Genomic DNA, 72,089 nt, shown 5'->3' with positions numbered 1-72,089 from the left:
CAATCCAAATTGAGTCAAGTACTTGGGTTCACTAGCTCATGAACAAATTCATGTACTAACAACTAGATCAAGTAATCATTCAAACAATAGTGGTAGGCTATGAATTTAAGCATTTCATTTGTTATGCATGATCCTATGAAGCATGTACTATATGCACTAACCGCATACTAGTGAGGGATGAAATGATCATGCACATTACAATGATACCTTTGCTATGTTGGAGTAGAGGATAGTCACATAGATTCCAATTCATTACTCCAATAGCAATGTGAAGTCCAATTATAAGCTTGGTGAAGACCAATAGATACCATGTTGAATTTCATTCTTCACCCATATGAAATGAATACCACTTATGATCAAGTGCACTTTCTTGTTGTGGTTGACTTGCTTTATCTTTTGATCTTTGCTTGCATGAGAGCATCAGTTTGAGAATACCACTTGAAATATCATGACTAGCTCTCTTTTGGGTGTTGCTTGCTTTTCTTGATCAACCCTTTTGATTGCTTCAACTAAGCACCTCAAATGTTCCTTGGATCACCACTTCCAAGTTATCCTTCCAAGTACCACACTTGGTTCACCTACACATAGGCGGCAAGCCCCTACACTAGGGAGAAGTGACCTCTCTTCAAGGATCATTCTTGATACTCACTTGAAATAACTTGATTGATTGATCCAAGTGATGTACTTAACTTGGTGAGTTACCTTGATTCCTTCTTTAAGTCATTTTCTTTCTACCAAATGATTTCTAATTATATCTAGAACTTAAACTTCATCTTCAACTTGAGTTTGATCTTGATCTTCATCTTGAGTACCAAAAGTGTGCAAAGTACACTCCACAATCAAATGGCCTTGTACTCTTTGCTTGTCTTTCTTCTAGAACATCTCAAAACCAAACTTAGGTACCTCAAACACTTGTAAACATGTTTCCAACTTGAGGACCTTTCAATCAAAGTGACTCTAGATCAATCCAATATTTGTCACTTTTCTGATAGATTTTGTACCCTTCAAAGAAATAAGCATATCTCCCAAAGTACAAATACAAATACCACTAAATTTGGTGGAGGTGTGCAATACTAAATTACTTAGCAGCTGTAAAAAAATTTAGCTTCATTTGACTTCTAGATTGCTACCAGATTTCAATTCTTCCACCACTGCTACATGCTGAAAACAGCTGCACAATAGCTGACAAGATCCACTCCAAAACCAAAGCATTTCTTATCCAATTCTCATGAAAATTGTACAGCATCTTATATCATAAGTCTAGAGAATGTACACCAATTTTTATGCTAATCCAATAAGTTTTGATTACTCAAACATGGCTAAGATCACAGCTATCTCAGATTTTCAATTATAGGACAGATTTCAACAATTGAGCTATACTTTATCAAATGTGAATCAAACTTGAAACTAACTTGTTTGAATACTTCCATAAGACATAAATCCATTCAATCCACTTACTAAATGTCATCTTATGAATTTATCCAACACAAATCAATCCAAACTTGATTACTAATCAATTATCCATTCAATCAACTTATAGCAAGCAACTTTGCATATTTATCCAATTCAATCAACTCATGTGCACCCAAATGAAATGATCAACAAAAGATATACCTTGGTTGGCTCATGATCATCCAATTAGCAAGCTTCAACTCAAATATTTGCAAGCCATCAAATAATCCAATAAATCACCAACAACTTGAATTATAGCACTTGTATGTTGATAGCGCTTGGACTTCACTCAATTTTCTCTTGGCATTGGGTTCGGATGTGCACTAAGCTTCATAACTTGATTCAACATATGATGAACAATGTGAGATCAATTGAATCAAGTCTCCAATGCCGATGGTACCTACACACATTCATCCACTTTTTGATGGTACCCAAACAATTTTGGGTCCTCTCAAGTTAGGAGCAACATACTTAGGTGATGCCTTAGTATGAGTAGCGGGATGTTTTGCAATAGCAACCATACAGGTACCATCACCATCCTTTCTAAGCATATCATGATCATTAATTGAAATAGGCTTAGAAATTTTACCTAGGGGACATGAATGTGCCATGTGTCCCCTTTCTCGGCATGAGTAGCACTTTCTCTTTGCTTGAGCCTTCTCTTCTTTGCTCATGTGGTGCTTCTCATTGCCTTGCCTCTCATGGATTGCTTGAGCCTTCTTCTCAAGCTTGGTAGGACACTTAGAGGCAAAGTGTCCCATACTTCCACACTTGAAGCACTTGATGTGAGCATGATCTTTCTTCTCATCTTCATTCTTGCTCATCATCTTGGCATCTTGAGTATGCATTGGATGCCTTGCCTTTCCACCCCTTCTTGTTTTCTTCTTCCTTATCATCAAATCACCACCATCTTCATGGTTGATCTTGATTTGCTCTTGGGGTGTCTTCTCTTGCTCACCTTGTGGCTTTGGTTGAGGCTTCACTTGTTGCTTCACCAATTGCTTGGTTGGGCACATTGAGGTAAGATGACCCCAAGTGTGGCACTTGAAGCACTTGACATGCTTTAGCCTCTCTTCTTCTTTTATATTCTTGAGCTTCTCAATGTTAGGGCAACCATTTACAAGGTGTCCCGCTTCATGACACTAGTAGCACATGGTATGAGAGAGCTTTCTTTGTTGTAGCTTCTTCATCTTTCTCTCTCTCTTTCTTTCACCCTTTGTCATCTTCTTCCTGAAGCCAAGGCCACACTTGTCACCATAGTTTCTTTGAGTCTTCAACATGTGCTCAAAGGTGACTTTTGAGTTGTAGCACCTCTCTAACTTGTTGCTCAATTTCTTTACTTCACTTTTAAGCTCAATGTTCTCCTTCAAAATGTTAGTCTCACAAGACATAGAAGTAGAACAAGCATCTATTTGTGAAGAACATGACATTTCTAATAAATCATCACTAGAGGTGGATACATGCTTTTTGCCTATATTACAGGGGTTAGCAAAAATTTGTGATTTATCATTTGATCCATGTGATGAGCTCTCATTATTTTTAATTTTTCCATTAGAATTCTCCTTAGTGAGAAAAGCATGGTCTTGTACCAAGTTATCATGAGCAACACTAAGTTCCTCATGAGCCAATTTTAGCTCCTCATGTGAACAAGTAGTAACATAAAGTAGATGCTTTTGTTGTTCACATGTGTTCTTTAGAAAAGAGTTTTCATTTTTCAATTTCTCGGTTTTAGCCATCTCTTTTTCTAAAGCTTTGATCATGCAACCATATCTATCTAGAAGCTCCTCATATGAATCAAGATCAATCACATTTGTATTAGATACCTTAGTGTCACCTTGTGACATGAAGCAATGTGATGTAGTTGGAGAGCTTGAAGAAACATCACTCTCCTAGCCCAAGCATGATCATCATTATCACCATCAAGTGTGCATGGAGTAGCATCATCATTGGCATCACTTGTGGCATCATCATCAATCTTGTCAAGTGATCTTGTGATATGATCATTATCATCTTCACTTGACCATGAGGTGGAGCAATCTTCCACAATCACCAAATTGTGGTTATGCTCAACACACTCATGTGCCTCCATCTTGGGCTCATCATCATCATCGCAGACTGTCCCATATTTCTCATTGAGATAACTCCAAATCTCATGGGCGGTCTTCATGTCAATGATCTCTCCAAATATACAATCATGCAAAGATCTATACATGATGTTAGTAGCTTGGATGTCAAGATCTAGGCATTTCTCTTGTGCTTGAGTTAGATTATCTTCATCCAACACGTGAGAAAAGCCTACATCTACCATCCACCACATTTGAGGGCAAATAAACTTAAAATTGCATATCATCCAATTTTTCCATCATGTAAAGTGTGTGCCATCAAAAATGTGTGGACAATCAACATCTAGCCCATAAGTCACCATCCTCTCGGGTTGGTGAAGACCACAAATGAGAGACCTAGCTCTGATACCAATTGAAAGGGTCGAGATGGCGACTAGAGGGGGGGTGAATAGTCCTTTTTAAAACTTAATCACGTTGGCTAACCGAAACAAGTGAGGAATTAAAACTATAGGTCTAGCCAAGACTACACCCCTCTATCTATGTTCACTAGCACCTTGCAAAGATACTAATCAAGCAACAGAGGTGCCAGGCTAGATAGAGCTCACCTAACCAATTCTAGGAGCAAGGTCACACAAACCTATGCCACTAGTACTTTAAGCAACAAGGGAGCTCCTACACATGCTAGTAAGCAAAAGCACAAAGCCAATTAAGCTCACTAGCAATGCTCAATAACAAGGCAACCAATGCCAAATTAGAGAGCGCAATTACTTAGCTACACAAACTAAGCAATGTGACTAACAAGGTTACACAAACCAAATTAGCCACGCAAAGGGAGCTACTTCTATGCTACACAAGCAAGAAGGTAACTAGCAAGCTACATAGGCTAACTAATTACAAAAGCAACAACACAAGCTCAATGTATATAAAAGTAATCGCAAGCTTGTGTAACGGGGATGCAAACCAACGGGAAGAACAAGGTTGACATGATGATTTTTCTCCCGAGGTTCACGTGTTTGCCAACACGCTAGTCCCCGTTGTGTCGACCGCTCACTTGGTGGTTCAGCGACTAATTGGCATCACCCGCCAAGCCCGCACGTCGAGCGCCGCAAGAACCTACCCCGGAAGTGAGGGTAGCTCAATGACACGCTTTACTAAAGTTGCTCTTCGCGGCTCCCGTGGGGCAAGCATAATACCCCTCACAAAAGCACTTCTCTGGAGCGCCGCACAAGCTTCTTGCGGGCTTCGACGGAGACCACCACCAAGCCGTCTAGGAGGTGGCAACCTCCAAGAGTAACAAGCACCACCGGCTTGCAACTCAATCACCTAGTGCCACTCGATGCAACCTCATAATGCAATCACACTAGAATCGCTCACTCACACGATCGTATGATCACTATCAAGTATGTGTGAGATGGAGGGCTCCCAAGCACTCTCAAGCATGGACACAAAGTCCCCCAAGGTGCTTAGCACCAGCCATGGCTAAAGGCCACTTCTATTTATAGCCCCAAGGGCTAAACTAGCCGTTACCCCTTCACTGGGCGTTTTTCGGGTCGACCGGACGCTGCACCGGACGCACCAGACGTGAATACCAGATGTGTCCGGTCGCTATACCGGACGTGTCCAGAAGTTGTCTGACCGCCACGTGTCCTACCATTGCCTCCAATGGCTCTCTGACAAGACGACCGGATGCTCAGCATGAAACGACCGGACACTCAGCCACTGTGTCCGGTCGAGTCTAGTAACGAAAAGCAAAAAGCAAGATTAATTTATAAAACACAAGGTAGGGTTGTATGCATCCGGGGCTTGCCTTCGTTGACGGAAAAGTCCGGTTCCTGCGACGTTTCATAAGTATTCGACCCGACCTCAATAGACGGATTAACCTCCTCAACAACTTGATTAACTACCATGTTTTCACCTTCGTTCACTACATGTAATAACAATGCCATGTTTAACATGATGTGGAATACGAAACATGATGCTCGATGATGCATGCAAAAATTAACAATTTGAATACAACTTTCCTTCGCGGTATAGTTGCAAGTCAAACAACTAAATCTTTTTCATAACACATACATCAATTGCCAAGGATCATTATCAACTAATGACCCAAGGTCATCACTCAATCCAAAATTTCAAACAAAACCTAAATCATCAAAGGTTACTATTTGCTTTTATGAATTAATTATTTAATTCACAATTATGAAATAAATCAACTTATTCTAATTGAGCTCAAAATTTTAGTAAATGTTCATTACATGATAAGTAATTGGAAAAACAAATTTCATAATTTTTGGACAATTAAATAAGCCTAGAAAAATCATGGAAATCCATTTATTAATAAATTGAGCAATTTTTATCACATTCAAAAAGTACTGAAAAACATTATTTCATATTTTTATTAAATACTATACATCACAGAGAAGTCACACAAAAATTTTCATAATTTTGGAGCTCTAAATAAATCTACACAAAAATAACAAATTGCATCATTATTCATTCAAATCTGAAAATAGAAAAATCATTTGAACGCTGAGTCACTGACAACGGGTCCCACCTGTCATCCCTAACCTCGCGCGTTTGACCACGACGGCGATGGCGCTGACTGACGTAAACTCGTCGACGGTGAGTCCAACGGCGACGGCCAAAGTACCAAAATGATCACCAAGACTAGGCGCATCGATTGACGTCCCTATCAGCACTCATTACGGCCCTATACTAGCTCGATGTCGGCCATGGCGGACGCGGTGGCACGGCAGCGCTACGCCGGCGGCGTGCAACTGGTAGAGCTCAAACAAAGGATCCAGGAAGTACCAGTGGCTCACCCCAAACGCGTTGAAGCAAGTAGCGAGGTCGGAGAAGCAATGGAGAGACATGACGACGATCACGGTGATCACGGCGGAGCAAAGATCGTCGGTGAGGAAGAACCGGCGACTGTAGTGGTCAAAATGAGCAACCAACTATGGATTAAGTACCATGGCATTGAGACGAAATAGAATCAACCAAAACCAGGGATGGAGATGCACCATGGAGCTCTGGCCACGGTGAATCATGCTCGACGGAGGAGTTGCCGGCCGCGAGGAAGAAGACGATGCAACTCGAGTTCCCGACGAAGACAAGCCAAATTGGTGGGTCGGCTGGATGCGCAAGGAGTAAGCGAAGCTGGAACTAACTTATCAGCGATGGTGGAGCACAACAACGATGGCGCGGGCTCGCCGGAGATGAGCAAGGCGACGGGAAAAAACAGAGCAAGAAGAAAAGGCAAAGACGACGGCGGCTCAGGCTATAAAGGGGGCCAAGAAGCTCGAGGAAGCTGCGCTGTGGACTTCACCGTGCCAGCGCAACGCCAAAACGGCCACGACCGCGCCTGGAACGCCGAAGAAGGAAACGCCGGCAATGTAGCTTCGGCGGTGGACACTGTTCACAAAAATTACAGATTTGCCATTCACCAAATTTCACAAATTACTCTCAATTTTTCATAACAACTCAAAAATATCCAAAAACAAAAGTTGTTCAAAATCAAAAGTTCTACAACTTTGCTTTTATAACCAATCCCTAATTCAGTAGAGATTTTGAAATGATCTTTTAAATTCAAATAGGGGATATTTAACGAATTACGCCTTTTTGAATGACTCCAAATTTTTCTAAACAACTCGAAAAAATCCAAAAATAAACTTTGTATAACTTGTCAAGCTCTACACTTTTGCTTTAAGGCTCAACCCCAAAATATGCTTAGATTTTAAAATGGATTTTCAGGGTAGGATTTAAATATTGAAAATCAGGGTTTTCGGAGTTTCAAACCAATACAAAGATTTCAAACTTGATTCAAACAATACCAAGCAATGCTTATAACATAAATGTAAACTTATTTTAGTGAATGCATACAAAGTGTTTAATATGACCAATTGCCTTGCAATGGATATGATGACATGGCCGTTTTAGTATTTAAACACCCGGGGTGTTACAATCCTTCCCCCTAAAAGAAATCTCGCCCCGAGATTCAAAGCCATAGGGTAAGTAATGGAAAAGGAAATGTGTCGCGAGAACACATACAAAATCTGTCCATAAAACCGCTGAGGTCTCTTTACAAAACACAACTTGTACTACCGAGCTCAACTAACTTTACTCTACTCTATATTGACGCTAGAAATTCTGGAAACTTTTCTAACAAGTAATCTTCTGATTCCTAAGTAGCTTCCTCTTCTGAATGTTGATTCCATTGTATTTTATAGAACTTGATGGTCCGTCTTCGAGTAACACGATCTTTCTGATCTAACACTCGGATAGGATATTCGGAATAAGTTAAATCTGGTTCTAGTTCCACTCCTTCAACTTCAACATTCTGTTCAGGCACTCGGAGACACTTCTTCAATTGAGAAATATGGAACACATCATGCACAGCTGTGAGATGTTCAGGTAATTTCAAGCGATATGCCACTTTTCCATACCTTTCCAAAATTTGATATGGTCCAATATATCGAGGTGCCAACTTTCCTTTAACACCAAAACGGGTAACTCCTTTCATTGGTGATACTTTCAGATATACAAAGTCTCCTTTGTTAAATACCAATGGTCTCCGTCTTCTATCTGCATAGCTCTTTTGGCAGGACTGAGCTATCTTCAAATTACTCTGTATTTGCCTAACCTTGTCTTCTGTTTCTTTCACAAGGTCAACTCCAAAGAATCTTCTTTCTCTAGGCTCAGACCAACTCAATGATGTTTTGCATCTACGACCATAGAGTGCTTTAAATGGAGCCATTCTAATGCTTTCCTGATAACCATTATTGTATGAGAACTCGGCCAAAGGTAAGCATTCATCCCACTTATTGGAATAGTTAAGGACACAACACCTTAACATATCTTCAAGTACTTGATTGACTCTTTCATTCTGTCCATCAGTCTACAGATGATAAGCTGTACTATATAGAAGTTTGGTACCTAACGAAGCATGTAAGTGTTTCCAAAAGCTAGAGACAAACTGTGTACCCCTATCTAACACTATGGTCTTTGGTACTCCATGTAAACTCATGATTCTTGCTAAGTACATCTTGGCATATTGGATCGTAGGATATATTGTCTTGATTGGAAGAAAATATGCTGACTTAGTGAGTCGATCTACAATAACCCATACTGAGTCAAATCCCTTTGATGTCTTGGGTAGACCAACAATAAAGTCCATACTTATGTCCTCCCACTTCCAAGATGGAATTGGTAATGGTTGTAATTCACCAGCAGACCTCAAATGTATAGCTTTCACCTTTTGACAAGTATCACACTTTGCTATATATCTAGCAATCTCTATTTTCATTTTAGTCCACCAGAATCTTTGCTTCAAGTCATGGTACATCTTGTTGCTTTCCGGATGGATAGATAACCTAGTAGCATGTGCCTCATCTAGAATTGACTGCCGCAGCTCAGGAACTTTTGGTACCACCAGGCGATCCTTGAACCACAACACATCTTCATCATTAATGCTAAAGCATTTCGCTTTTCCATTCTTGACTCTTTCCTTGATATGGGCTATACCCTTGTTTTCCTTCTGAGAACAATAACTTGATCTTGAATAGTGGCTTCAACAATTATGTTGGTCAAACTTCCTTGTTGAATTACTTCTACATTCAACTTTTCCATTTCTTGACATAAATTCAAACCCATTGTTCTCACTGTCGGACAATTGCAATAACTTTTGCGACTGAGGGCATCTGCAACCACATTTGCTTTACCAGGGTGATAATGTACTTCCAAATCATAATCCTTAATTAGTTCTAACCATCTTCTTTGTCGCATGTTCAACTCTGACTGAGTAAAGATATACTTTAAGCTCTTGTGGTCTATACATATGGCACGTATTACCAAGTAGGTAATGCCACCAAATCTTTAGAGCATGAACCATAGCTACTAACTCCAGATCATGAGTCAGATAGTGTTCTTCATGCTGCTTAAGTTGCCTAGATGCATAGGCAATGACTCGGCCTTCTTACATCAACACACATCCAATACCAATACCTGAAGCATCACAATAAACATCAAACGGCTTCTCGATATCAGGTTGGGCTAACACTGGTGCAGTAGTCAATAGTCTCTTCAAAGTCTAGAAAGCCTCCTCACAATTAGATGACCAGACAAACTTAACTTGGTTCTTCAACAATTCAGTTATGGACTTTGATATTTTAGAGAAATCTGGAATAAACCGATGGTAATACCCCGCCAATCCTAGAAAACTCCAAACTTGATGAACTGTGGCTGGCGGTTTCCAATCAAGCACATCTTTCACTTTGCTAGGATCAACTGCAACTCCTTCGGCTGACAAGACATGTCCAAGAAATTGCACTTCCTTAAGCCAAAAATCACACTTGCTGAACTTGGTATATAGTTGATGTTCTCTCAAGCGGGTTAGAACAATTCAGAGATGTTCTGCATGTTCTTTCTTATTCTTGGAATATACTAAAATGTCATCAATAAACACCACTACAAACTTGTCTAGCTCAGGCATGAATACTAAGTTCATTAGATACATGAAATGAGCTGGAGCATTTGTCAAACCAAAAGACATTACCAAGTATTCATATAATCCATATCTTGTGGTAAATGCCGTTTTGGGAATATCTTCAGGCTTTATCTTGATTTGGTGATATCCTGATCTCAAATCTATCTTGGAGAAAACTTTGGCTCCGGCCAATTGATCAAAAAGTAAATCTATCCGAGGTAATGGATACTTATTCTTGATGGTCACTTCATTCAATGGACGATAGTCAACACATAACCTCAGGGTCTCATCTTTCTTTTTCACAAAAATTGCTGGACATCCCCAAGGTGAGGAACTAGGTTGGATAAACCCTTTCTCAATCAGTTCTTGTAACTGAGTCTTCAACTCGGCCAATTCCTTAGGTGGCATCCTATAAGCTCTCTGAGAAATCGGAGCTGTTCTAGGTTGTAACTCTATATTAAACTGTACATCCCTATCAGGTGGTAGACCAGGTAAATCTTCAGGAAACACATCCGGAAATTCACACACTACCAGAATATCTCTAATCTCTTTGACAGCAGTTGCACAAATCTTGCCCACTGATCTTCTTAGGGTTGGAAGTTGGATGAGAAGTTGAGAATTACTATCAGGCAAACTCACTCTTAATGTCCTATTCAAAGCATCTATAACAGCCTTATGCTGATACATCCAATTCATTCCCAAGATTACATCTATATCCTGATCCTTAAGGATAATCATGGTAGTGGGAAAAATATGCCCACCCAGGTTTACAGGTACCTGGTATACCATTTCCTTAGTACACAGATGTCTCCCGGGCGACTGTATAAAGAAACTTTCCTTTGTTGCCCCAATTGAAATTTCATACTTCATGACAAATGTTCTATTGATGAATGAATGCGATGCACCAGAATCAAAAAGTATAACTGCAGGGTGATTGGCAATAGGAAACATACCCATCATCACTGGCTCCCCTTCTGGAATTTCTCCAGCTTGAATATAGAACACCCGTCCTGTCTTCCTCTCATCTTTGCCCTTCTGAGCATTCTGATTGGGGTTCTTGTTTGGTGCCTGACCCTGTTGTTGATTGGCAGGGGCCTTCTGATAATTTTGATTAGCCTGCCTAGGATATGGACATTCCCTGGAGAAATGACCAGTCCTTCCACAATTGTAACACGGATAGTTGTGACCCTAGGATGTTGGAGCATTGCCACCAGGAGCATTGGTTGACTGTGAATTCAGATAGGTTATAGCAGGATGGACATTTGAAATTTCATACTTCATGACAAATGTTCTATTGATGAATGAATGCGATGCGCCAGAATCAAAAAGTATAACTGCAGGGTGATTGGCAATAGGAAACATACCCATCATCACTGGCTCCCCTTCTGGAATTTCTGCAGCTTGAATATAGAACACCCGTCCTATCTTCCTCTCATCTTTGCCCTTCTGAGCATTCTGATTGGGGTTCTTGTTTGGTGCCTGACCCTGTTGTTGATTGGCAGGGGCCTTCTAATAATTTTGATTAGCCTGCCTAGGATATGGACATTCCCTGGAGAAATGACCAGTCCTTCCACAATTGTAACACGGATAGTTGTGACCCTAGGATGTTGGAGCATTGCCACCAGGAGCATTGGTTGACTGTGAATTCGGATAGGTTATAGCAGGATGGACATTTGACTGTTGCCCAGCTTAGAACTGCGGCGAACGGTAAGGAGGACGATTATGATGTACTGGATGATAAATCACCCTCTACCTCTTCTGATTTCCCCCAAAAATCCAGACAGCATACTCTTTTTCTTTTTGAGCTCCTTATGCTGCCGATACTTTGACTCTAAAGCAATTGCAATATTTACTGCCTCATGGTAAGTGACATTGGTACAAGTGGTCATCATAGTCTGCAACTTGGTATTCAGGCCTCTCATAAACCACCTCTTCTTCTTGGCATCAGTATTGACATGTTCTGATGCATATTGGGATAGATGATTAAATCTTCCCACATATTGCATCATGGTTTGATCTCCTTGCTTCAAAGCAAGGAATTCATCTAGCTTCATAGCCATCACTCCTTCAGGGATATAATGGGCTCTGAAGGCAGCATGGAACTCAGCCCAAGTTATTGGAATGCCAGCTGGCTGCATAGCCACTAAGTTTGCCCACCAAGCACTTGCTGCTCCTCTAAGTTGCTGGGTGGCAAACACAGGTTTCTGATACTCCATGCATGGAATAAGGTCATATTTCTGCTCCATGGTTCGAAGCCAGTCATCAGCCTCCAATGGTTCATCTGCCTTGGTGAACACTGGGGGTCTTGTGTCTATGAAATCAACATATGTAGCCTCATGTCTGTTATGGTGGTGACCACGGTTTCCTTGCATCTGATTCTGATTACTCTGAGCCATCTCATGAAGCAAACGAGAATTTTCAGCCATCACATTGACAAGTGCGGTTATAGCATCAGCTAAATTTGTTGGAACTGGTGGCGGATCTGAAATACCGTCTTCATCTTGTGAAGTTCCTAGAATAAACGAACCCCGCATACAACGCATCTGCTCATAACAAACCAAACTTTATTCACAGGCCTTTATTGAATTGCACAAAAGCTTACTCCAGACACATTACATCGGGTTTACTAATATAAACACCAGAACCTGTAAGTACCAAAACAAGATACATAGCTTCACTATAACTAACTATTATACAACTCTACTCTTTTCCATGATTACTTCGAACTTCAGGCTCGATATCCATTCTGGAATTATTACCGCCTTCATCATCACTTTCATTGATCATTACTAATTCTTCAGGATCTTCTTCTTCTTCCTCTTCCGATTCATTATCATCGGCAAGGATGACACCGTGGTCCATGGCATCAGCTTGAGGCTCATGATTCGGATTTAGTAGATTGCTAAGCCTATGAACTTCCTCATGTAGATAGGTATTATGTTCTTCTAAATCTTCTACATATAATTCTAGCTCATGAGTTCTAGCTCTAGCTACATTTTCCCTATGCCAAGCCTCATTTTGTCCCTCCACCGTACGAACTAACATGCTTTCACAGTTCCTATGTGCGGTGATGAGATGCCTCAATTGATCCTATAATTCTCCTACCTGTATAGCATCCAAAGCCCTATCTCTAGTAGCTTGTGCTAACTCTGCAGAAATCCTCTATATCTCTGCCTGGGGATCAGGCTTATAACTACTACTGCTAGCACCATCATTTCTAGGGGCAAGTTGGTGATGAGGAACTCCTTTGGGTCCAGTGGACTTACGGGGCGTCATCTTGGCATGAGCCATACTGTAGGAAGCCAATTTAATCCAAGTAAGACCATTTGATCAAAGCCTAAAGAGCCGCTATGATGGATTACATTACTCAAACCAGTCTCACTACTCAACTCCAGACTAAGAGGTGAAGGAAGTAACGAGTGAATTATTCATGATGCATGAATCGTTCTTACGAACAAAAACATCAAAGTTTATAATGCACATAAACAACATTTATTTGTATATAGGGCATAGTAAGATTATTACTCCACCATACAAAACCTTTTTAATCAAATACGGAATGGTGAGAAAGAAATAAGATAAGTCAGAAGCAATTTGGACCAAATTATCAAGTTAAATTTAGTCATCCCAAATCATTTTGAAGTTTTTGTAAAACAATACAACAAAAACCTTGTAACGATTGCTCTGATACCATTCTGTAGCAGAACCTCCTAAATTATAGGACCCACATGCACTTATCACTGTCCAACGACCTTTGACAACTATGCATATGTTCCTGGTAACTTAAGAAGTCTGTCGAGTGTCCTCGGTGAACCCCGAATCATCCACGATTTCCGAGCAGGATCACATTACAAAGTCATTGTAGTATTACAACATTTATTCAAATATCAATACCAGAGTAAAAACAGTGGAAGTCATACAATAACATAGTTTACAAACCAGTTATTTCAAACCTTACAAACTAAGTTCGATACTTATTACAAACCATAGTAGTAGTGGAGTGGCATATTTAACATATACATAACACACAAAATAAACATCCTGCCCAAGGATCACACATTTACTTCTCATCGTCAGAACGAACGATAGTCATGCAGCACGATCCAAAATAGATCTGCTCATGAGGCTCACCTGCAACAAGGGTCAATGAACCCAGAGTACAAAAGTACTCAACAAGACTTAACCGAAATAAGAACTGATAAATTCAGGAATGCAGGCTCAGGGATTCAAGGTATAGCTTTACAATGATCAAAGTTCTTTTGCGTAAAAGCTCTTTTAACAAAATTCTTTATATAGAAAACTTCATAAGAATTATATACAAAGCTGACACGATCCGTGTTGAGATCATGAAACTTTATATCCAACACCTTCACAAGCCTTATTCGAGTTCCAGTTATTAATACTACGATGATGAACAGTGAGTTGAGTCTCCATAACCAAGGAGCAATGACGATTCGAACCAATTAAAAACCCAGCTAGGAATTCCAGACCACACGACATATGCAGGTCCCTGACCTCCATATACCAACCTACCCTCGGATCCTCTAAAACAAGAACGGGTCCGTGCCACCCGAGAATACAGTACTCCACCAATCTAGCCCATTGCCACGTGGGTACATGCTATTCTCGCCATCTCTCCACTCTCAGTGTGCGAGTAGCCATTCTCATAATAGAATAGTCGAGTAAAGGCTTACCGGAGTATGTGGTTAGTACTACAAATTCTCACCTCATGCAATTCAACAACGGACGTGCCTTAATCGACACAGGCGGAAAGAACCCGCTCATAAGACCTCCATGTCTTGTGGCTCACACACACTGAGTCCGCCCGGTCTAGATTTATTACTACACATTTCCATATCACATGCTAACATAATTAACCAATGTTCCATTTAAAACTTGCAGGTGGCAGGTAATCACCCGACTTTCATCGTTCTACGCATAGCTAAGCAAAACTAGGCATATAAGAGTTTAAAACTGGTAATATAGTAAATATGGAATAACAAGGGTGGTAATGCACCAATTAGGCTCTTACTTAACTCTTAATCACGTAATGCAGTAACGGAAAGCAAAAAGCAAAATTAATTTATAAAAACACAAGGTAGGGTTGTATGCATCCGGGGCTTGCCTTCGTTGACGGAAAAGTCCAGTTCCTGCGACGTTTCACAAGTATTCGACCCGACCTCAACAGATGGATTAACCTCCTCAACAACTTGATTAACTACCACATTTTCACCTTTGTTCACTACACGTAATAACAATGCCATGTTTAACATGATGCGGAATACGAAACATGATGCTCGATGATGGATGCAAAAATTAACAATTTGAATACAACTTTCCTTCACGGTATAATTGCAAGTCAAACAACTAAATCTTTTTCATAACACATACATCAATTGCCAAGGATCATTATCAACTAATGACCCAAGGTCATCACTCAATCCAAAATTTTAAACAAAACCTGAATCATCAAAGGTTACTATTTGCTTTTATGAATTAATTATTTAATTCACAATTATGAAATAAATCAACTTATTCTAATTGAGCTCAAAATTTTAGTAAATGTTCATTACATGATAAGTAATTGGCAAAACAAATTTCATAATTTTTGGACAATTAAATAAGCCTAGAAAAATCATGGAAATCCATTTATTAATAAATTGAGCAATTTTTATCACATTCAAAAAGTATATAAAAACATTATTTCATATTTTTATTAAATAGTATACATCACAGAGAAGTCACACAAAAATTTTCATAATTTTTGGAGCTCTAAATAAATCTACACAAAAATAACAAATTGCATCACTATTCATTCAAATCTGAAAATAGAAAAATCATTTGAACGCTGAGTCACTGACAACGGGTCCCACCTGTCATCCCTAACCTCGCGTGTTTGACCACGACAGCGATGGCGCTGACCGATGTAAACTCGTCGATGGTGAGTCCAACGGCGACGGCCAAAGTACCAAAATGATCACCAAGACTAGGCGCATCGATTGACGTCCCTATCAGCACTGATTACGGCCCTATACTAGCTCGACGTCGGCCGTGGCGGACACGGTGGCACGGCAGCGCTACACCGGCGGTGTGCAACTGGTAGAGCTCAAACAAAGGATCCAGGAAGCACCAGTGGCTCACCCCAAACGTGTTGAAGCAAGTAGCGAGGTCGGAGATGCAACGGAGAGGCGTGACGACGATCACGGTGATCACAGCGGAGCAAAGATCGTCGGTGAGGAAGAACCGGCGACTGCAGTGGTCAAAATGAGCAACCAACTATGGATTAAGTACCATGGCATTGAGATGAAACAGAATCAACCAAAACCAGGGACGGAGATGCACCGTGGAGCTCTGGCCGCGACGAATCGTGCTCGGCGGAGGAGTTGCCGGCTGCGAGGAAGAAGACGATGCAACTCGAGTTCCTGATGAAGACAAGCCGAATTGGTGGGTCGGCTAGATGCGCAAGGAGTAAGCGAAGCTGGAACTAACTTATCAGCGATGGTGGAGCACAACAACGACGGCGCGGGCTCGCCGGAGATGAGCAAGGCGATGGGAAAAAACAGAGCAAGAAGAAAAGGCAAAGACGACGGCGGCTCAGGCTATAAAGGGGGCCAAGAAGCTCGAGGAAGCTGCGCTGTGGCCTTCACCGTGCTAGCGCGATGCCAAAACGACCACGACCGCGCCTGGAATGCCGAAGAAGGAAACGCCGGCAATGTAGCTTCGGCGGTGGACACTGTTCACAGAAATTACAGATTTGCCATTCGCCAAATTTCACAAATTACTCTCAATTTTTCATAACAACTCAAAAATCTCCAAAAACAAAAGTTGTTCAAAATCAAAAGTTCTACAACTTTGCTTTTATAACCAACCCCTAATTCAGTCTAGATTTTGAAATGATCTTTTAAATTCAAATAGGGGATATTTAACGAATTACGCCTTTTTGAATTACTCCAATTTTTTCTAAACAACTTGAAAAACTCCAAAAATAAACTTTGTATAACTTGTCAAGCTCTACACTTTTGCTTTAAGGCTCAACCCCAAAATATGCTTAGATTTTAAAATGGATTTTCAGGGTAGGATTTAAATATTGAAAATCAGGGTTTTCGGAGTTTCAAACCAATACAAAGATTTCAAACTTGATTCAAACAATACCAAGCAATGCTTATAACATAAATGTAAACTTATTTTAGTGAATGCATACAAAGTGTTTAATATGACCAATTGCCTTGCAATGCATATGATGACATGGCCATTTTAGTATTTAAACACCCGGGGTGTTACATGTACTCTTTGCTTGTCATGCTTCTAGATCATCTCAAAACCAAACTTAGGTATCTCAAACACTTGTAAACATGTTTCTAACTTGAGGACCTTTCAATCAAAGTGACTCTAGATCAATCCAATATTTGTCACTTTTCTGACATATTTTGTACCCTTCAAAGAAATAAGCATGTCTCCCAAAGTACAAATACAAATACCACTAAATTTGGTGGAGGTGTGCAATACTAAGTTACTTAGCAGCTGTAAAAAAATTTAGCTTCATTTGACTTCTAGATTGCTACCAGATTTCAATTCTTCCACCACTGTTACATGCTGAAAACAGCTGCACAATAGCTGACAAGATTCACTCCAAAACCGAAGCATTTCTTATCCAATTCTCATGAAAATTGTACAGCATCTTATACCATAAGTCTAGAGCATGTACACCAATTTTTATGCCAATCCAATAAGTTTTGATTACTCAAACATGGCTAAGATCACAGCTAGCTCAGATTCTCATTTATGGGACAGATTTCAACAATTGAGCTATACTTCATCAAATATGAATCAAACTTGAAACTAACTTGTTTGAATACTTCCATAAGACATAAATCCATTCAATCCACTTACTAAATGTCATCTTATGAATTTATGATGAACAATGTGAGATCAATTGAATCAAGTCTCCAATGCCGATGGTACCTACACACATTCATCCACTTTTTGATGGTACCCAAACAATTTTGGGTCCTCTCAAGTTAGGAGCAACATACTTAGGCGATGCCTTAGTATGAGTAGCGGGATGTTTTGCAATAGAAACCATAGAGGTACCATCACCATCCTTTCTAAGCATATCATGATCATTAATTGAAATAGGCATAGAAATTTTACCTAGGGGACATGAATGTGCCATGTGTCCCCTTTCCTGGCATGAGTAGCACTTTCTCTTTGCTTGAACCTTCTCTTCTTTGCTCATGTGTTGCTTCTCATTGCCTTGCCTCTCATGGATTGCTTGAGCCTTCTTCTCAAGCTTGGTAGGACACTTAGAGGCAAAGTGTCCCATACTTCCACACTTGAAGCACTTGATGTGAGCATGATCTTTCTTCTCATCTTCATTCATGCTCATCATCTTGGCATCTTGAGTATGCATTGGATGCCTTGCCTTTCCACCCCTTCTTGTTTTCTTCTTCTTTATCATCAAATCACCACCATCTTCATGGTTGATCTTGATTTGCTCTTGGGGTGTCTTCTCTTGCTCAACTTGTGGCTTTGGTTGAGGCTTCACTTGTTGCTTCACCAATTGCTTGGTTCAGCACATTGAGGTAAGATGACCCCAAGTGCGGCACTTGAAGCACTTGACATGCTTTAGCCTCTCTTCTTCTTTTATATTCTTGAGCTTCTCAATGTTAGGGCAACCATTTACAAGGTGTCCCGCTTCATGACACTAGTAGCACATGGTATGAGAGAGCTTTCTTTGTTGTAGCTTCTTCATCTTTCTCTCTCTCTTTCTTTCACCCTTTGTCATCTTCTTCTTGAAGCCAAGACCACACTTGTCACCATAGTTTCTTTGAGTATTCAACATGTGCTCAAAGGTGACTTTTGAGTTGTAGCACCTCTCTAACTTGTTGCTCAATTTCTTCACTTCACTTTTAAGCTCAATGTTCTCCATCAAAATGTTAGTCTCACAAGACATAGAAGTAGAACAAGCATCTATTTGGGAAGAACATGGCATTTCTAATAAATCATCACTAGAGGTGGATACATGCTTCTTGCCTACATTACAGGGGTTAGCAACAATTTATGATTTATCATTTGATCCATGTGATGAGCTCTCATTATTTTTAATTTTTCCATTAGAAATCTCCTTAGTGAGAAAAGCATGGTCTTGTACCAAGGTATCATGAGCAACACTAAGTTCCTCATGAGCCAATTTTAGCTCCTCATGTGAACAAGTAGTAACATAAAGTAGATGCTTTTGTTGTTCACATGTGTTCTTTAGAAAAGAGTTTTCATTTTTCAATTTCGTGATTTTAGCCATCTTTTTTTCTAAAGCTTTGATCATGCAACCATATCTATCTAGAAGCTCCTCATATGAATCAAGATCAATCACATTTGTATTAGATACCTTAGTGTCACCTTGTGACATGAAGCAATGTGATGTAGTTGGAGAGCTTGAAGAAACATCACTCTCCTAGCCCAAGCATGATCCATCATTATCACCATCAAGTGTGCATGGAGTAGCATCATCATTGGCATCACTTGTGGCATCATCATCAATCTTGTCAAGTGATCTTGTGATATGATCATTATCATCTTCACTTGACCATGAGGTGGAGCAATCTTCCACAATCACCAAATTGTGGTTATGCTCAACACACTCATGTGCCTCCATCTTGGGCTCATCATCATCATCGGAGACCGTCCCATATTTCTCATTGAGATAACTCCAAATCTCATGGGCGGTCTTCATGTCAATGATCTCTCCAAATATACAATCATGCAAAGATCTATACATGATGTTAGTAGCTTGGATGTCGAGATCTAGGCATTTCTCTTGTGCTTGAGTTAGATTATCTTTATCCAACACGTGAGAAAAGCCTACATCTACCATCCACCACATTTGAGGGCAAATAAACTTAAAATTGCATATCATCCAATTTTTCCATCATGTAAAGTGTGTGCCATCAAAAATATGTGGACAATCAACATCTAGCCCATAAGCCACTATCCTCTCGGGTTGGTGAAGACCACAAATGAGAGACCTAGCTCTGATACCAATTGAAAGGGTTGAGATGGCGACTAGAGGGGGGGTGAATAGTCCTTTTTAAAACTTAATCATGTTGGCTAACCGAAATAAGTGAGGAATTAAAACTATAGGTCTAGCCAAGACTACATCCCTCTATCTATGTTCACTAGCACCTTGCAAAGATACTAATCAAGCAACAGAGGTGCCGGGCTAGATAGAGCTCACCTAACCAATTCTAGGAGCAAGGTCACACAAACCTATGCCACTAGTACTTTAAGCAACATGGGAGCTTCTACACATGCTAGTAAGCAAAAGCACAAAGCCAATTAAGCTCACTAGCAATGCTCAATAACAAGGCAACCAATGCCAAATTAGAGAGCGCAATTACTTAGCTACACAAACTAAGCAATATGACTAACAAGGTTACACAAACCAAATTAGCCACGCAAATGGAGCTACTTCTATGCTACACAAGCAAGAAGGTAACTAGCAAGCTACACAGGCTAACTAATTACAAAAGCAACAACACAAGCTCAATGTATATAAAAGTAATCACAAGCTTGTGTAACGGGGATGCAAACCAACGGGAAGAACAAGGTTGACACGATGATTTTTCTCCCGAGGTTCACGTGTTTGCCAACACGCTAGTCCCCATTGTGTCGACCGCTCACTTGGTGGTTCGACGACTAATTGGCATCACCCGCCAAGCCCACACATCGAGCGCCACAAGAACCTACCCCGGAAGTGAGGGTAGTTCAATAACACGCTTTACTAAAGTTGCTCTTCGTGGCTCCCGCGGGGCGAGCACAATACCCCTCACAAAAGCACTTCTCCAGAGCGCCGCACAAGCTTCTTGCGGGCTTCGATGGAGACCACCACCAAGCCGTCTAGGAGGTGGCAACCTCCAAGAGTAACAAGCACCACCGGCTTTCAACTCAATCACCTAGTGCCACTCGATGCAACCTCACAATGCAATCACACTAGAATCGCTCACTCACACGATCGGATGATCACTATCAAGTATGTGTGAGATGGAGGGCTCCCAAGCACTCTCAAGCATGGACACAAAGTCCCCCAAGGTGCTCAACACCAGCCATGGCCGGAGGCCACTTCTATTTATAGCCCCAAGGGCTAAACTAGCCATTACCCCTTCACTGGGTGTTTTTTGGGTCGATCGGACACAGCACCGGACGCGAATACTGGACGTGTCCAGTCGCTATACCAGACGTGTCTGGTAGTTGTCTGACCACCACGTGTCCTACCGTTGCCTCCAACAGCTCTCTGACAAGACGACCAAATGCTCAGCACGAAACGACTGGACGCTCAGCCGTTGTGTCTGGTCGAGTCTAGTAAGCCTCCTGGGCCAACCGGACGTGTCTGTTAGAAGCTGACTAGACACTGAGCCTTAGCATCCAGTCGGGTACAGTAAGCCCCCATGGACAACCGGACGTGTCCGGTCACACCGGACTAGACGCAGCTAGCGTCCAATCAACTGTTCCACCGAACACCATCTTTGCTGATTCCAGTCACACTGTGCAGTCCAGTCCTGAGCCACATACCGGACGTGTCCGATCTCCATACCGGACACGTCCGGTCACTCTGTGACTAGCATGACTAACTCATTTTCAACTCTATCTTCTTCACCCTTGCTCAAATGTGCCAACCACCAAGTGTATCACCTTGTGCACATGTGTTAGCCTATTTTTACAAACATTTTCAAGGGTGTTAGCCACTCAACTTGCCACGCCACTCGATCCTAGTGATGATGCAAAGTTAGATCACTCGAGTGGCACTAGATGACCGATATGCAAACAAGTTTGCCCCTCTTGATAGTACGGCCATCTATCCTAAACCCAGTCATCACCTTCTCTACACACCTATGACCGGTGAAATGAATTGCCCTAGGTTATACCTTTGCCTTGCGTATTCCATTCCATCTCCTCCAATGTTGATGCAACGCATGCACCAACACGATCAACAATGATATGATCCACTTCATATCATCACGTGATCATATTGGTTCATCGATCTTGACATCACTTGCTTTTCACCGTTACCTTCGTCCATCGGCGCCTAGTCTTGCTCAAGCTTCACCGCCACACGGTCCATCGCTCCAAAGCCTCTGACTTGCCCTTCACGCTTGCAACCAGTCCATCAAGCCAAGTCTTGTCTTGATCTTCTCCACCTTTGATCACATGACTCAATGTCATGTCTCATGTGTAATGAGCTCCTTCATCTTCTCATGTGTGAGCTTTGCAACATCTCCAAGCCATTTTCACCTTCATGACATATGTTGCTCACACACATGTACCTATAGACTAATTACCTATGTATCTCACATAAACACAATTAGTCCACCTAGGTTGTCACTCAATTACCAAAACCACACAAGGACCTTTCAGTCGGCTCGATTCCCCATGAGTGCGCTTGGTGGAGATTTAATTCCTTTTTAATTGGGACAACGGTTGAGATTCCTAGGAAGGTGGCTTGGTCCTATTTAATCAGGCCCGCTCGTAATGAATCTGCAACCTCCATCCCCAAATCTTGTTGCAAAAGTGAGGAAGAAGACTGTCGACCATAAGCGTCCCTGCAAGGTGCCACGTCTACTACTCACCAACTCACCCGGCTAATTGGCCATGGCGACATCATCGGGCAGTACACCATCGCCTCTATTGTCTACGCCTATGTCACCATCCTCGATGTCCTTTGGAGCCCTAGTGCTAGCAGCGGCATTACCACTGGCCATGCTCCCTATGCCTCTAGCCCAGTGGTCCCAGGAGGGGATGCTGGGGTTGGTGAAGGTGCTCCACCAGGGTCCTCGACCGGGCCTTCGACCCAACTAGTGCCATCTACATCGGAGGTGGTGATCGAGCTCTCCGACGAGGATGAGCTAGAAGATCTAACCCTACCGGTGGGTACTGCTCGCACTACCCCGGTCAGCTCCACCACCTCTACCACCTCCGCCATCCTTGACATCCCCAGCCCCTCCACTCCTTGCGTCGGCGTCTCACCGGACATGAGCCGTGATGAGGAGATCATGAGGAAGCTCTTTGTCGAGCTAAATCGTGAGGCCATTGGCATCCCGAGGGATGGTGGCCTAGTGATCCTCAGCAGCAATAGTAAGGAAGAAATCATCGAGGAGGAGGAGGTCGACGAGGAGAAGGAAGAGGTGAAGGATGAACCCATGGGCAGTGGGTCACCATCGAGGAGATAGGCTGCTCACATCTCATCAGCGAGCCCCCCAAGGAGCTTGGTGACGATCGAGGGTGGTGCCCACTCTAGCTGTCTTAGATTAGGGTTCTATTTTAGTCATTTGTAAATCCAACTTCATGAATTATCAATGAAATGACTAGTTCCCGATGTGGGTGTTTATTTTGCTTTTATCTGCTTTTTCTAAACCATTCCGTGTTTGAGTTGCCACAAGCAGAGTCGCAGCACACTTTGCATGTGGATGTAGTTCAAAGTCAGGATTTTTTCCACAGTTTTCTCCCCATGTTTGAGTTTACTCGCACCCCTAATCTATAGGCTAATCGGGATCTACCACAAAAGTCGGGTTGTAGCTTCACCCGCAACTCGGGCGCAAAAAATTTCTGAACCGTTTGTTACTCATTGGGCACCAAATCGCCAATTTTATTGCTGAAATAAAAAAGTGATAGTTTTCTTTGTGAGTAACAATAGGTGTGGTAGTCTAGGCGCACGTTGTGGCTGTGGAGTGGTTTTTTGTTGATTGTGTGCACTAGGCACCCATTTAACCCCTCGCCCCACTTCGATGGCAACCACTGCGCCTATTCTCCCGCTTAGCATTTCCAAAATCTGCCTTTAGCCTTTTCGCCTTTTGCCCTCAACTCCTCCCGTCCACCGCCGTCATGGCCTCAAGCTCTGAGCATGATGCCACCACTCACCGTGAGGAGGCTACCACAGCAGAGCCCTAGCCCCTGCTCCAACTGAAAGAAGAACCTGAGGACCTAGCGGAGCCAGTGGAGCCAGTGGTCATCGTTCAACTAAATGAATACTAGGTCACCTCGATGACATCGGAAATGAATCTAAAGACAGTGAGGGGGCATGGTCTTCTTCTAGAAGGTTATGAATGGACTACCACCCAAGGTGAGAATCGTCCGACCCCAGACACCTTCCAAATCACCACCTTTTCTGCTCATTGTGAATGCATATTTGGGGTGCCACCATCCAAGTTCTTGGAACGAGTTTGTAGAAACTACAAGATCGAGGTTGCTCAGATGTTGCCCAACCAATCGCTATGCTTAGCATTTTTGCCTTTCTATGTGAGGCATGGCTTGGAGTCGAGCCTTATCTCGATTTATGGCGCTACTTTTACTCAGGCATGTACCATGGCACCAATTTGTTCATTGGGTCAGTCGGTTTCTCCCTCAGGAAGAAAGGAGAGTACATTATTTTCCTGATCAAGTCCTCCTAGAAGGGCTATGTAGAGAAATGGTTTTACATTGATCTTCACGAGAAGAATGTCACCAAGGTAGATTATAGGATGTCTGTGACTAGTGAAGCATGGTACTCGACCCCCATCATGATTGAGAAGATGTGAGGCCATATCGAGTGTGTTCGGGCTCTCCGGGAAGCCAGATTGACCACCACACACGTAGTCGAGACCTTTGCTAGATGGAGGATCATTCCCTTGAAGTGCTGGAGTCTGGCCTACACATATTCGGGGATCACAGATCTGAACAGAGAGTCAGTGGTAGGTTGGATACCATTATCCTAACTTCATTCTTATTTAGAAATATTACCCCTTCGATTGTTTAGTTTTAACCTTGTCATGTTTTTTCAAAAGTGTCAGAGGAAGAGATCACTTGCCAGGTGAAGTTTATCCTTGGCATGGATCAGGCTAGCTGGGAAGCTGTCCTGCAGCCATATAGCACCGAGAATCCACCACCCGGGGTGAGTGGCTTAGGTCTCTTTAGACTTGCTTCCCTAAATAATTAAGTTAACTTGATCTCTTGTGTTGTCAGGCGCTCCCTGGTGTTGGAATTGTCTCGAGGAGTGTTGATATGAGCAATGATGAGGGGGACACCTCCGGAGCCCCCCAAGCCCTAGCCCCTATGCCTATCCGGGCCATGGACAAACCGGCCTAGGGACAAGCAAGGGTCAAGGAGAAGACTTCCCAAGAGCTAGTAGTGGTTGGGGAGAGGCTGCCACAGGAGCAGGCTATCCTGGAGAAGACCCCCGCCCCCAAGTCGAGGATGAGTCAGGGGAAGAAGGCAAAGGAGGACACAACACAGGGGCTAGCAAAACCTAGGGAGACACTGGCTGCCCGATCGGCCCCTCAAGTGGAGAAGAGAAAGCTCTGATTGCAAGGGGAACCCGACAACGTCTCCCTTCTAGAGAGCAAGAGGGCCAAGAGTAAATCCAAGAGCCCTCCTTCGGGAGGGGTGCGAGGGTGGCCACTGTAACACCCTAGATGTTAAGCATGCATTTAGCATTGGCATTGCATGAGCATAAGCATCATTGATCATTCATGAGCATGAGCATCCCAAATTTTATCTCTATGATTGCTTATATCACATGTGTTTGTTACAAAATGCGTTACATATGCTAGGATTTACATGTGACCCATGTATAAAATGTTTGTGGGACCTTAGGAATACCTTTAACATGTTTAGTATGTCATATGGAATAACTTTGGTATTCATAACTTGGACCAATTTGGCCTCTAAGTCATGGTTATAGTGTAAGTTATCATTTTCAAGTTGCATGTTTGACCTAAGTTGAACTATACTCTAGAGACTTTGCATGGCAGTGCACCCTTAAGTAAAGTTGTAGTACTTTATTAGAGCAACAACTTTTATTTTTGGGTCAAGGTCTAATTATATGCTTAACATGGTAAAATTGTGCTCACAAAAATCAATGCAGTGCTGTTTTGAAGACTTAAAAAATTCTCTAAGTCTAAACTCGTTTACAGTTTCAAGTACCCTAGTTTGGCACGTTATAGTTTGAAATCCGTGGTGATCTAGGCAAAGTTGGTATTGGCAAAGTTGTAGTACTCACTTAGCTCTATCACGAAGTTCTTTTGGTTTAGCAAATCACTGCACGGATTAGGATTTTTTGTCACTTGAAATCGTGCGGTCAGTCACCTGCATTTGCTCGATTCAGAGTTTTAGCTCGCCGTGGGTGGCCGACCAAACTCAGAGTGTGACCGCCATGTGGCCACCGTAGGACGGTGTTGGGCCCCCATCGCGGTCGAGGGCATGTGATAACCGTGACGCCACGCTGCTCATTTCCCTCTCTCATTTGCACTCTCTCCCTCTCTGTTGCTCCCTCTCGCGCGAACAATGGAGGCACTAAGCTGTCGATGCCAGTGCCGTCTGCTCGGCACCTCACCGTGCTCGCACTGCTTTCTCGCCATAGCTACAGCTCCGCTATGTTCCCACCACCTCGCCAAACCCTTTGTGTAGCTAGCAGAGCACGGTAAGGCCCCTGTGCTGTGCCGCGGCCATCGCCGTCGTTCTCACCGCCGTGGCACACCACACATGACCGGGCTGCCCCCAACCACCATTCACCATTCTTGCGAGTGCACCAAGTCAGGCCCCTATCATGGCAGAGTGGCGTGTGATAACCGTGACACCACGCTGCTCATTTCCCTCTCTCATTTGCACTCTCTCCCTCTTTACTGCTCCCTCTCGCGTGAGCAACGGAGGCACTGAGCCACCGATGCCAGTGCCGGCTACTTGGCACCTCACCGCGCTCGCACTACTTTCTCACCACAGCCATAGCTCCGCTGTGTTCCCACCACCGCATCGAACCCCTCTGTGTAGCTAGCAGAGCACAGTAAGGCCCCTGTGCTATGCCACGGCCATCGTCGTAGTTCTCCCCGCCGTGCCACACCGCACGTGGCCGGGCCACCCCTGACCACCATTCACTGTTCTTGCGAGTGCACCAGGTTCAATGTAGGGTGTAGAAGCACAGCTGCAGCTCCACTGTGTTCCCACCACCTCGCTGAACCCCTTTGTGTAGCTAGCAGAGCATGGTAAGGCCTCTATGCTGTGCCGCAGCCATCGTCGTCGTTCTCACCGCCGTGCGACACCGCACGTGGCCGGGCCACCCCCTACCACCATTCACCATTCTTGCGAGTGCACCAAGTTCAACGTAGGGTGTAGAAGCTCAGCAGAAGGCCAACTTCGGCGGTGCACCATCGTCCCCAGTCCGTTGTGCCGCCATAAGCGCCACCGTCGCCCTTGACTTCTGTAATTGACCCAACCATATACCCCATTGTGTGCGGAAAGTCGTGAGGAGTCTAGTTGTGCCGGTGCCATCGTCGAAGAGCTCGTCGTCGATAAACTTCGGCCGGTCAACACCGGTGCTCTGCCTTGTGCCGATGACACGCGGGCCTGGTTGACTCTAGGGCCTCAGCTATGAGCGGCTTTAGAACTAACTCTAATGCATTTTTTCTAATATAGATGCAAACTTTGAAAAATCATAAGTTGAGTTGTAGATAGGGATGAAAACGGATCGGATATGGATGGATATTACCGATATTACATTTGTTTTCATATTTCTGTCTAGATTCGGATTCGAATACGGATAGTGTCAACTATGTCGGATAGGATACGATTGGATATCGACATCATAAATATGCGATTTGAGTATTCAGATACGGATACGGTATCAGATGTTGGATATCCGGACTTGGATACGGACAGATCTCAACCCCTCTAAACAGATTCGGTTTCAAATACGGTCGGAAAATATCCATACCGTTTTCATCCCTAGTTGTAGATGTCCAATTTTGGTGAACCAAATTTTGTTGGATTCCTCATGAAGTGTAGTATTTGATAAAAATATGAGATGCACTATTTCTGGTATTTTTTTCTAGGAGAATAAAATGTAGCTAGATAACTGCTTTTCAAATGGTTTCTATCTTGAAAAATGCATAACTTGAGCTTGGTATATGCAAAAATTGTGATTCCAATTTTGTTGAGTTTGTATTGACATGCTCTAGCTAGTAAAAATACTAAACTAGCAGTAAACTTGATTGGAGTAGGGTCTTTCTATTTATCTTTTAATAAATGGTGTTTTCTGAGGAAATTCATAAGGATAAAAATAAGTAACATATTGCCATGCAAATTTTTGTATAGTATTATGGTACTAGGATGAAGCTATGAAAAATATGAAATCTATTACTTGACACTTTTCTATAGGGTTTACTATTTTCACTAAAATAAACCTTGCTATCTTGTCATTTTTGTAGAGGATGTTGTACAAGTTCAAATGTTATGAAATTTATATAGTAGCCTATTGGGAGCACTTGGAAACTACTATAATTTTCTAAAAATTTATTATGCACATTTGGTATATGTTTGTTATTTCACCTAATTATCTAATTAAATTAATAAAGGCATTTAAATAAATTAATTGGGCTTGACCTTTATGTTTTATAGAGTGTATTTGATATTCCTGAACTGTTGGTACCAATGGTGTTTCTCAATTTAAGATTTTTATATGCTGTGAAAATATTATTACTCTATAATTCAATTTAGAGGTGCTTTTGGACAGATTCTGTTGTTGGGTATTTTGCATAGTCAAAATGAAGTTTACTATAAAAATGGTTAATAACAAAGTTGTAGTGAACTTCTTCATCTATCTTGTATCAAAATTTTAGGGGGATAGGACAAATGGTTTAGGAGTTATAGCTATTTGAAGTTGGTCTCCCAAAATGCTTGTTCTCTGGAATTTCTGGACAGAGCTGGAAAGATTGCCTATTTTGGTTAGGATACATTTTGAATTAGCTTTTGGTGATTAAATAAGAGTTGTAGGAAATTTTATACGCTTTCCAGAAAGTGCAAGATCATAGTATTTGGATTTGTATAACTACAGTTATGATTTAAACTTGTAACTGTTGTGTGTAGATCAAAAATTGTCTTGTGATGAATATTGAAAATGGATAGAGAAGAGTTTTGCACCTACTTAGTAAACAAGAAATTAACGCTGTTATTATTTAAGTAACTTAACATTATTATCACAGCATCATGTACATTCCCATGTCACATCATCCATGATCCTTCTTATGCATTCATGGATCTTACTTATGCATATGCATACATTAGGTGCAGCCGAGGAGATCACGTTGGTGGAACTCGAAGCCGATCCACAAGAGGAGAGCCAAGAGGTGATGAGGACATCAACACCAATGATACATCCACACCGACACGAGTACCAGTTTCTGGTCCTATTACTCACGCCCGTGCTCGTCACATTAATCATCAAGTAAGTTCACTCTTGAGTTCCTGTCCATCATATTTAGACCATGGAGACGCGTGCACTCTTCTTGTTTTGGTTAGGAACCAGGGAGAGGACCAAAAGGGACAAGGATTCGCGGAGGCTGAATTGGACTCTAGGACAGCTCCAACTAGTGATGGTCACCACGGTCGCATACGGACTCAGATTGGGGCATTCAAGTACTTCATGGAATCCTTATGAAGTCTATTTTCATATGGATCTGGAATCAAGTCCATATCTATTTTGAGGCAGCCGCAATGACTGAATTACGACTGAGAGCTTGTCTGTCCAAAGGTGCTGCGTCACCATAGTTTGGTCCAATGGGCCGTGTATCAAGTTGGGTCCATTAGGGACGCGTCCTAGGGTTGGAGAACGACCCCAACACCCCCCTGGTCGTCCTTCCACCTTCATATACTCCTTAGCCGCCACCAAGAATAGGCGGGTTTTGTTTAGATCAAGTTTAGCTCTCGCTACTTGCTTGTAAGCGCGCGTGCTGGATCAGCCGCCCATCTTCTTGTCTTCGGAACCCCACCTTAATTGAGATTGAGTTTGAAACTTTCATCTACATCTAGTAATTCAGTACTTGCTATACTTGTTCTTGCTAGTTCTTTGATTGCTTGCAGGACGAGTGCCCTAATGGCCGGGTGACGCGTTCCACAAGATCGCGGCAGTCATTGGAGGTGGTGTATCGGTTGCTAAGGCGCAGCTTGGAAGGCTGTAGTTGGGCCGTGAACGTCGTCTCCACCCATCAATCGAGTTATCCCACACCTCTCATCGAAAGATCGAGAACAAACCCTAGCGGGATCATATTAGTTGGTAATCAGAGCAAGGTTTATCGGTGAGAGTCTTCCAATTCTTCATTGTTCTAATTTTTCCTGTAGTCCAGAAAAGCCAAAAAAATATAGTAGATTAGTTTTACCGCGATCCTATAAACCCTTTAAGCCTTTGCTAGCACTGCTTAGTTAGGGCTTGTTGAGTCATCGGCTACATCGGTTGTGTCGAGTTGCTGGTCTTAGTTTTTTATCCTTTAGAGTTTTGAGTTCTTGTCACGTTCTAGTCACAGCCGTGTGCTAACATATAAACCTTCTGTTGGCTAAATCCGAATACATCCTTGTGTTCAAGACCGAGTAGGAATCTGAGTTTGAGACCGAATCCCACGTGGTGTTGAGTTCGAGTTGGAATCGGTTTTTAGTCCGAATTGATAGCTGCCTGGTTGCTGTTGTGAGACCGAACCTGAGTACATCTTTGTGCAGCAGTAGTCCTACTTATACTCAAACTCTCCACGACCTACTTATACGTTTGGGCTCGGTTTTTACTCTAGAGAGAGAGAGAGAGTTTGTGTGGTGTGTGACTCCTGTGAAGTCTTTTTGTTTATATAATCAGTTTTGAGGATCCCCAGAAAAAAAAGAAAAAAAAAGAGAAAAAAAAGAAAAAGAAAAAAGAAAAAGAAAAAAAAACAGGAAAAAAAGGAAAAAAGGGGGGCTGTTTGTTGTGCTTCTCCATTGTTTCTAGTGGTGTGTTGTAACCTCCTTTGTGCCTAGACTCACGTCTCTAGCACGGTCTAGGCTAGGACCAGCACAGTACCACCATTGAACGATTATTCAGCTTGCTTTTGTGACTAACGTGGTGCTAGTACTTCCTTGCTTCAGCCCACCTATAGCTCCACATATTTTGACTACATCTTGACAGGTGTTGTTATTGCGGCACCGATACACTTCATTCCACGGTTGCAGACTTGTTGGTTGTTGTTCCCTCCTATTGAGCAAGGTAAGAATTGGTAAGAGCTTTTGTAATAGGTTGAGAGTGAGCGCCTTGCAGTAGCTACATCCTAATAGCTGTAGGGCTTTTATTTCTTCACCTGTTTTCTTGTTGCCCTTGTCTTTTAAACCATGTCAGGATCAGAGGATGTTAATAAGAGGCCATAATCTCCTCGCACCAAGGGCATCATTCAACATTTTACAAGGCAAGTGCAGCTACATACAGAAGGACTTGATCAAGATTTATGGTGACCAATGACAAGATTGGGCAATTGGAGGCCACCCAACTTGCCTCCACCACCAAGCTTACAGGATTGGAGGCATCTATTGCCTATATGGACAGAAGCCTTGCTACTCTTCTGAAGCATTTTGATGACTTCCACACGAAAGACAAAGAGCAGCATAATGAAGACAATAAGGACGAAGAGCGACTCGAAGATAATTATGATGATGATTATACTGCTGATACTAAACATGATGCTCATGACACTCGTGACCGGCGTCGCCTACGCCATAATCGTAGAGGTATGGGTGGTCACCGCCAACGTGAGGTACCCAATAATAATGATGCTTTCAGTAAGATAAAATTTAAGATACCTCCTTTTGATGGTAAATATGATCCTGATGCATACATTACTTGGGAAATTGCCGTTGATCAAAAGTTTGTATGTCATGAATTTCCTGAGAATACACGTGTTAGGGCTGCTACTAGTGAGTTTACTGATTTTGCTACTGTTTGGTGGATAGAACATGGCAAGAAAAATCCTAATAACATACCACAAACTTGGAATGCTTTGAAACGAATCATGAGGGACAGATTTGTTCCTTCTTACTATGCACGTGATTTGTTAAATAAATTGCAACAACTGAGGCAGGGTGCTAAAAGTGTAGAAGAATATTATCAAGAATTGCAAATGGGTATGTTGCGTTGTAGTTTAGATGAGGATGAGGAACCTGCTATGGCAAGATTTTTGGGTGGGTTAAATCGTGAAATCCGGGACATCCTTGATTATAAAGAATACACTAACGTAACCCGTTTGTTTCATCTTGCTTGTAAAGCTGAAAGGGAAGTGCAGGGGTGATGTGGACAAGGATAACTCAACCTCAACTATGATTCAATAGTTTGTTACAGCTATACCTACAAAACTGGGCCACGTTTCTACATCCTTATTCCATATCAACAGAAAGATATTGAAGTCTAGTTTCCAACGCAACAAACGGTGCATCTTTTGGACTTCCGAGCTAAGAGTTATGATCATTTTAGTGGAAGGTGCATATGCAGCCCAGCGCCTGCGCGAGAATTGAAGAGATTGCTTGAGTTCCCACTTCAGTTAGCCAAAAGTAAAGAGGACCTTTGGTATGGTAGTTAGCACCCAGATTAAGTGTCAACTTTTTGCATACTTTTCATCATTGTATAAATACCCATGTAATCCTTCTATGTAAGAGTCTCTTTTGGTTAAAATACAGCCACCTTGTGTGTGTGTTTCTCCTCTCATGGAGAGAATATTTGGAATCTTTGGTAAGGCATGAGTGCTTTGCAACATTCGTTCTTTCGACTCCTGAGGGGGTTGTAGAACACCGAACTTTGGTTCACCCAGTTCGTGCCTTCATGTCTATATGGCATGATTGCGTGGACTAGTTTTGTCGGCGCATGGAAGGGTGGATGTCTCGGCAGTTCATCGTGGGTGCAAGATCTCGTGGTGCGCTACCTCTCCATCAGGTCATGCAACGATAGTTATCAAGTTTACTTATGCTCCACCATGAAGATTGGGCCATACAAGTTGTAGTCGTGTGTTCTCTACACGTTCACACATCATTTGGTATCAGAGCCTTGGTTGTCATGGTGTGAGCTGATTATCCTTACAAGCTTCCTTCGTAGATTGGTATTCAATTCTTAGATAGTGTTGAGTCAAGTCAGAATGCTGATAGGGTGCCTTGAGAGATTTAAACATTGGTTTCCTCTCATTGCGTCGGGTCAATTCGATGGTTTGGTTCTCACTATATGGAGTTGTTCTCAGTTTGCGCTTGAGTTTGTAGTTATCTTGCGTCGTCAAGCCTTGTTTGATGTGTGAACGTGTAGAGAACACACGACTGCAACTTGTATGGCCCAATCTTCATGGTGGAGCATAAGTAAACTTGATAACTATCGTTGCATGACCTGATGGAGAGGTAGCGCACCACAAGATCTTGCACCCGCGACGAACTGCCGAGACATCCACCCTTTCATGCGCCGACAAAACCAGTCCACGCAATCATGCCACATAGACATGAAGGCATGAACTGGGTGAACCAAAGTTCGGTGTTCTACAACCCCCTCAGGAGTCGAAAGAATGAATGTTGCAAAGCACTCATGCCTTACCAAAGATTCCAAATATTCTCTCCATGAGAGGAGAAACACACACACAAGGTGGCTGTATTTTAACCAAAAGAGACTCTTACATAGAAGGATTACATGGGTATTTATACAATGATGAAAAGTATGCAAAAAGTTGACACTTAATCTGGGTGCTAACCACCATACCAAAGGTCCTCTTTACTTTTGGCTAACTGAAGTGGGAACTCAAGCAATCTCTTCAATTCTCGCGCAGGTGCTGGGCTGCATATGCACCTTCCACTAAAATGATCATAACTCTTAGCTCGGAAGTCCAAAAGATGCACCGTTTGTTGCGTTGGAAACTAGACTTCAATATCTTTCTGTTGATATGGAATAAGGATGCAGAAACGTGGCCCAGTTTTGTAGGTATAGCTATAACAAACTGTTGAATCATAGTTGAGGTTGAGTTATCCTTGTCCACATCAATGGTGGTGCAGTCATGCTCATTCACTCAATAGGGAGCCTCGGTCTTGCTCACATGCGAGCCGCAGCCGCTGCCTGCCACAACAGAGCTTGCCTATGTGGCGCGACCACCACATCGCACATCATGGCGAAGCTCACCTATGTGGCTTGGCCATGGCCATGCCTCAGCTGACCTCACCTGTGCGCTGGGCACCGTCCGACGGAGCTTGCCTGAGTGGCCTATGCGCTGCCTTGCGTGCCCCGATGGAGCTCACCAGCGCGTTGTTGATATTTCTTAATGACTATTGGAGGATTCCACAAGCGTACAAAACTATCACATAGCACTTCTCTCAGTGAGTACCGAGTGTCGAATTTATATTTTTCTCACAGGAAGGCGGAAGGCTAGAATTTATATTTAGCTAAGAATTGCTAAGGCAAAGCCTAAGTTTGTCCTAGGTAAGTGAACGATAGTGGAAGTTGAATGTGAACTACCTAACTAACTACTAAATAACAAGCTAACCTAGAGATAGCTAGGTGGGAGAGCGAGCGTTTTATCTTTCTAGTAACTAAGGTAAACAAATGACTAGGAGAAATGTGAAAGTACTTCGGGGCATAGCCCGCCTACCAACTAGGAGAGTTAGATAGACAAGGTCCACCACAAGCCCTATGATTTAATAACTAGATCTATCGTGGTGAAATACAGAGGATGGACAGGGCTGTCACCACTTGCCACCTACCACAATCTATCCAGAGGCCTAGCCGTATCCATAGGTAATCTATAGACTAAGCACCACGCTTAATCTATAGGCTTACTACTTTGATTCGAGCTCCAATGAAATAAGATCAAAGTACCCTAACCAGATGGTGGAAGTGGTACTAATGAATAGCTACTAATTATAAGATAAGCTATGCTACTAATGCCAAACAATAAGCACCTAAGCTCACTAATGATCAACACTAATGACTAAGTACTTAAAATAAAGAAAAGCAATAATACTAGAATAAAGTACTTAAATAAATACTAAATAAAGTAAATGCTGAAATAAAAGAATTACAAACGTGCTTTACCAGACCTAGAAGACTCTTTTAGACTCCGAGAGAAGCTCCGCTCTTGCTCTACTCTACTACTAGACTACTACTCTATAGCTAATGCTAAGCTAGAAAGCTAAGACAAGCTTGGACATCTTGGAAATGAATGGGGCGCCTTTCCACCGAGCTCCACACCCTCTATTTATAGTGTAGAGAGGCATGGGGGGCACTTATTGGAAATCTAAATGGGATTCAACTAATGAAATGCAGTAAATAAATGCAAGGGATAGAGAACTAACCTTTTTGTCAGGCTCAAGGTCATTCGTCCTTGGGCGGAGGGGTTTCCTCTTGTTCCACCTCGAAGGCCTTTGTCAAGATCAGGGGATGACGAGTTTGAGGATGGATCTTTCTTTTTACGCCATCTCTTTCTATTCTTTTTCTTCTTTACAAGTTTCTCCTGTTCTTCAATCGGCTTTGGTTTCTTGATCTTGATTCTCTTTGGATGCTTCCTCTTTTCTTGTTTCTCATCAAAGAGGGGTTGTCTAGAGTCAAAAGCAAATATTTCTTTTCTCATAGCAAAGTTGAATTGGATTTGCCCAGAAGCCACATATATGCAAGCATTTGCGGTGTTAAGGAAGGGATGACCAAGGATTAAAGGTGTATCCTTGGTGTTGCCCATGTCTAAGATCATAAAATCTATAGGAATATAAGCACTCCTAACTTTAACTAATAAATCAGTGGCTACTCCCTCGAGATAACAGGTGGATTGATCGGCTAATTGTAAGTAAACTAAGGTTGAAGCTAGGGGAGTATAAAACAATTGCGATAGAACCGCCCAATTTATACAAGATCAAGTACGGTTGTCCCCGCTAACACGTTGACACGCGCATACTTTCACTTATATAAACCCGGTAGTCCGCCGAGTGTCACACAGGACCTCGGTAAATCAACATCACAACCAAGATCGCGTGATTAAGCAAATACACATCACATACACAGAGTTGCAGCGGAAATAATATTACAATGAGTTCACAATTAATAGTACAAGTTTATGATTTCAAAATCGATTAGTGAAAACAACATAGCTTCAAATGATTACATTAATATAAGTTTCAAATACATTGCTAGCATAAGTGACATCCTCAGACAAAAGCATGTAGATGAGAAGTAAACATAGAGTCACCGAGCCCACCGGCGGTTAACCACCATCTTCAGCTGGCCAAAACCTCACCTACAACATGGTGGGATAAACCCTGAGTACTCGAATGTACTCAGCTAGACTTACCCATCATAACCAGAAATAAAATGACTCCAAGGATCATGCAAGGTTGTATAAGTGGAGATGGCTTGACAACATTTTTGCATAAAAAGCGATAGTTATACAATTATAATTTCCAGTATTAAGTTAATTATAACTATCCATCTCTAAATTAGCAACTAACCTGTGCCAAACATGTGGTATATCATTTTAAAAGCATACAATAGTAACCATAGCCGGTATTGTAATTCCATATTCATTCGAACCATCATGTTCCATAACACAGTTACTACGATGCTAGAGCTAGCCAAGTTTCTCACTATCCGGGAGAGACCATGATTTGAATCGATTTCAACCAGCTGAGAATTTATTCCTAACACAAACCTAGGCAGACCAGATCATTAGTCTCCTTAGGTCACCTTTGGTACAACTTAGGTACACATTTCGCTGGTCCGTACCGCGCCACACAGTCGGGGACACCAAATGCCAGGGCGTTTAGGACTACCCTGCCCTTGGGCTCAATTTAGTTCCCTACAAGGAGCGCACAATAGAACGGGGCCCAAACTGAGTTGAGCTACTTGGCTTCAAGGTCGGAACGAGTTATCCGGCCAGCTAAGTGATAGGCATGCGTTCAATCTTATCAGAAGTTCCAACAACAGTACAGTCCTTAACCGGCACAGACGGAATCACATGAGTCAGCCTACGCATAGACTCCGTCCAGCCTTGATTTACATCACCCCATGGTTCTGTTCCACGATAGCAAATATAGTGAACCGTGCTCCGGTATCCACCTATATCTCATAGGTGACAAGAAATCACCCAACTTCTACTGGTCTAAGCATGGCTATGCATATGTTCGATCCTGGACCTACATAGGGTTAACGGTGTATATATCTGGACAAGGAATTTATATGCATCAAGTGGTTCCATTCAACTCTTATAACCTAATGCATCAATCATAAGAACTTAAGTAACCATTTGTAAAATACTGGGAGACTTAGAATGCTCCAGGGCTTGCCTGGGATCCGACACAAGTCAGTTCAGTTAGCTTGCACCGTCTTGGTGACATCTCCGGTCCTAGCATTTGCTTAGTCCTTCCATCTTCAGGATAGATCCACCAAACCAAATCTTTGGGTTCGGTTCCACATCACATCTTTCACGTGGTTCATCTAGCGTACCTAGATGAGATGCAAGATGCAAGTGCATGAATATGAAGAATGGTAATATAAGATGCATCATATAATAGCATTCAAGGCAAACACAAGATTATGCAAGACATAGACACCAATAGCTATTTAACTAACATCACACAACTAACTATAGAGAGCAAGCACATCAAGCATTACACAAGTTTAACAAGGTCACAAGTATCATAACTTGACCATCAACAAGGACATAAGCCACACTTAGCAACATATGGAGTAAACAAACACAACTAGCATCTGTCTATTTCTGGACTGCAAACAACAGCTTCATGTTTGGATCATAACTAGAGTTATACAAATCCAATAGCCATGCAACAAGACATTCTAGAAAGCTTATGAAATTTTCTACAATTCATATTTAATCATCTTAGCATGATTCTTCAGTTAACTAAGTCAAATATACACATTTATAGAAACTGGTCTAAACAAGATAGAGAGCACTCAATTCTATAACCCAACTTTAAATAGGCATAACTCACAAAATATTTGGCCAATTGCCAGGAAATTTAACACAAGATGTTTAAGTGAGTTATCTACAACTTTCTTATTATCATCTAGGTGTGATTCAAATCCTAACTAGATCAAACACTAGCATCTTTCAGATCTGCTCCGAATACAATCAAAACCTGACAGAAGACTTAAAAGTCATGTAACTCCTAAACTATCAGGCCTATGGTCTTACAATTTGAACACAAGCAAGATTATAAAATTTGCTACAACTTTTGTATTCACTACAACCATAGCAACATCATTTACGCCACAAAAATAATTGCACAAGCAAAACTGCACATGCAGCCCAATAGCAGTGGTATAGAAAACTGATAGCATCTTCAGAGAAGCATAACTGGAGTTCTAGACCTCCAACAAATATGAATCATAACTTTTTGAAAAGATCATAAAGTTACCTACAACTTTATTATTCTCCTATTAAGATGATTCTACAGTTAGCAAGGTCAATTAATCAAATGAATGAATCTCTATCTAAAACATGGACAGATACTGATATGCCACTTCAGACAGCTACAAATGGAGTTATACATGTCCAATAAATGTGGTTCTAGACTTTTTAGAAGCATTAGCAAATTCTAAACAACTTTGTTGTAAACACCTAAAGCTAATTCTACTAGTAAGAAGGCCCCACAGTAAGAACAAGGAAACCCTGTCTGGGTTTGGGTAGAAACAGCCACAGAGATTTAAGCAAGTATAACTCAAGATCTACTTAGCCAAAAATCATGATATTTAACTTTTTGGAAAGATTAAGAAAATTACTACAACTCATGTATTTTCATCAAGTCATGATTCAAAACTTAACTGAACCAATTAATTCAAACATGCAGAACTATTCAGAGTAGGAGCAAAGAATTATAGGGCATTTGTTATTTTTATAACTCTTAAAATATATATCCTAAACTCATGAATTTTTACCAGACAAAAACAGTCACCTGATGAGCATCCCATAAAAATTTCACATTTATTTGAGCCAAAATAACTTCAGTTATGAAAAAGACAAGACACAACTAGTATTACAAACCTAACTGCATAAATTTATTTTTACAGCAAACACTTTAAACTAAATCATGCCATATTATAGATCTAGGGCATAGATAATTTCACAAGGATTCCAAAAAGTCCTCATTTACTATTTTAGGAAGTTTCTACAATTTACTACGATTTTTCAAAGTGGATCATTCAAATCTGCCTAAATCAAAGAAAGGAATGTAAAACTTGCATTGGGGTCCCTGCGGAAAATATAAATCAAACGTCAGCGAAGAGGTCCTTTAGGCACTATTCACCAGAGTCACGGTTCCTGCACTTAACCCCCTGGAGAACCTTCTATTTCCACACGTGGTCCACCTTCTTCCACCTCTTGACGGTGGCGCAGGGGAGCGGCCGGGCTCGCGGCTCCGGCGGCTATGGTCGTCTAGGGCGTCGGTGAAGCGGCGGGGAGCATCCAAGGACCTTCTCACACACGTGGGGCTGCTCAGGTGAGCCGAAGGTGGGCTAGGTTGGCCTAGCCACACGCACAGGCAGAACGCCGACGGCTGCTCCGGTGGCGACGGCAATACGGCGGCCGTGGTGACTGGATAATGGGCGCGGGAGGGGCGGCGTGAGGCGTTGGACTCGTAGCGACACTTAGTGTAGACGCAGGAGGGCTATAGGAGAGGAAGCAGCGGCGGCATGGAAGCTTGGCGGTGGTAGCCATGGTGGCTCTGCTCTGGCGCACGTGCGCGCAGAGGGAGAGCGCCAGGTAGGGCGAGAGCGAGTGCGGGATGCCAGGGCAGCTCGGGTGTCCGCATTTGGAGGCACAGGGAGCAGGGTGGCGCGTGGCGCGGAGGTCGAACGCACGGCAGCAATGGGGCACACGCCCTGCTGCATGGCTGCCACGGAGACAATTCATCGAGCACGTGGCGTGCGTCTCTGTGCCCGACTTGGGGTCCGTTTTTTGGCATATTCTGTGTAGATTCCGACCTTGGCTCCAGTAGCAAAGTTGCTCTACTCAGGATGGTCTACAAACTTGGTTAAGGGGTCACATCCATTAGGTCTTTGGAACAATAGTTAATTAGCATCCAATTAGCAAGTGTCAATGCATTGACAGCGATTACCAAACTCCAAAAATCGATGGTCAAGACAAGGTCCAACGAGTGCCATCCTTTTGCATGCTCTTCTTCCTGATGTATGCTCCAACTTTTATTTTGGTATCAAGTCAAGTTGCTTAACGAAATTTGGAGAACGCGAGACTGTCAATGCCGATGTCGATGAATTTCTAGACTTAGAATACTTTCTAAGTGCTGAAATCAGCAGCAGGTTCCAACTTTGAGCCACTGCTAGACTTGGTTCCAAGCTGAATCCATGGTATACTCCAAAACTAAAGTTTCTTCTACATAACATGAGCTTCAACTTTTATTTAATGTCCAACTTTAAAACAGGTGCAGAAGCTATAGTTCTACTTTGACCAAAGTAGGATCACGATAAAGCTTAATTATCCTTTGTGACCCATTGGAGCATTTTCTTGGCATTTGCTCAACATGAACCTTTCATGACTTTTGATTGTAGAGTTCATCTAGAGTCATTTGGGTAAGGTTGCAAGGTTTGGTTGATGAGCTAGAATTCCATTCGCTTTATAAAACAATTCAAGCAAGGACATAACTTGTCATTTCATGTGACTTCTTGATTCCAAACTTCACAAAACTTTTCCATGGATCAATATAGATGGATATTGATACAAGACACATGAAACAAGTACATCCAGCATTACCCAAGCATACTTTTTAGAAAGGGCAGCATGTAAGCAATGGTGCATGGTCCAAATTTAAGTGGTGGCTCATTTTATATGTTTGACCTAACATCTCCATCACCACTTAACATGCCATGGTTGAGCTTAAACCCATTGCTTAATTGGTGACAAACACCTGGGGTGTTATAGCCTTCCCCCCTTAAAGGAATCGTGTCCCGAGATTCAGGACGAAAGACTTTTATGGAAGGGAGACATGTTACCAGTTTCCAATATCAGCGATAGCTTTAGGCTACATAGCTTCAAGCATAAGAGAGGCTAATTTGATCAAGACAATTTTCTAATACTCACTCTTCACAGTGGCTCTTGTCTGAAGAATTTCCTTCGTTAACTCCCATAAAGCATTTGTTACGTTGGGAGGAGTCCAAGATAGCACTGTCCTGCGTACTTCGTCCTTCGATGTACGAAGAGTGATACAATCGTAGACTAAATACTTGTAACATCTACTTCCCAAGTGGATATAGCACAGACCATATGGACTTTGCAATAGACCAGCATCCTGTTGACGGATATTCCTTACAACGGTGCTATATTTGTTCACAAGGTTTGAAAAGCAGTTCTCTACTAAAGTGGCTCGAGCACAACTTTTCGTAAAGGATGTGATCATAGATGGGGTAAACATTCTTTGAGGGTATGAGAAGCTAGTTAACCAATATCCAAACTGGTTGTAGCAGGTGCATTCACTCAGATGTCAACTGATGGAAAGCTACATAATGTTCCATGTGTGCAGTGCTCTTTCTCTGATAACAACACTGTATTACCTGAGTCCGTTGAGTGAGCGGTGAATGTGATAGCTGACTCTGTTGACTCAGCATTTTCGATGACCATTATTTAAGGGAATCCTCGTATCCAAGCGGCCACAGTTATCTGGGTTGAATCTGATGCAATCTCTTGGGTAAAAACACATATAAGGTACCAAAGGCATATCATCATTGGAGAACCATTGATGTAGAAGGACGTTAGCGAGGCTTAGAGGACAACAAAAGTTGCAAGTAATCACAAAACTAGGGACTAGTTCACTACCTAAGCAGGTTGAGTACAATTTGCCTTCGTGGTGCAGTTGCACAGCAAGTTGGGTTGACTTGCATCGTAGCAAAACCAACTTTCTTAAACTATATTTGACGTCGAGGCTTCCATTCTTAGGCCAATCAATATCTCAAAAACCATAATCTAAGAATCTATGGTTTGACACCTTTCCAATTACTTTCGAATTGCAAGGGGCACAATTTGACTTCTAGAACACCTTGACTGCTCATGCATTGCTGATCTAAGAGGGCAAAAGCAAGGCACATAGGGGTGCAATTAGTCTTCTCAAGGGTATGGAGGGTTGTCTAACAGCAATACACCTACAAGTTGTAACTTCTTGGCATGAATTACAAACACAACCGTCTAATGCAAAGGATGATCGCAGTCACAGCGAAATTGCAGATTCTGTACCCCTTTGGTTTTCTATTCATATTTCACAAACTAGTGCTCCATTGTGCATGAATTTTGATAGGAATATAGATCCATGAGTCCTTTAACTACTGACAAAAATTCAGCTCAAACAGGACACCGTTTGACCATCCAAACAATTCATCTACCAAAACTGCTCTGTTCTGAAATGGCAGCAAACCAAGCCAACAAGATATCTCTCAAATCCGATGTTTTACTCAACCAATACTCAAACAAACTTGAGGCATCGAATGTGTCCTAAGTGAGGAATGAGGTCACCAAAGTTTGGGCCATTCCAACCATGTTTGAGTCACTAATCGTTGGCCTGAAGATGCTCGGTTTCGTACCCAAAAATCTAGACAGATTTCTCATTCTTCTCTTTATAACCGCTGGTAGCTTTCTCGCTGAGGATGGATGCTAGGATTTTCCTCACATGCCTCTTAGGAGACAACCTCAACCGTTGATTTAGACACCAACTCGACGATGCGCAAGCATTTAACTGGTGGGATGTTCTTGCAGGGCATAATGCATACTTCACATGGAGTGACAGTCCTACAAAGATAAGGGAACGTCTCTGATTATCCTTCTATGCTTCATCCAATAGCGTCCTGAACAAAACCTTTGATAGCACCATATACATAACGATGCTGACCAAAACTAGGGATGTGCTTTCTCTAGCTCCTTACATAGCCGATACAACGTCTTGTACTATCTGTGTGATTGTCCAAGATGGAATTAACTTGATAGCACAGGTTTTGGAAAACAAAGCAGTAGTTGCATTGCTAAACGGCTTGCTATTACATTGCTTAACATTGCTCTATGAGACATAGCCTTCGGGGCTACCAAAGAGTCGTTACCTAGCTAGGGATTAACCTTCCTACTGGTAACTAATCGGTTGGCTCTCAACACTAAAAAGGTTCCAAATCTTCACTCTTGTACATAACGGTCAAGACTTAGACAAAAGCTCATAAGCATCAGGTGACCTATTATAGCACATAATATCCCGGTCCATTTATCTTTCGACTGATAACTTGTCCAACTTTAAGTGTTGTGCATCTTTCTGACCCAACGAGAATGACATAAGTTGCTCACTAGATGGCCGATATCATTACAGGGACAGTCACATCGAGTCACTTGTCTACCATCTCTTGCAGTCTGTTAATGTTCAGGTTAGTGACCTGTTCTTCAAGGTTATCCTTTGGACGACTTTAGAAGGAAGTCCTATTGCATCTGGTTCGACATACAGATCTTCTACCACGCTAAGGAGAGATAACCAAGGAAGTGCTCATGTGAAAATAACACATCGGTGTAGTTCTGCAATGGATCATGACTAGAAACCTCAATACCAGCGCGTGCCGAGCAGCACAGCCTTGTGTGTGCACCCACAGGAGGCTCTCAGTTTCATCGCGGCACCGTAGATCGCTAATCGTGGCACCATTACTGAACATACAACCCACAAGAAATCTCACATGGCACAAATTGGGTTACATAGCAGCAAGCACTATGTGAAGGAGGGATAGCAACAAAGGTAGTCACAAGGTTAGGAGTCAATAAGCAGGGGATCCAAAGATCAAAACACAACACAAGAGAGCATAGCCTAATTGTTGAAGACAACATAGCAGGGGACTCTTACTGAATTTCCATATACGCCTTGTGTCCACCAAAGTGATTACCAGCTAAAGTTTAACATGAGATTTGTTCTTGCCGAGCAGCAACATGAGATCAAGACTAATAACATCCAGAGACTTGGAAGAGTTGGAGACAAAGCAAACGAGATTCAAGGGATAGAGCCAAGGCACTGACTAAGAATTCAGTTGATAAAGCAACGACATGATCTGCGAGGAAAAGGTTCCAAAGCCAGGGTAGATAGCGATTATCATTGCACTAGCTCATCAGTAGAGGAAAGAGCAATAAGGCTCGACAAAGATTTTTGAGCAGAGTACACCCCCACAGGAGCGAGACAACCATGACACATGCAGGTATTCAAGGGAACTAAGCTTGGGCCAAAGGTCAAGCAAAAGGCATGGATAAAGGTCCTCGTAGCGCAACATTCAAGGGCTAGCAACCACATGAACAGGCTCAGGCTCCTAAGAGAGAACTTAATTGGAGACGACAACCATGAGATTATCAAAACTTGGATGCTGTTCTAGGATAGCGATCTTCAACACTCGTATGCTTACCGAGGACAAAAGGGTGACAACTACGGCACTACCTAGATAACGAGCATTCACACCTAGATCCTGGTCTTCAGCAAGCATTTCGAAATACTCAATCTAATTAGCTTAAGCGACTATTACTAAGCACAAAGCTCGCACCTAACAAGTAGTCACCTACAACAACACTGCTACACATATCATGCAAAACATGGTGGTAAAGTATTGTTATCTTTTAATTCCTTTTTATTGAGTAGGTGGATATCTCTACAAAACAAGTTTTACTTACATTTAGCAATTTAGTGTTCAAAGGGGTGAACCTTTTGCTAACTATTAACTTGTCATCTATTTCCTTTGGAAGCAAACATACAAGGCAAAGCTAATCACACACTATCTTCAATCATAGCTATTCAAGCGGCATGGAACAAGGTACTTTGTCTAGCTTCACACAAGGAAAATAGTAGCATCACATTGCTCACAAGTTACTTAGTATTAGAACAAGGTGAGGGAAGCATATTTATGCATAAGCACAATCATGATGCATGCTCGTCCTATTTGTCCTCACAAAATTGCCAACCTAAGGCGGCAATCATGTTCTATGTCGGTGGCATAACATGTACTCTCTCGATATATAGCTAGTCATCAGCTACACTCAATCTACGCATTCATGGTTAGCGTACCTGTAGGCAAATTCATTGTAGCCCATCCCCACAAGAGATAAATAAGCACACAATGAAAGCAGTAAACTAAGATACTCTCCATATACACATCCCTAGATATATATACTTTGGTATCCATAGCTACCCGATAGCTATACCCACAATTAAGTACCTTCATATATACATGTGTGTAACATGTAAAGTATTCCAGTAACCATAGCTAACTCTCCCCTAGACCTGATAGTTGGACGGTCATGCTCTCACAACTCACACTTACCTGGGCGTAGAGGCAATTGATCCATACATTACCATTCAAGTGAACGGCATCCATACAATAGCACGCCGTATGGACGACGAAAGTAAAAATTGCAAGAAGTAAACCCCCATAGCTACTACTTAGATAGCCACCTAATAGTCCTTAACTGGGCATAAAGGAGGATGTCGCTAGCATAGTTTTACAAATAAGTTTTGACAAATTTTCCTGTAGCTAAAGTTTTAGTTAAAATAGGACTTTTTAAAACAAAAACTTGACTTTTAAAACTCTGTACATGACTAGTATTATGCTTAATCTCGCTCTGATACCAGCTATGACAGAACCGCCCAATTTATACAGGATCAAGTACGGCTGTCCCCGCTAACACGTTGACACGCGCATACTTTCACTTATATAAACCCGGTAGTCCACCGAGTGTCACGCAGGACCTCGGTAAATCAACATCACAACCAAGATCGCGTGATTAAGCAAATACACATCACATACACAGAGTTGCAGCGGAAATAATATTACAATGAGTTCACAATTAATAGTACAAGTTTGGGGTTTCAAAATCGATTAGTGAAAACAACATAGCTTTCAAATGATTACATTAATATAAGTTTCAAATACATTGCTAGCATAAGTGACATCCTTAGACAAAAGCATGTAGATGAGAAGTAAATATAGAGTCACCGAGCCCACCGGCGGTTAACCACCATCTTCAGTAGGCCAAAACCTCACCTGCAACATGGTGGGATAAACCCTGAGTACTCGAATGTACTTAGCTAGACTTACCTGTCATAACCAGAAATAAAATGACTCCAAGGATCATGCAAGGCTGTATAAGTGGAGATGGCTTGACAACATTTTGCATAAAAGCGATTAACTTAATTATACAATTATGATTCCATTATCAAGTTAATTATAACTATCCATCTCTAAATTAGCAACTAACCTATGCCAAACATGTGGTATATCATTTTAAAAGCATACAATAGTAACCATAGCCGGTATTGTAATTCCATATTCATTCGAACCATCATGTTCCATAACACAGTTACTACGATGCTGGAGCTAGCCAAGTTTCTCACTATCCAAGAGAGACGGCGATTCGAATCGATTTCAACTAGCTAGGAATTTATTCCTAACACAAACCCAGGCAGACCAGATCATTAGTCGCCTTAGGTCACCTTTGGTACAACTCAGGTACACATTTCATGGGTTCATACCGCGCCGCACAGTCAGGGAACACCAAATGCCAGGATGTTCAGGACTACCCTACCCTTGGGCTCAGTTTGGTTCCCTACAAGGAGCGCACAATAGAACAGGACCTGGCCTGAGTTGAGCTACTCGGCTTTGCGGTCGGAATGACTTATCCGGCCAGCTAAGTGATAGGCATGCGTTCAATCTTGTCAGAAGTTCCAACAACTGGTACGGTCCTTAACCGGCACAACGGAATCACATGAGTCAACCTACACATAGACTCCGTCTAGCCTCGATTTACATCACTCCCATGGTTCTATTCCACGATAGCAAATATAGCCAACCGTGCTTCCGGTATCCATCCTATATCTCGCAGGTGATAGGAAATCACCCGACTTCTATCGGTCTAAGCATGGCTAAGCATATGTTCGATCCTAGACCTACACAGGGTTAACGGTATATATATTTGGACAAGGGAATTTATATGCATCAAGTGGTTCCATTCAACTCTTATAACCTAATGCATCAATCATAAGTACTTAAGTAATCATTTGTAAAATACTGGGAGACTTAGAATGCTCCGGGGCTTGCCTGGAATCCAACACTAGATCAGTGCTTGTTAGATGACACTCGCTTGGTAGCATCCCCTATTCAGGCATGTACTCCGAGGATCGTTCCATCTTCGGGAAAAGTCCACCATACACGTCTTCAGGTCTAGGTTCCAACCTCACATCCTTCACGTGGTTCATCTAGCGTACCTAGATGAGATGCAAGATGCAAGTGCATGAATATGAAGAATGGTAATATAAGATGCATCATATAATAGCATTCAAGGCAAACACAAGATTATGCAAGACATAGACACCAATAGCTATTTAACTAACATCACACAACTAACTATAGAGAGCAAGCACATCAAGCATGACATAAGTTTAACAAGGTCACAAGTATCATAACTTGACCATCAACAAGGGCATAAGCCACACTTAGCAACATATGGAGTAAACAAACACAACTAGCATCTGTCTATTTCCGGACTGCAAACAACCGCTTCATGTTTGGATCATAACTAGAGTTATACAAATCCAATAGCCATGCAACAAGACATTCTGGAAAGCTTATGAAATTTTCTACAATTCATCTTTAATCATCTTAGCATGATTCTCAAGTTAACTAAGTCAATTATACCCATTTATCAGAAACTGGTCTAAACAAGACAGGAGAACAATCAATTCCGTAACCCAACTTTAAACAGGCATAACTCACAAAATATTTGGCCAATTGCCAGGAAAATTTAACACAAGATGTTTAAGTGAGTTATCTACAACTTTCTTATTATCATCTAGGTGTGATTCAAATCCTAACTAGATCCAATACTAGCATCTTTCAGATCTGCCCTGAATACAATCAAAACTTGACAGAAGACTTAAAAGTCATGTAACTCCTAAACTATCAGGCCTATGGTCATACAATTTGAACACAAGCAAGATTATGAAATTTGCTACAACTTTCATATTCACTACAGCCATAGCAACATCATTTACACCATGAAAATAATTGCACAAGCAAAACTGCACATGCATCCCATAGCAGTGGTATAGAAAACTGATAGCATCTTCAGAGAAGCATAACTGGAGTTCTAGACCTCCAACAAACATGAATCATAACTTTTTGAAAATCTTATAAAGTTACCTACAACTTTATTATTCTCTATTAAGATGATTCTATAGTTAGCAAGGTCAATCAAATCCAATGAATGAATCTTTGTCTAAAACATGGACAGATACTGATATGCCACTTCAGACAGCTACAAATAGGAGTTATACATGTGCCAATAAATGTGGTTCTAGACTTTTTAGAAAGCTTAGCAAATTCTAAACAACTTTGTTGTAAACACCTAAAGCTAATTCTACTAGTAAGAAGGCCCCACAGTAAGAACAAGGAAACCATGTCTGGGTTTGGGCAGAAACAGCCACAGAGATTTAAGCAAGTATAACTCAAGATCTACCTAGACCAAAAATCATGATATTTAACTTTTTGGAAAGATTAAGAAAATTACTACAACTCATGTATTTTCATCAAGTCATGATTCATAACTTAACTGAGCCAATTAATTCAAACATGCAGAACTATTCAGAGTAGGAGCAAAGCATTACAGGGCATTTGTTATTTTTATAACTCTTAAAATATAAATCCTAAACTCATGAAATTTTTACCAGACAAGAAAAATCAACTGATGAGCATCCCATAAAAATTTCACATTTATTTGAGCAAAATAACTTCAGTTATGAAAAAGACAAGACACAACTAGTATTACAAACCTAACTGCATAAATTTATTTTTACAGCAAAAACTTTAAACTAAATCATGCCATATTATAGATCTAGGGCATAGAGAATTTCACAAGGATTCCAAAAAGTTCTCATTTACTATTTTAGGAAGTTTCTACAATTTACTACTATTTTTCAAAATGGATCATTCAAATCTGCCTAAATCAAAGAAAGGAATGTAAAACTTGCATTGGGGTCCCTGCGGAAAATATAAATCAAACACCATAGAAGAGGTCCTTCAGGCACTATTCACTAGAGTCATGGTTCCTACACTTAACCCCCTGGAGAACCTTCTATTTCTGCGCGTGGTCCACCTTCTTCCACCTCTTGACGGCAGCGCAAGGGAGTGGCCGGGCTCGCGGCTCCGGCGGCTATGGTCGTCTACGGCATCAGCGAAGCGGCGGGGAGCATCCAGGGACCTTCTCACACACGTGGGGCTGCTCAGGTCGGCCAGAGGCAGGCTAGGTTGGCCTGGCCACACGCACAGGTGGAACGCCAGTGGCTGCTCCGGTGGCGACGGCGATACGGTGGCCGTGGTGACTAGAAAATGGGTGCGGGAGGGGCGGCGTGAGGTGTTGGACACATAGTAACACTCAGTGCAGACACAGGAGGGCTGTAGGAGAGGGAGCAGCGGCGGCATGGAAGCTTGGCGGCGGTGGCCATGGTGGCTCCGCTCTGGCGCGTGCGCGCAGAGGGAGAGCGCTAGGAAGGGCAAGAGCGAGTGCGGGATGCCAGGGTAGCTCAGGCATCCGCACTTGGAGGCACAGGGAGCAGGGTGGCGCGTGGCACGGAGGTCAGACGTGTGGCAGCAATGGGGCGCGCGCGCTTCTGCATGGTTGCCACGGAGACAATTCATCGAGCACGTGGTGTGCATCTCTATGCCCGACTTTGGGGTCCATTTTTTAGCATATTCCGTGTAGATTCCGACCTTGGCTCCAGTAGCAAAGTTGCTCTACTCAAGATGGTCTACAAACTTGGTTAAGGGGTCACATCTACTAGGTCTTTGGAACAGCAGTTAATTAGCATCCAATTAGCAAGTGTCAATGCATTGACAGCGATTACCAAACTCCAAAAATCGATGGTCAAGACAAGGTCCAACGAGTGCCATCCTTTTGCACTCTCTTCTTCCCGATGTATGCTCCAACTTTTATTTGGGATCAAGTCAAGTTGCTTAATGAAATTTGGAGAATGCCAGACGCCAATGCCGATGTCGATGAATTTCTAGACTTAGAATATTTCTAAGTGCTTAAATCAGCAGCAGGTTCCAATTTTGAGCCACTGCTAGACTTGGTTCCGAGCCAATCCATGGTATACTCCAAAAACAAAGTTTCTTCTACATAACATGAGCTTCAACTTTTATTTAATGTCCAACTTCAAAACAGGTGCAGAAGCTATAGTTTTACTTTGACCAAAGTAGGATCACGATAAAGCTTAAATTATCCTTTGTGATCCATTGGAGCATTTTCTTGGCATTTGCTCAACATGAACCTTTCATGACTTTTGTTGTAGAGTTCATCTAGAGTCATTTGGGTAAGGTTGCAAGGTTTGGTTGATGAGCCTAGAATTCCATTCACTTTATAAAAACCATCCTGGCAAGGACATAACTTGTCATTTCATGTGACTTCTTGATTCCAAACTTCACGAAACTTTTCCATGGATCAATATAGATGGATATTGATACGAGACACATGAAACAAGTACATCCATCATTACCCAAGCATACTTTTTAGAAAGGGCAGCATGTAAGCAATGGTGCATGGTCCAAATTTAAGTGGTGGCTAATTTTCATATGTTTGACCTAACATCTCCATCCACTAAAAGGTCCTAATATGGCTAGAGGGGGGGTGAATAGCCTATTTAAAAATCTACAAATCAATTAGAGCAATTTGATTAGTATGATAAATAGCGTAATGCAAACTTGCTCTAGCTCAACAAGGGTTGCAAGCCACCTATCCAACAATTCTAGTTGCAATGATTACTTAGGCACCCAAACTTGCTATGTAACTACTCACGAAGAGCTCTCAATTCTAATTACACTAAAGAGCTTGTATCAACTAGTTTGCAAGAATGTAAATAAGTGAGTCGGGTGATTATACCGCCGTGTAGGGGATGAACCAATCACAAGATGAAGATTAAGCCAATCACCGGGAGAATGCAAATGACAAGAGACAATCGATTTTTCTCCCGAGGTTCACATGCTTGCCAACACGCTAGTCCCTGTTGTGTCGACCAACACTTGGTGGTTCAGCGGCTAAGAGGTGTTTCACAAACCTCGTCCACATGATTGGACACCGCAAGAACCTACCCACAAGTGAGGTAACTCAATGACACGAGTAATTTACTAGAGTTAGCTTTTGGCACTCCACCAGGAAAGGTACAACTCCCCTCACAATCACCGAAGGCGGCCACGAACACCACCAACTCATGACGATCCTCCACCACTGCTCCAACCATCTAGGTGTTGGCAACCACCAAGAGAAACAAGCAAAATCCACAGCGCAACACGAATACCAAGTGCCTCTAGATGCAATCACTCAAGCAATGCACTTGGATTCTCTCCCAATCTCACAAAGATGATGGATCAATGATGGAGATGAGTGGGAGGGCTTTGGCTAAGCTCACAAGGTTGCTATGTCAATGAAATGTGCAAGAGTTGGAGCTTTAGCCGGCCAAGGGGCTTTAAATAGAAGCCCCCATCAAATAGAGCTGTTATACCCCTTCACTAGGCAAAACGCGCTCTGACCAGATGCTCCGGTCAGACTGACTGGACCCTGGACTCAGTGTCCGGTCCACTGATTTATGCCACGTGTCACTCTGAGTTAAAACTGAACCGTCAGATCACAACGGCTAAGTGCTGACCGGACGCTCCGGCTAAACTGATCGGACGCTAGAGCTTCAGCGTCTGGTCGAGTACAGTAAGGGTCCAAATCCGTTTTTCCTCGACCGGATGCGTCTAGTCCACCTCGATCGGACACAGCCCAGCATCCGGTGGAGTACCCTAGCTACTTACTGCTAGGTCAGCGTGACCGAACGTAGGCAGTCAGCATCCGGTGCATGCAGATCCAGTGTCCGGTCACTTGATCGACGTTGGCATCTCCTCTGTCTTCTTCACCCTTGCTCAAATGTGCTAACCACCAAGTGTATCACTTTGTGCACATGTGTTAGCATATTTTCACAAACATTTTCAAGGGTGTTAGTGATCCACTAGATTCTAAATGCATATGCAATGAGTTAGAGCATCTAGTGGCACTTTGATAACCGCATTTCGATACGAGTTTCACTTCTCTTAATAGTACGGCTATCTATCTTAAATGTGATCACACTCACTAAGTGTCTTGATCACTAAAACAAAATGGCTCCTATATTTTATACCTTTGCCTTGAGCCTTTTGTTTTTCTCTTTCTTCATTTCCAAGTTTGAGCATTTGATCATCACCATGCCATCACCATTGTCATGATCTTCATCATTGCTTCATCACTTGGAGTAGTGCTACCTATCTCATAATCACTTTGATAACCTAGGTTAGCACTTAGGGTTTCATCAATTAACCAAAATCAAACTAGAGCTTTCAATCTCCCCCTTTTTGGTAATTGATACAACCCTTTCACAAATATATGAATTTAAGTTCATTTGAATCCATGTTGCTTGCCCAAGCATATTTACCATGTGTAAAAGAATATGGACAAGTTTCATGAACTCCAAATGGTAGTAATTGCTCCCCCTACATATGTGCTAATAGTTTGGATTGTAGCTTGCACATATGCTTATATAGGAAATGTAGGAGTCAATTTCTACCAAATGATGCTAAGGTATAAGAGATGGACCTTTGAAGCGTGATACCAATCGGAGTGCACCAATATACCATCCTTAGCATCATTAGTAACTAGACATACACAAAAACTAGAATACCCCGTGAGATCAACATTACATGCAAGGGTCTAGTTTCCATAGAATGAACATAGGTCTAGTTACTTTAGCCTATGCATGCTAGTTTTTCATTTCAACATTCAAACCTACAACTAGCATACACCACACAAGCATGGATATTGAAGATTAAAATGTATGCCATGCAAGCAAACATATGTAATGCACATTCAAATTCACCATACAAGTTCATGAGCTTGCTCCCCCTATTTGTATGCTCATTATTTTAATTGATCCCCTTCCTTTAATTGATCCCCTTCCTTTGTCATATTTTATCTCTCCCTCTTTGTTTCTTTGTTGTCTTTTCACTATCTTTGTACACTATTTCTCCCCCTTTGTCATCAATAACCACAAAGGCTTAAAGTATAGATAGAGTAGAATGATTAATGTCAACAATTAGCACAAAAGGTGAGCTCAAATTATAGATAGGTTGGGGTGAAACCATGTGAAATGAGGATCATTTTCCAAATTTAGTTCAATCTAGATTACTTGCAAAAGATATTTAACTCGGTTTGATCCAAGGACAAGCTTCTTCACACCTCCAAATAAGGGTTATCTTGTACCATGTTGAGTTAAACACTTATAGCTCATTTTCTAAATCAAACACTAGGTTTACAAGCCCACAAACATGTCATATGCTACCACTAGATAATTTCAAACATACAAGCAATAGTGGTACCATATAAGTATCAAATTCATTTGATTTTCATGAATGAGCCTAGTACATGATAGGAATGACTAGATGTACTAAACAAGTCCTTAGCAATGGATGAATGACATGTCAATCAACTTTACCTTGCTTTGCTCGAAGGAGAGGCATGTCATATAGTGGGGGTGCATCAACACATATTGGAGAAGTCAAGTATGTTCAATTCATTCCTTAGCTTGCAAAACCTCTTCTCATCAAGTGGCTTGGTGAATATATCGGCAAGTTGATCTTCGGTGCCCACACTCTCTATGCAAATGTCCCCTTTTTGTTGGTGATCTCTTATGAAGTGATGACGGACATCTATATGCTTTGTTCTTGAGTGTTGAACCGGGTTGTTGGTGAGCTTTATGGCACTTTCATTGTCACATAGCAATGGCACTTGCTTGAACTTGATTCCAAAGTCACTCAAGGTAGCCTTCATCCAAAGTAATTGAGCACAACAACTACCGGCTGAAATGTACTCCGCTTCGGTGGTTGAAAGTGCTACACTATTTTGCTTCTTTGATGACCTAAGACACAAGTGATCTTCCCAATAGTTGACATGTGCCCTGATGTGCTCTTTCTCTCAACTTTGCATCCCGCATAATCGGAATTCGAATATCCAATCAACTCAAATCTTGCTCCTTTGGGATACCATAATCCAACATGTTGTGTATGCTTCAAGTACCTCAATATTCTCTTAGTTGCCTTCAAATGATCTTTCTCTTGGTGAGGCTTGAAATCTAGCACACATGCATACACTAAACATCACATCCGGTCTTGATGCGGTCACATAGAGTAGACTTCCAATCATAGACCGATACATCTTTTGATCCACCATGTTGCCACTAGCATCACTATCCAAGCTTCCACTTGTCCCCATTGGTGTACTAATAGCTTTACTCTCATCCATTTCAAACTTCTTGAGCATGTCCTTGATATACTTGCCTTGACTCACAAATGTGCCATTCTTCATTTGCTTGATTTGAAGACCAAGGAAGTAACTAAGTTCTCCAATCATAGACATCTCAAACTCACTTGCCATCATCTTGCCAAACTCCTCACAAAATTCTTGATTTGTTGATCCAAAGATGATATCATCAACATAGATTTGCATTACAAACAAGTCATTTCCAAGCTTTTGGTGAAGAGAGTGGTGTCAACCTTTCCCATCTTGAATCCCTTAGAGAGTAGAAAATCCCTCAATCTCTCATACCATGCTCTAGGTGCTTGCTTTAATCCATACAAAGCCTTTCTCAACTTGTAGACATGGTTGGGTTTCTTCTCATCTTCAAAACTGGGAGGTTGCTCAACATACACAAGCTCATTGATGTACCCATTGAGAAATACACTTTTCACATCCATTTGGTATAACTTGATGTTGTGGGCACAAGCATAGGCTAACAAGATCCTAATTGCTTCCAATCTTGCAACCGGGGCATATGTTTCTCCAAAGTCAAGACCTTCAACTTGAGTGTAACCTTGAGCCACTAATCTTGCTTTGTTCCTTATTACTATCCCATCTTGATCTTGCTTGTTCTGAAAGACCCACTTAGTTCCAATCACATTATGATCCTTAGGCCTCTCAACTAAATCCCATACTTGGTTTCTTGTGAAGTTGTTTAGCTCTTCATGCATAGCATTGATCCAATCAACATCCCTCAAAGCTTCATCTATCTTCTTAGGTTCAATGGATGACACAAATGAGAAATGCTCACAAAATGAAGCCAATCTTGATCTTGTTTGCACACCTCTTGAAATATCACCAATGATAGTGTCCAATGGATGATCTCTTGCAACATTGGTTGGTTGAAGCACTTGCACTTGATTGCTAGCATTTGATTGATCACTTGGTTGAGATGATGAACTAACCATTTGTTGATCTTGCACATTGCCATCACTAGTGCTTGCTTGGATTTGATCATGAGAACCACTAGCTTGCACATTTGAGTTAGAGAGCACTTGATTCTTGTCATCTTCAATATCAATCACCTCTCTAGGCCTTAACTCACCAATGTCCATGTTCTTTATTGCATTGACCAATTGAGTGCCTCTTACATCATCTATATTCTCATCTTCCTCTTGGGAACCATTTGTTTCATCAAACTCTACATCATGAACCTCCTCAAGAGTACCACTAGCCAAATTCCAAACTCTATAAGCTTGCTAGTAGTAGAGTAACCAAGCAAGAAACCTTCATCACATTTCTTTTCAAACTTGCTCAATCTAGTGCCTTTCTTCAATATGTAGCATTTATAACCAAAAACCCGGAAGTATGCTATGTTCGGCTTTCTTCCATTCAATAGCTCATAAGGTGTCTTTTCCATCATGGGGTGACAATAGAGTCGGTTGCTATAGTAGCAAGCCGTGTTGATTACTTCAGCCCAAAATGAATGACTCACATTGTACTCACTCAACATTGATCTTGACATATCAATTAAGGTTCTATTCTTTCTTTCAACTAGCCCATTTGATTGAGGAGTATACTTGGCCGAGAATTGATGTCTAATTCCAAATTCATCACATAACTCATCAATTCTAGTGTTCTTGAGCTCACTTCCATTATCACTTCTAACTTTCTTGATTGTTGTTTCAAACTCATTGTGAATGCCTTTGACAAATGATTTGAATGTTGCAAACACGTCACTCTTGTCAACAAGAAAGAATACCCATGTGTATCTAGTGAAATCATCCACAATCACAAATCCATATTTGTTTCCACCAATGCTAGTGTATGTGGTTGGTCCAAACAAGTCCATATGCATCAACTCAAATGCCTTGGATGTACTCATCATGCTCTTCTTAGGATGTGTATTACCAACTTGCTTTCCGGCTTGACATGCACTACATAGCTTATCCTTCTCAAATGTGACATCTTTCAAGCCTCTAACTAAGTCATGCTTAATCAATTTATTCAATTGTTTCATTCCAACATGACCAAGCCTTCTATGCCATAACCAACCCATGCTGGACTTAGTGATCAAACATGTTGACAATTGAGCTTCTCTAGCATTGAAATCAACCAAGTATAGATTCTCATATCTAAATCCTTTGAATATCAAGTTAGAGCCATCTACACTTATGATCTCTACATCATCCACACCAAATATGCACTTGAAACCAAGATCACACAATTGAGCTACCGACAATAGGTTGAAGTTCAAGCTCTCTACTAGTAGCACATTGGAAATGCTCAAGTCATTGAATATTGCAATCTTACCAAGCCCTTTGACCTTGCCTTTGCCATTGTCACCAAATGTGATACTATCAATCCCATTACTCTTGCTTTCATTGATTGAATTGAACATTCTTGAATCACCGGTCATGTGTTGTGTGCACCCACTATCAAGCACCCAATGCCTTCCTCCAGCTTTATAATTTACCTACAAAAGAAGATCAATTCTTTTTAGGTACCCAAACTTGCTTGGGTCCTTGTAGGTTAGTCACCAAGGTCTTTGGTACCCAAATGGACTTCTTCTTTGGGCCCACAATTGGTGTACCAATGAACTTAGCCTTCACACCATTGGCACCCTTATAAAAGCATGTAACAAGAATTAAATTTGATTGAGGATACATTAGGTAGCTTGTTCTTGTTAGTCTTGCAATTTTGCTCTATATGCCCAACTTGCTTGCATCTATTGCAAAACTGACCATTGCCCTTCACAAAGCTAACTTTGGGAGTGACAAAGGCCGCCTTACCTTTCTTGGGGGTATAGCCTAATCCCTCTTTGTTGAGAGAAAACCTTTGCCTACCCAAGCACTTTAGCAAGCGGGCATCTCCACCATAGGCATTGCCTAAGGCACGAGTGAGCTCATTCACCTCCTTCTTGAGGGTTTCATTTTCCACCATTAGTGATGTATCATTCATAGGTGGAGTGGTAATGGTTGTGCTACAAGAAGTGTTAGTAGGAGCAACAATAATGGGTTCATGAAAAGATTCATCAATAAGATCACATGTTAGTCCCACATCACATGTTACTATCACTTGCTCCTTCTTGGCTTCCTCCTTCTTGACTTGCTCAATGAGAGAGGAGTGAGCCTTTTCGAGCTTAGAGTGAGCTTTGCCAAGCTTCTCATGGGCATCTATTAGCCCCTCATGAGTGGCATTGAGCTCATTAAAGGATTGCTCAAGAAATTTTACTTTCTTGCGCAATTCTTTGCACTCCTTTCTCTTCATCTCATTGCAAGTGTGCACTTGCTCACACATGTCCAAGAGCTCCTCCTTGGAGTACTCATCATCATCATCATCATCATCATCATTATTATTCCTACAAGAGTCACTTTCACATTCATCATCATCACTCTCATCATATTTTACCTTGGTAGGCTTTGCCATGAGGTATGTTGATGGAGTGTCGAAGATGGAGGGCTTGTTATTGATGGCGATGCTTGCTAGTGCTCTCTTGATAGACTTCTTGCCATCATCACTAGAGTCATCACTATCCCAAGTGACTACATAGCCTCCACCCTTCTTCTTTTGGAAGGTCATTCTCTTCTCCTTCTTTTCATTCTTATCTTTCTTGTGCTTCTTCTTTTCATCTTCATTATTATCACTATTGTAGGGACAATTTGCTACAACATGATCGGGGCTCTTGCAATTGTAGCATCTTCTCACATATTCTTTGCTCTTGGTGTGATCTCTTCTCTTCCTTGCACCATAGCCCTTCTTCTTCATGAATTTGCCCATCTTGCGCACAAATAGGGCCATGGCTTCATCATCAATGTCACTAAGATCATCATCGTCACTTGATTCTTTCTTGGACTTGCCCTTGTTCTTTGATGATGATGAGCTAGCCTTGAATGCTATACTCTTCTTCTTCTTCTTGTCCTCTTCTTCCTTCTTGTCATCCCCCTCCCTTTCCACACGGTATGTCTCTTGTATCATGACATCACCTAGTACTTGGTTGGGGGTAATGTCCTTCAATCCTCCTCTTATGATGAGCAATCTTAACATCTCAAATCTTGGAGGTAAGCACATCAAGAATCAATGGGAGACATCATCATCCTTGATCTTCTCTCCCAATACCTTCAAGTCGTTGACAATGACTTGCAATCAATGAAACATCTTCGGAATGCTCTCATCATCCTTCATCTTGAAACTTGTCAACTTGTCCTTGAGGATGTACAACTTGGCACTCTTCACCGCTGGTGTGCCCTCATATGTTTCCTCCAATCTCTTCCACACCTCATTTGCTCTATCACAATCCTTGATTTGCTCAAACACCTTGGAATCAATGGCATTGTATATGGTGTTGAGAGCCATTGTATTGCATTACTTGTTGATCTTATCTTGATTGGTTGGATCATCGGGATCAATGATAGCATAGTCATTCTTGGTCACTTCCCATACTTGATCATTGATTGAACCAAGATCCATCCTCATCTTTCTCTTCCAATAACCATAGCATGTGCCATCAAAGAACGGTGGTTTGCCCCCCACATGGTTGAACACAACTTGAGCCATAATTTGACACCGAGGTTGTTAAGCCTTTAATCAAACGGTGACCACGGCTCTAATACCACTTAAAAGGTCCTAATATGGCTAGAGGGGGGGTGAATAGCCTATTTAAAAATCTACAAATCAACTAGAGCAATTTGATTAGTATGACAAATAGCGTAATGCAAACTTGCTCTAGCTCTACAAAGGTTGCAAGCCACCTATCCAACAATTCTAGTTGCAATGATTACTTAGGCACCCAAACTTGCTATGTAACTACTCACGAAGAGCTCTCAATTCTAATTACACTAAAGAGCTTGTATCAACTAGTTTGCAAGAATGTAAATAAGTGAGTCGGGTGATTATACCGCCGTGTAGGGGATGAACCAATCACAAGATGAAGATTAAGCCAATCACCGGGAGAATGCAAATGACAAGAGACAATCGATTTTTTTCCCGAGGTTCACGTGCTTGCCAACACGCTAGTCCCCGTTGTGTCGACCAACACTTGGTGGTTCGGCGGCTAAGAGGTGTTTCACAAACCTCGTCCACACGATTGGACACCACAAGAACCTACCCACAAGTGAGGTAACTCAATGACACGAGCAATTTACTAGAGTTACCTTTCGGCACTCCATCGGGGAAGGTACAACTCCCCTCATAATCACTGAAGGCGGCCACGAACAACCACCAACTCGTGCTGATCCTCCACCGCTGCTCCAACCATCTAGGTGGTGGCAACCACCAAGAGAAACAAGCGAAATCCACAGCGCAACACTAATACCAAGTGCCTCTAGATGCAATCACTCAAGCAATGCACTTGGATTCTTTCCCAATCTCACAAAGATGATGGATCAATGATGGAGATGAGTGGGAGGGCTTTGGCTAAGCTCACAAGGTTGCTATGTCAATGAAATGTGCAAGAGTTAAAGCTTTAGTCAGCCAAGGGGCTTTAAATAGAAGCCCCCATCAAATAGAGCCATTATACCCCTTCACTAGGCAAAACGCGCTCTGACCGGACGCTCCGGTCAGACTGACCGGACCCTAGACTTAGCGTCTGGTCCACTGATTTATGCCACGTGTCACTCTGAGTTAAAACTGAACCGTTAGATCACAACAACTAAGTGCTGACCGGACGCTCTGGCTAAACTGACTGGACGCTGGAGCTTCAGCGTCCGGTCGAGTACAGTAAGGGTCCAAATCCATTTTTCCTCGACCAGACACGTCCGGTCCACCTCGACCGGACATAGCCCAGCGTCTGGTGGAGTACCCTAGCTACTTATCGCCAGGTCAGCGTGACCGGACGCAGGCAGTCAGCGTCTGGTGCATTCAGATCTAGCATCCGGTCACTTGATCGACGCTGGCATCTCCTCTGTCTTCTTCACCCTTGCTCAAATGTGCTAACCACCAAGTGTATCACTTTGTGCACATGTGTTAGCATATTTTCACAAACATTTTCAAGGGTGTTAATGATCCACTAGATTCTAAATGCATATGCAATGAGTTGGAGCATCTAGTGGCACTTAGATAACCGCATTTCGATACAAGTTTCACTCCTCTTAATAGTACGACTATCTATCTTAAATGTGATCACACTCACTAAGTGTCTTGATCACTAAAACAAAATGGCTCCTACATTTTATACCTTTGCCTTGAGCCTTTTGTTTTTCTCTTTCTTCTTTTCCAAGTTTGAGCATTTGATCATCACCATGCCATCACCATTGTCATGATCTTCGTCATTGCTTCATCACTTGGAGTAGTGCTACCTATCTCATAATCACTTTGATAACCTAGGTTAGCACTTAGGGTTTCATCAATTAACCAAAACCAAACTAGAGCTTTCAACCACTTAACATGCCATGGTTGAGCTTAAACCCATTGCTTAATTAGTGACAAACACCTGGGGTGTTACAACAATCTATCATAAGTTTCCTGAGACATGATGTTAATACTAGACCCTACAAATAGCATTATAAAAAGTGTGGAGGCCTATGGAGCAAGTAATGACGGGGTTCCTGGGATTGCCTTTCTTAATAGGAAATCCCCAACCATTCTCAGAGAAGTCATACCTTGCTGTAACAAGGTTGGCTATCTCCATGGTTCCCTCTGGTTTGCCAGGAATTCTATCTTTTTCATAGGATGGGATAGCAGCGGCAATTTGAGCTAATTGAGTTTCTATCATCTTATTGAAACTAAGTTGATTCTTTAAGGCAGAACACTACTTGATTTCGACCCTATTGCCACTTAACGCCATTTGCATCACCACAAATTGTGTTGTAATATGGGTGTGTTTTGTCCAAAAAGGTGGCAATAGGGGGACTGTGTTGCCACAAAAATAGTGCATTGCAATTTTTACGTTTGGCGTTGCAAGAGGTGAGACCTATAGCAACCCTTTTTGAAAAGTGTTGCTATTGGTTAATAATATTGCCATGATGACATTTAGTTGCATTAGTATTGATTGGCGTTGCAATTGTCTGGTGATCTTGCAACCAAATAGAACAGTGTTGCTATTGCTTGAAATTATTGCGATAGTGTTGTTGGGTTGTAATATTTCTCACGACCATTGCAATATGTAGACTGTGTATTGCAACTAAATTTCTAAGTCGATGTAATAATGTGTTGCTATTGCCACATTTTTTGTGGGTTGTAATATTTCTCACGGCCATTGCAATAGGTTGCTACTTATTGCAACTAAATTTCTAAGGGCGATGTAATAGTTTGTTGCTATTGCCACAATTTTTGTTGGTTGTAATATTTCTCACGACCATTGCAATAGGTAGTTGTTTATTGCAACTAAATACCTAAAGCGATGCAATAGTATATTGCTATTGCCACATGTGTGTTTGGTTGCTATAGAATAACATGTGTTGTTGCAATATGGTTTGGTGGGCCATTGGGTGTGAAGGGCTAGGAAAACAGCATTGACCGCCAACAAGAACAGGAGACACTGGTGCCCTAGAGATCGAGAAACGACGCCTCCACACCATTGATCATTAGGACATAAACACTGCAACGCTCAACACACGCCATATTCATTGACAATGCTTGCACCCTGATTCATCTTGCCTTTGCAAAGTCCTAACGATCTTGTGATTACATACTCTCCATACTACAAACTTATGCAATTATAATTTAATTCATGTTATTAGCATACTAGGGTATTCTAGTTCTCAGCCTAATAATTGCTTGCTTAAGTATACTAGTATGCATTTAGTCAAATTTTTAGGGTAAACATAATCACAAAATATACATTAGTTCACACCAACTACTAGGTCATACATACATATATATCGTGGTTCAGGACATAGCCACAAACTAACACTAGTTCATACAAACCATCTACCAACACATATAGTGCTTCCATGCCAACTACCAAGTCATATATATACACATATACATCATGATTCATACAAGCAACGAACTAATTACTAGCCACTACAAACGATAACAACAAAATCTACCCCGATCATCACACTTTGTTGTGAAAAGGCGCCCTTCTTGGTGTTACACTTCTTCATCGCTTTAGCTACATCCTGGTCATCCATGATTGTGTTGTACAGCTTGGTGAACCTCCTACAAATATCATAGGTTCACATAAATCTAGATTTGTACGTTAGAACGGACAAACACATTATCATATTATCCAAATTAAGACAGCAAGCAATACTAGTAAGCATGCTTTTAAGTCTCTATGAATCACAATATTAGGTTCATTATGAAGATTGCATTCACCTACAGAAAGTAACACAAGAATCAATTATCACAGATAAATTATTAGGGATGAATGATAGCGGTATGCTAGAGTGAGCTAGAAATAAAGGAGACAATACATCACAATGATATGGTATTTCCGGTATAACTACAATATATACTATTAGAATGCCCCATCTCATGCTACAATTCAAATAGATCCAAAAGTTGACAATACTCAATAGTGACGTGAGAACTTTATTGCAGTACGTGTGCTACTGAACATTTATACAAAAACCTTAGGGCTTGTTTGGACTGGCCAGACATCCATCCTAGGCGTCTAATTTTGGGCGCTTAGGGCCAGCATGCATTTGCATAGCCCTCCATCCAAATAAGCACTTAATCTCTACATGCAAGTATCCTAGCTTCTTGACCTAGATTGTTCATCGTTACATGGAACTCCTATAGAAAAATTATTCTGATCCTAGTTTTTTGGTATGCTACCATTTGTTGAGCACGATGTTCAGTTACACTATCTACATGTTAATAAACCATAGATACAGATATGATGATGCTTCTCTCTCTCTCCCTCCCTCCCTCCCTCCCTCCCTCCCTCCCTCTATCTCCGAAACTAAAAACTGCAGGTATATATCTTAAGCAAATATGAACCAATGGGCACAAGAGCAAGCTGGCATCTACACACCTATGAAAGACATGTCGAAAGTACTCAGAACATATAGAAGCACGACAAACACACAAAGGCAACTAAACATTACTAAAGCTTTTCAGTTTTCACCTCTAGGCCACACTACTAATCTCTCCAAAGGCAGCCATCTGCAGCCACAAACTACAAACATTAGTCAAAAATATAAAGATAGGTTCATGCATATGTACTGGACAGAACCAAGCTCCCAGTTCAGCATATAACAGTAGGAAAAATCTATCCAAGAACATCATGAAACTACAATATACCAAAATTACATCTATTTAAATATTTAAGTATTTATCCAAATCAGTACGGTGTACAGAGCACCTTAAGGCTTCAGGAATCATGGGTCACAGAAAACTCTATATACTATTGGACACATTTTTTGCGCAACAAATTCAACCAAATAGCGTACTAGATTTATTCAACCATGAGTTGGGATAGGAACTGTATCCCATCAGTTAGTTCAGTACAACCATGACTTTATTAATAATCTGTTAGCAAACTCAGCAAAAGTTTGGAAATATGGTGTACCACCTATTGGAGCACGGAAGCCCCTTTAAGCCATCCATGATCATAACTAAATTTGTTGGCCGGCCGATAGTGAGCAGCAGGTGCTCCTAACATATAAGCATAGCCAACTACATGATGTAGCAATTTGATAGACAAAAAACTAAAGACTACTGGACATGAGAGTTACCTTTATTTTCATATAGAATTGTAACCTTTATTTTCATAACATTTCATCTTTATTATTTTCATATAAGAATTGTAACCATTATTTTCATATAGAATTTGTAACCTTTATTTAATATATATTAAATAACTTTAATATTTTTTTTGCAATAAGGTACCTTTTTCAGGAATTAAATGTAATTATGTCGTGTTATTGAAATTATTACACATTTTGAACTACTCCCTCTATTTGAATAATATATTATTCTGGCTTTTCTAGATACATAGCTAAGGTTTGTATCTAAACATACTGTATATCTAGAGACAGAGAAAAAGATATGTATCTGGAAAATCCAGAGCTACTTATAGTTTAGAATGGAGGAAGTACAAGTGTGAGAAAAAATTAAACCACAAACAATTATATGTATGAGTACACATGCCTTTCAAATCATGTTGTTAGCGAAAATGTGCCAACAAAGGTAACAAACTCCACCATCAAGGTAACAAACTACGTCATCGCGTCGTGCTCATTCTCCCGTCAAGTATGGTGGAACATCCTATCCGCGCACGGTGTCAACGCCTCGCAGGTTGGCGGGTTTTCCATCCTAACTTGGTGGAGATGGAGGCAGCGATGGAGCAGCGACAAACGAAAGGGAGCTGAGTCCCTATTCACGATCGTTGCTTGGGAGCTATGAAACGAGCGCAAGGCTAGGTGTTTCTGCGACGTCTCGGCGACTATAGTGCAGCTCCTAGCTGTGATCCGACACTTCGTGAATTTGTGGATCGACGCAGGGGCGTGCCACCTAGGTTGTTTAGTGCATGAGTACTACCTTTGAATTGTACTCTAGTGATGAAAGAGCGCACCGTAACACTTCATGTCTTCCTTAGTGCGTCGGGGGTGCGGCACGTCGTTGTAACTCTCGAACCTTCTCCACCTTAATATAAACATGCGTAAACCTTTTGCGTATTCGAGAAAAAAAAGTTCCTGTCGTCAAGACGTTGAATAAATATATTTAGAACATTAAAATTAGAGTTCGCATGAGAAAAGAGAAATTAGGCTTAATTTGCCAAAACCAGCTAAGCTTACAGATTGCAATTAGGAGATATTTCCTATTAGGATCAAACATTCAAACCACCCCTCTATCATGGGTTTTTCATTTGTTAATTTTCCATAATTTTTTTATCAGCTGTATAGAAATATAGTAATTGGTTGTTGAGAATCATCCAGTGTGCAATTTTGACGAAATTTCGTATTTTCGTTGGGCACCGAAAATACCGATCAAAATTTCAACTTTTTTTTGAGCGAAGATCAAAATTTCAACTAAATTTGACCGTGCGTACACCACACACTTGGCGCCCAAGCGGCCCGAAACTTAAATTTCCGCCGGCTAACCCACCATACAATCCCCACCAAACCCTAAAATCTCATTTCCAATTTTCCCCAAATCTCCAACACCGGCAAGCCGCCGCCGCCAGCTCCAGGCCACTCCGCCTCCCGCGCGCGTCGCGCCGTGCCGCAGCCCCACGTTGCCGCCTCCCGTCGACGCCGGGTCGGCGTCCCGCATCCCGCCTGCACCGCGCGACACCGACCAGCCGCCGCCGCCGCCAGCTCCAGGCCACCCCGCCTCCCGCGCGCGTCATGCCGTGCCGCAGCCGGGTGCAGCTCCAGCCCCACCTATCCGCCTCCCGTCGACGCCGGGTCGGCGTCCCGCATCCCGCCTGCGCCGCGCGGCCACGCCCGTGGCCCGTCTTTCGCCGCCACCGTCAAGCAGAGGCGTGAAGCAGGCACGACCGGTCGCTGTTCCTGGCTTTCCTACAGACCTCTCGTCCTTCAGAGCCGGCAAAATGGTGAGCTCTCATCTCTCAGTCTACTCCATGGTTCGCATCCTTCACATGTAGGCGTGTGTGTGTGCCCTGATTGTGGTTGTGCCGCTCCGATGCAGCTGGTGGCTTAGAAGTCGAAGGAGGTGGAAATCACCGAACTGGATTCGCTGCTTCTAGTAAGTCTCCTCATCCTTCTCCGATTCAATTCGAAATTTCATGTGGAGGTGAACAACAGCTGCAGCCTTGTTCATCAAACTTTTTCAGGTTTTTATTTCATCAACAGGGTGCAGAAACTGCTCAGGTTATTTGCTAATATACAAGTTTTGTTGGCTAATACTTGATTGCATGGCAGGTTACTTTTGCGTGTGTGCGAGAGCGATGGTGCGGGTGTGCCTTGTGGAAGCAACCTCAAATATTTTTTTACTCTAGTCTTGTGTAGTATTTCTTATGTCTTGCTTACCTGATCATTGCAAGGTGCTCTTCATTGTAAATTGACAGGAGACGCAGCAAATCAAAGGCTGTGAAGCAGGGGAAAGAAGAGGGGCAGGTGGGCTACTCACCATAGATTTTTGTTTTGTCGTTGCAAGGTAAAACCCATGGCTTAACACCTCTGTTTGGACTTGTTTTAGATGAGTTCTGGCCTGGGTAAAACGATGAGTTGCTGGTCTGGGTAAAATGAAAGGGATTATTTTGCTGGATTGGTTAAGTTTGCTCCTGCCCTGCAGTCTGAAATTACAGATTTTGTTGTTCTGAATCGGATGACAATTTTATAAATCAAATGATTTTTCCTGCAAAAAGAGATAATACAGAAGTTGTAGGTGATTTAGAGACCTCTTACCTTGTGGAATTTCACGTTTTTAGCACATATAAGGTTTGGTAGATTTATAGACTTCTCAAAATGATTGTCTACACTTTGTCCTACTTCAAAAACAGTAATTTTGTACCTCAAGTTAGGCCCAGTGGATGGATGACATAAACATTGCCATGACTAGAAATTGTGAGCTGGTTGTCTATCATGTGAAGTCTGTTTTAATATGATCTGTATGTGTTTATTTATTGCACGTCTGGTTGTCTATCCATCCAGTTAACAACAATTGGATGATTGGATCTGCACCAATTGTTTGCATTTATCAAGTGTATTGTGGACATACAATTTGTTTGGTTAGTTGCCAAAGAGGAGATACATTCCAGTAGTCAATTTGTTTGTTTGTTTGGTTAATTTACCCAGCACCAGCTAAATAATCAATATTTCCCAGTAATCTTTGGGATTCAACGCTTAAAGTAGTTGATATAAATGTTTAGGAATAATGATACCGAAATTTATCTTTTAAAGAATGTTGCCGGGATTGTTATAGCTGGATTCATTTACGATGGCAAAAAATTATGGGCGTTCACAATCTGACTGGTAGGGCGCCGCGAAGCGTGCAAAAGTTTCTAGTATGTTTAGAGCAGCATGTTAGGTTTGTGGTTTTTAAAAATGCAGATCATTAGCTAATCCCAACAGTACGATTTATATGACATAAAAATGCATATCTAGGTGATTTGATTTTTTTTCTTTGTCGATATCATTACAGTATGATCCTTGAGTCACTTGTCCACTCTTCAAATGCTGCTAACAACCAGAAAAAGCTGGCTAAATCCTTTGGCGAATTAAAAATTGTGGTTTCTGCAACTTTCCATTGGAATGCTGCAAATAAGGATGTCACCAAACACCTTGAGAAAGGTAGTAGTGTTTAGGCCTTAATTCCGTAATTCTGTGATCATGCTCTGGATGCTATGGGCTGTGATCTTTTTTGCTAGTAGGACCCAATGTGGTTGCCTCCACTGGAGCTGATTATGTATCTCATTTTCCTTAGCACTGATAGTAGGACATGGTGGTGCTCGCTAACTACTGCATGATTTATGAGTCCCACTATCACTGTGAAGGTATGCTTCCCCCTATTTTGTTCTCCTTTTTTCTGATTCAGTTTAGTGAGCCTAGATGTGGTTTCTGACTGGTTTGGGTGATAGAGATTAATTCCATGCTATTTTTTTTTGGGTGATAGAGATTTGATTAGAAGCGTAAGATCTAATAATACTTACTGCATGTTTTTCCTTTGTTTCTCTACTGGAAAAGATTGACCCTTTGGTTAGCTAAAGAGGGAACTAAAAATTGCAACACTGGTAATTGATAAGTGGTGACACTACAGCAGAATAGTTGGAAACATATAAATTAGTTTTTTTCCTAGAGAAAGTGTGTATTTATGGCTTCCTGTTCTTACATGACCCATCCTAGAATTTACATTATGACATGTTCATACAAAAATATGATCTGCTTCAATTTAATTTCTATGGTGTGTAACCTTAGGTAGTTTATTCTTTTAATAGTATATAGGCCCAATATTTCATCCTTGTCAGAAGATAACTATCAGGCCAAAGCCTAGCTAAATAATCATCAGATTATGTAGGTAACCATTTAGTTAGGTCTGTTTTTACAAGTACTTGTGAAATTGTCAAGACTCATGTGTATCCGTGAATGATTTTATTTAGGAGGAAGATACAGTTTGAGTGGAGTGGTTCGAGTGATGCTGTGATGGGATGGTCAATTCAAGATATGGATAAACAATGTCGAGCCAAGCTTCAATGCAGTCTTAGCTAGGGATATTTAAATGATGTTTGTAATACAATTTCAAACTATTGTCACAACAATGATGGTTTCATTTCATATGTGTAGAAACAAATCATGTTTTGATACAATGGTTTTATATAAATGCTTTCTTGATCACATGTTCCTGTTCTGACAAACAATAATGGCGTTGTAATATTGTTTGGTGACACCAAACCGAAAGCGTTGTAAAAGAGACTATTTGCAACCACATTTTCTGTGGCAATACATCCTATAGCGACACAATGAGCGTGGCAACAGGTGATATGGCAATGCTAATCTTTGTGCTATAGCAACCAGAACCACTGTCACAAAAAAGAGTGACAACGAACAATCTGCTTAGCAATAGATGTTGCACCTTATAGCAATCAAACCTTGGGCGTGGCAATTGCACATGTTGCTACTATTTCTTAGTGTTGCTACATAAGTCTTGTTGCCACACTAGTTATGCGATGCAATAGAGGCTGCACCTTATGCCAACCAAACCTTGGGCGTGGCAATTGTACATGTTGCCATCACTTCTTAGTGTTGCGACATAATCCTTGTTGTCACACATGTTATTCGTGGCAATACATTGTCTTGCAACACATAGTTGCTAGTGCACCATTTGCTACGACATGGGCGAGTTGCCTTTGCAAGGTCCAGCAATGTCGAAGATGTTGCATGTAGTAGCCACACCTACGACCGTAGCAAAAGCTTATGTTGCAACACTAATCCAAAACGCATTTTGCAACGCTAAGGAAAAAAGTGTTGTCCAAAGCTTTACCCACGCAAGCGCCTGCAACACCTCCCACTGAAAAAAATGTATTGCTAATTCTGATATTGCAACTATTTCGGGCCTATTGAAACACTTTTCGGGCATTGAAACAGGGTTAAAATTTAGTAGTGACGAAAACTCATCCAATTTAGCATTTATATTTTCCAACATCTTGTCATGAGCATGTAGTTTCTTATTAATGCTATCAGTCATTCTACCATTGCTATAAACAAGATCTTTCAAGAAAGCATAACTATTATTACTTTCATTATTCACACTAGGAGAAGAGTAATAATTGTTACCTCCCTAGTTGTTGGAGCGCTGATTCCAGCCTTGATGTTGTAGACGGAACCCGTTGTTGGTGTTGACGAAGTTGAGGTCCTCTTGGGTTTCGGGGCAGGAGTTGCCCGAACGTCCAACATCTCCACAGACTTTGCAAGTCATATGGGAATCCATGGCTTTGAGTCTCTTGGGCACTCACCTTCTCATAATGTTCTACTCGCTTCGCGAGCGATCCATCTTAACTGCAAGCATGTCAATTTCCATAATTGAATGCATACCTCATTTATGGGTTGGAGTCGATTGTCGCTCCATCCTTAGTTGGAAACCATCTTCTCGATCTGCGTCTTTGCATCTGCAACACTTAGCAAAAAGAATGCTCCACAAGCAACAACATCTAAATGGCTCCTATCTAACGGCACTAACCCATGGTAGAAGTTCTGGATCAAAAGCCAATCTTCCATGCCATGGTATGAACATGTAGAGACGTACTCTTGCATTCGTTCCCAAGCTTCGGGAATCGATTTATCTGCTAGTTGTTGAAAACTAGAGATTTTATTGCGCAGAGCATTAGTCTTCTCCATGGGAAAAAACTTGACTAGGAAAGCGTTGGAACACTTGTCCCAGGTATCTATAGCATTGCGGTTTGAGTAAAATCATTGCTTAGCCTTTCCTAACAAAGAGAAGGGGAAAAGGCGAAGACGTATAGCCTGTTGGCTCACTCCCTTAATGGTGAACGTGCTACAAATCTCCAAGAAATGTTAGAGGTGAGCATTTGCATCCTTGTGGGCTTTTCCACAAAACAGACTAGCTTGAACCATAGTAATTAACGCTGGCTTAAGCTCAAAGTTAACGTCCCCATTGATAACATTGGGTCCGGTGGCTACATTAGTAGCCGAGGGTGCAAAAAAATCACGGGTGGACTTGTCACCCATGATCGTGGAGGGTAGTGATAGGATATGAGGAAGAAAGGATAAACTACTTAAGGATAACTAAAAACCTAGCTAGCAAGACTAGCAATATAAATCTGAGGCCAGTTGCCTTCCCCGACAACGCCGCCAGAATGCTTGTTGATATTTCTTAATGACTATTGTAGGATTCCGCAAGTGCACAGAACTATCGTGTAGCACTTCGTGTAGCACTTCACTCGGTGAGTACCGAGTGTCGAATTTATATTTTTTCCACAGGAAGGCGGAAGGCTAGAATTTATATTTAGCTAAGAATTGCTAAGGTAAAGCCTAAGTTAATCCTAGGTAGGTGAACGATAGTGGAAGTTGAATGTGAACTACCTACCTAACTACTAAATAACAAGCTAACCTAGAGATAGCTAGGTGGGAGAGCGAGCGTTTTATCTTTCTAGTAACTAAGGTAAACAAATGACTAGGAGAAATGTGATAGTACTTCGGGGCATAGCCCACCTACCAACTAGGAGAGTTAAATAGACAAGGTCTGCCACGAGCCCTACGATTTAATAACTAGACCTATCGTGGTGGAATACAGAGGATGGACAAGGCTATCACCACTTGCCACCTACCAAAATCTATCCGGAGGCCTAGCCGTATCCACAGGTAATCTATAGCCTAAGCACCACACTTAATCTACAGGCTTACTACTTCGATCCAAGTTCCGATGAAATGAGATCAAAGTACCCTAGACAGATAGTGGAACCGGTACTAACGAATAGCTACTAATTATAAGATAACCTATGCTACTAATGCCAAACAATAAGCACCTAAGCTCACTAATGATCAACACTAATGACTAAGTACTTAAAGTAAAGCAAAGCAATAATACTATAATAAAGTACTTAAATAAATACTGAATAAAGTAAATGCTAAAATGAAAGAATTACAAAGGAGCTATACCAGACCCAGAAGACTCTTCCGGACTCTGAGAGAAGCTCCGCTCTTGCTCTACTCCACTACTAGACTAATACTCTATAGCTAATGCTAAGCTAGAAAGCTAAGAGAAGCTTGGAAAGCTTGGAAATGAATGGCATGGGGCGCCACCCTCTATTTATAGTGTAGAGAGGCATAGGGGGTACTTGTAGGCAGGAGGGAGGTCGGTGGAGGACCAAGGCATCGGGCGGCGCTAGGGGGCGCCGACCGGCCCTTAGATGCACCGCCTCTGCATCGTAGCACCGTGGTTGCTCCTCAAAATTGGTTGGAATGCAGCACATGTCAAAATTCGACCAAGAAGTTGGTTGGTAAGTCGGTGGAGAGCTCCCAAGTCTATGATAATGGGCCCATGAATCCACCGGCATCAAATCTTGTTCGTTGATCAAACCGACTTGAATGGAAGCTTGTGGTTGGCTCTGGAGCAGCTCTCACGTATCAGTGATGTGGCAGGGCCACTTAGGGGCCAAGTGGTGCCCTAGTGGGGCCGAGCGGTGGGCCTAAGGCCTCCTGCCATGTCCACTTGCTCCATATGTCCATATTTGTCACCATTTTGGCCAAACTTTGGTATATTTCCTGCATACAAATAATTCTACAAGCACAAGTGGAACTAGGTGAATTATAAGCAAAATTGTACACATGTGATGATGATTTACCAAACTTTGCCATGCTTTTGGGTAGAATGTTGATGATCAAAATGGGTGTTAGTGACCATCAACACGCGTCGTTGTGAAGAGGCAGCAAACGAGGCGAGGACTAGGACCTAGTGTTTTGTTTTTCTTTCAGGCGTTTGGAGATGGATTTCACGGTGTTGGTGCCACCATGATAGAATGCTAGATAGAGGTAACTGTGCTATCTTTTGATGGTATTTTACGTGATGAACGTGTTTCAATGGTATTTTATGATAGTGGAGTTCTTTCGGTGCTATAGAACCAATTTTCCCTTTGATGATTTTGTTGGTCGCTGT

The 72,089-nt window shown here is 41.8% G+C and overlaps 1 protein-coding gene across 1 annotated transcript; it reads left to right on the top strand.

The window, feature by feature from the left end:
* The first annotated feature begins 23,021 nt into the window (after positions 1–23,021).
* On the top strand, positions 23,022–65,622 carry LOC136503414 (uncharacterized). The gene is made up of 2 exons (XM_066498501.1): positions 23,022–23,200; positions 65,187–65,622. Exons 1-2 carry the CDS (start codon positions 23,022–23,024, stop codon positions 65,620–65,622), a joined length of 615 nt encoding a protein of 204 aa, XP_066354598.1.
* Positions 65,623–72,089: the final 6,467 nt, after the last annotated feature.

Source organism: Miscanthus floridulus, chromosome 14 (assembly GCF_019320115.1).
Source record: "Miscanthus floridulus cultivar M001 chromosome 14, ASM1932011v1, whole genome shotgun sequence".
Lineage (NCBI taxonomy): Eukaryota > Viridiplantae > Streptophyta > Magnoliopsida > Poales > Poaceae > Miscanthus > Miscanthus floridulus.
The sequence above is the reverse complement of the archived record's forward strand: the minus strand, read 5'-3'. Positions and strand labels throughout refer to the sequence as shown.

Excerpts from the sequence above, each read along its gene's own strand:
- LOC136503414 (XM_066498501.1), top strand. The coding sequence starts at position 23,022 with ATGAGCCGTGATGAGGAGATCATGAGGAAGCTCTTTGTCGAGCTAAAT. Across the intron at positions 23,201-65,186 it reads GATGAACCCATGGGCAGTGG|CCGCCGCCGCCAGCTCCAGG; the intron begins GTCACCATCGAG and ends AACACCGGCAAG.